The sequence below is a fragment of the Nicotiana tabacum genome, chromosome 23 (assembly GCF_000715075.1).
Source record: "Nicotiana tabacum cultivar K326 chromosome 23, ASM71507v2, whole genome shotgun sequence".
In the NCBI taxonomy this organism is placed as follows: domain Eukaryota; kingdom Viridiplantae; phylum Streptophyta; class Magnoliopsida; order Solanales; family Solanaceae; genus Nicotiana; species Nicotiana tabacum.
Genome location: NC_134102.1, coordinates 7,564,417 through 7,636,505, shown reverse-complemented (window position 1 = coordinate 7,636,505; position 72,089 = coordinate 7,564,417). Strand labels below are relative to the sequence as shown.

The window sequence follows — 72,089 nt, the reverse complement described above, 5'->3', positions numbered from 1 at the left end:
ATAATTGACCATCAAAATAGAAATGTGTTACTTCATTCCTTATCAGTATCCAATTAAAGTAGAAGAGGCACCTCTTAAAACCTCAATTTCAAGCTTCAGAAGGATATGTGAACTATCATTTAGCTAGAAACTTAAGCATTTACTCCCCAAAGCCAGAAGGTAAGCAGGAGCATAGGAGCAAAGCACTTTACTGCTCACTACTCAATTTATTACCATTGAGTAAGTGCCAGTATCAATCGGTTAATATGATTTTATCTCGCCTTTTCCATTCCCCTGCGATGTTATATTCCCATTAATTGCACTAAAGAAAAAGTTTAAATGAGATGCTTTATTATTTAGAGATTATTATAAAGATAATTCAACTGCTATACCAATTACATTAAAGTAACTAGTCATGTTGATGTCACATTACTTTCATTAGTCAAGTATATTTTTTCCCTTTTTCTTTGTTATATATTATTTGTCTTGGGTAGTTAAGTACCCTTTCGTATTATAAGTGACACACACATTCAAGTTAATTTGATCTAACAATGAATATTTCTTGACAAACATCCAAATTAAATTAATAGAACCTTCAAAGAAAGAAAGATGTATATAAAACTGAGAACCACTCCCCCAACATCATTTTATTCAGCAGATCCTACAATAAGTTTAAGGAGGATATAACTAAATTCAATTTAATAATACACCTTAACCAATCAAAATGTGTGGCAAAAAAGTCTAACCTCATAACTGTGACATTTAGCAAAGTTACCTAAGTAAATTTCAGGAATTCTTCAAGCGCATGATCGTTGAACTTCTTTTCATCTTGGTGAACCGCTACGAACTCAGCCAAAAGCTACTAAGGTTTCAAGCTCTCTTTCCATAAACTTCAACCCAGTAAAGCCAAAAATCAGTCTAAATAACATCATATACATATTCTTTTTCAAACAAGATCTACTTATCTTAGTCCACGCCAACAACATTGCAGACAACACTAACTGAATCTTTCTTAGGAAACAAGAACACAACGTGGGGATATGCCTTGAAAGAAGCAACAATGCCTCATTGTGGTAAAAGAAAATTGATTATTCCCTAGATTTCAGGTTAACAGTAAGGCCCTTATTATTGAACCACACTCTCGTACCTCGCACGTTTTGAGCTATTTTACTACCAATGTTGAAAATAAGCAAGATAAAGGCAACCAAAATTATTGAAAGAACATAAATGCATGCATTACTGACCTTTCAGGATTTCGTTCATATAGCCTTTCTTTATTTTAAATTGGTATGTCACACAATTCTGTTTGTGTGTAATCAAAGAAATTCTCGTTTTCTTTACACCTTCCTGAGCTGAGGGTCTATCGGAAACAGGCTCTCTGCCCCATCGGGGTAGAGGTAAGGTCTGCGTACTCACTACCCTGCCCAGACCCCATTTGCGGGATTTTACTGGTCATCGTTGTTGTTGTATAGCCTTTCTTTATTTTCATTGAGTTCCTTTTAGTGCCAGTTTTTGCAACCAAATTGACACAAAATATTCAGAAGTAGACATGCATAAGCAGAAAATAACATAGTCCACCAGTTGTGCAGGAATGAAATATCTATAGATAGTGAAAAATAAAAAATAATATTGTACATATCTTAAATACAACACTTACTTTGTGAATTATGGCAACTACTGCATCCAAGATCTGACTATTGAAAGGTTTAAATACAACGCAGTATTCACCGGCATTTTTTCCAATCTGTTTGTCACCAACATCAACATCATTGCCAGAGCTTCAAAAAATTCATCGTCGCCTGAAGCTAGAAGTCCAGCGATTTAGTTTTATCTTTCTGTAACCTTTTACTTGCATAGAGAAGTCCTTTAAATAAAATTTATTTTCACATTATAACTTGTACACCTATACTTGGCCAAGAAAAAATTAGGTAGACAAAAAAAGAATCACCAATGACAGCTTTTTGACCATCTCAACTTTAATACCATGGCCAATTACCAAATAGCGACACATCTAACTGAAATAACAAGTAAAATGCAAAAAGCTACTATTGCTTTTAGCCTTCTATAAGTATTTCTACATTTGTATAAATTTTATGAAAAAGTTTCCCAATTCACAGGAATGTAAAACTTTGCATAGTTGAAGGTAGTCATAATTTACTCGATAATACAAAAGAGAAACAAAAGAAATTCTTACCAAATAGTTTTGTGTTGTTTCAGGCATATCGCGCCGAACACCTTGGGTCCATCCGTTTGCAGAGTTTAAAATCTCATCATCTTGAATAAAAATTGAAAAATAACCGAAAGAATAAAGTAAAAGAAGAGTAAAAAATTAAAAACATTCAGATGGAAAGTATTACTAACTATAAAATATATTAAGATTTACAGATATAGAACACAATGAAAGTACGTTTACAAATAAACCGATATTATCACCAATTAAATTTCTGGTACTGTAGCACAGACCCAATCTTCCAACAAAAAGCATAATACAATAGATTTTTGTATCGACATTTCGATTTACAGTTAGTAATTAGTGCCAAAAGACGAATGAGTAAGCCAAAATAATATAAATTATATGCACCAGGTACAATCTCAAACATGCATGTGCAGATCAGATAGACTTACTGACATGTATGTAAAATATCTAGCTAGAAATTATGCGAAAGAGAAAGAAAACTAAAAATGAAGCAAAAATAGACAATCCTTCAAAGGAAAAATTACTTTGAATTACTACAATCTTTCGGTGATGGGCAGAAATTACTGCAAGAAAGGGAAAAAAAAAGGGAAAAACTTACCAGAAGTAGCGAATGAAATAAAAGCTAGAAAATTAGAAACCGAAAATGGATGATACCCAGAAGCGATGAGCAATTATCAGATAGAGGAAAAAGAAATATAGAGGAGTGGGAGAGAGATATGAATATAGAAATTGCTGATTGATAGGACTGTTGAGGAAGAAGAGAGGGAATACCAATTTACCCATAAAGTGGATTACATTTACCATAATGCCCTTTGTCGTACCCAAGAACCTTTGCTTATTATTTATATAGTTAAAAATATACAATTGTTATTTAATAATCCCAAGTTCTAACAGCAGAAAAGCTCACAAAATTGATATCAAACACTGAAGAGCCAAACAGTCTTGTCCTTTCCCAAACTCCAAAGGATCACTACAATCCCTCGCTAATATAGCCCCTAGTAGCTTGCCAACTTCCCCCTTTTCTTCTTCCTAGAAAAAAACCCCTCTATTTATATAAACCCTTCTCCATCTTTCTCATTTCAGAGTTTTTCTCCATAGCCACAAACATAGAATCACACCCACAAGGAGAGAATCATTTTTGATCCCATAATGGCTCATTCAGCTCTCTCTCAGGTCATTTTTCTTTTAAAAAGATTCGATTTTTATTAAGTTGGTACCCACTGTTAATGGCACTCTACATTTTTTGACTTAAAATTCTGGATCCATCCTATGTCAGTTGTTAGTTTTTGTATTGGTTTTTAGAGGGTACTTTGGATTTTGACTAGATTTTGCGTTTATGCATGCAGGTGTCAGTTGCTGTTCCTCTGCAAACGGATTCATCTTTTAGAAGATCTACTTTTAAGGTTCTTGAAAATCTCTACTTATTGTTATTTATTTCCATGTCCTAACATATGAACTTGATGGAACTGTACGTTGACTTTACAAATAATTGGATTTGCTTGATATATGTTTGATTTGTTTTTTCATAAAAATAAAATTTCGTTTACTATTTTTTACGAAGCAAAAGAGAATCCCTCCATCTCAATTTATGTGATTGAGTAGACATGGAATTTAATGAAAAAAGAAAGATTTTTCAAACTTGTGATCTGAGTCAAATCATAGACATTTGTGTATTTGTGTGACTGTAAATCATTTTATTAAGCTAAAGTGAGAAGCTAAATACAAAAAAGTGTCAAATTCTTTTTTGGAACAACCTAAAAAGCAGAGTGTGCTTCATCAAATGAGACAGAGGGAGCAGCTGTCTTAGCTTGAGTTATTTAAATTCGAGATGTTGAAAACTGTTTACATCAGAAGTTTGATGGACAATCGTATGGTGTAGGGCTAAGGTGTCTGAATGTGTAACATGGGTTCAATTACATGTTGAGTAGTCCAATTGTTGGATGTGACAGTCAATGTGCCTTTTCCTCCCCTTTTTTCCCGTTTTATCTTTTATTCCTCTCCCATCTACCTCCCTCCTTGCAATGCAAACTGAAATTGATCTTCATTAAAATAGGCTTTTCAACAATGTGCTAAGTTTTGGAAGATTTGATGAAATGATATTTTACATCAACATGTGTGTCTTGTACAGTGGGGCTTGCTCAATCTTCTCTCAACTAATGTTGCTCCATCTTCATGCTCATCTAGATCAGAAGACAAAACTTTAATGGTTCTATCATGCTAAAGTTCTGCGTACACACTACCCTCCCCAAACCCCACTTGTGGGATTACACTGGGTTTGTTGTTGTTGTATGCTAAAAATCTTAATTAGTCCCAATTGATTTGCTTCCTTTAACCTTTTCCATCCCGTAACCAATAATCGAGAATTTCATGACTAATTCCTTTTGTATCTGAGTGTTCCTTTTACTTATTCCTCTTGAGTCTAAGTCATTAGTATGAAGAATATTATGATCGGCAATTTCGAAGGGAGTAACTCGATTCCTGCATATTCACTCAATTATTTCATGGATATCGGCTTCTGTATATCCTTTTTCCTGAAAAAATGCAGATGTCGTGTGTTACATAACTTTTAGCCTGTCGCTAAGCTATTCAGTCAAGAATCAGCTGAGAAAATGTAGAGAGAGGAGCTTGTTTTCTCTCTATATCCGGCATGCTCTTTCTTTGGTCAACATATATGTGCTAAAGCCTACTTGTTTGCATATCATAATTTGTAAGTTTGCTAAACAGGCAAATATCCTAAAATATATTTTTTATAAGTAACTCATGCATCATTGGGTGCTTTGTGGTCATAAGTCAATTAGACGCCTCCGATTGAGCACATTTGCTCTTCATTTTTGGGTCTTTTTGTTGCGAAAATATGTATTGGTGTATGTATCAGTATGATTGTATCCTATATTGGTGACCACACAGTTTTTGGATTCTCCTTGCATAATTCTGGTGCATATATCTTTCTGCATCCAAGAACATGTATTCCTTCTTTATCAGTAAAATAATTATTTGACGGAGAATGCAACATGCACCAAGGTGCATCATAGAAGTACATGGGCTGCGAAGAGATAAACTAAACCAGAAAATGAATAAAGAACAAAAATCATGTGAGTCGAAAGACCTACCTATGGCATAAGAGGAAACAAAAATGAAGTAGGAACGCATATACACTTCCTGTTGCTGCTTCCATCAGTTGATATCCACATATTTAGTTTTGTATGTGTTTCCTGATCTATTTAATCACATGTTTTATATGTTCACTAACAGTTTGAAAATGATTTGACTTAACTAAAGAGTACAATTATGCATTTCATTGTTACAGGCTACAAGCATAACATTTAGTGATAGATCATCATGGATCTCTATGCCGCCTATCGATCTAAAAGCAGCACCATCGAGAAACCAACACATTGTTTGCATGTCGGTGCAACAAGCTAGCAAAGCCAAGGTTTCAGTTTCACCTTTATCACTTGAAGATGCAAAAGAACCACCATTGAATATTTACAAGCCCAAGGAACCATACACAGCGACAATTGTCTCTGTTGAGAGGCTTGTGGGCCCAAAAGCTCCTGGGGAGACTTGTCATATTGTCATTGATCATGATGGAAACCTTCCTTACTGGGAAGGACAAAGTTATGGTGTCATTCCTCCTGTAAGTTCTGGCTGCATATTTCCATTATTCTTTTGAAAACCTTTGTCGTTTTGCCTTGATTGAATCTATATATGATCAGTCATATAACTTTTTGAATGAAATCCATGTCTTCTCTTCCTGCTTGCTTTACACACATCTCCATTAGTTGGACTCCATTTTGAAGGACAACCACATGCATTACTAGCAATACATTTGTGATTTGTCATTAATATGTTGGCTGTAATGTTCTTTCATTTGCTTGATTGTCTATTCGAATGAGTGCTTATTTCTTGTTTGATGGCAATAAAAAGACAGTTGCAGGCATGTCTCAAAGATTTCCTACTCCATCAATTAATTTGTTGTCATTTTTGCTTCTTTTCCCTTTTGACATCCCAATAGATAGAAGTCAGCCCAAAAATTGTACTGTGTTACATCCAGTCTTTGCCCTGTCATGCTGTAAATGATTATTGTATGTCAGCTCCTGCATAGTAAGATACTTTGTTAATTGGTACTATTAACTTCTGGCCTACGTGAAATGAAGCTTATGCATGTTAATATTAGAACTGAACCTGTTTGTGGTTTGGGCTTTTCATTCGCATTGTGAAAATAGGAAATGTGCTGTAATCATTCTTTTAACCTAATTTTCTGATTTTTCTAATAACAAACTCGTCTTCTTCCTTGCTAATAGCTGAGTATAATTTCTACGTCCATCAGTCTTTCAGAGCCTCACATCTTAACTCATTTCAGGGTGAAAATCCTAAGAAACCAGGCAATCCCCACAATGTTCGTCTATATTCAATTGCATCCACCAGATATGGGGACTCTTTTGATGGGAAGACGGCCAGCTTGTGTGTCAGACGAGCTGTCTACTATGATCCTGAGACAGGAAAGGAAGACCCTTCCAAAAATGGTGTTTGCAGCAACTTCCTGTGCGACTCAAAGCCTGGTGACAAAGTGAAGATCACAGGTTAAATCCAAATAGTCCTTTTACAGATGTTATTCAAAGAAGACTTACATGCCAACACTAGTCGTCTTCCATGCATTGCATTCTCAACTTGTCACATCTGATCACATTAAGTGCAATTTTGGCTCAATTAATAGGTTTTTCCAACATCTCAAAAGAGGGACAAAGAAATGATCTTCTGGGCAGCATACTATTAAAAATGGTCTTGTCAACTAATTATTTTGTTCAGTAGACTGTTTAGGTTGTACGTATAACAGATTGAAGATATCTGCCTTTTCCTTGTGTACTTGTAAATTCCAGCTGCTATGCATATTTTTTCTCCCAAGGGTCGTTTGGTTCAATTGTGGGATAGACAAGGATATCCCATGGGATTAGCTATCCTACCTTCTATATGGGATAAGATAATCCCACCATTTTGGTATAAAATTTATCCTACCATTAACTAATGCCCATAACCAAACATGAGATAAATACAATCTCATATTCTATCTTGGAATTAGTATCCTTATCCAGGTAACCAAACGACTCCTACGAATATGCATCACAGCTTTGTCTGGCACTCTCTCGTGAATTTTTTACTTGATTATCTGATCATATGACGAATCCGTAAATGCCTATTTTGTACTAGTGATTTCCTAGCTATTATTAAAGGACCCTTCCCTTAAGTCTGTTGTGTGGCGCTTCTTGATTTAGCTTTGGCATAACTAACCCTTTTACAATTACAAACTTCCCTATAAAGAATTTCTTAACTCAATGGTGTTCCTACGCTGTCACCTTTCGCTCTAACCATGTGCTTCTAAATAAGATACCCTGCTGAGAATTAAAACTCCTGTTGATACTTCACATCTTAATAGTCTGTCATTTGGCTCTTGGATTCTTATAATTTGTTGGTGGGTTGCATATATATGGTGAAATACTTGATATTCAGTTTTGTCCGTCATTGACCGCCCTTTGTATGTTCCCAGGTCCTTCTGGTAAGATAATGCTTCTACCAGAAGAGAATCCAAATGCCACACACATCATGATTGGAACTGGAACTGGTGTGGCTCCCTTCCGAGGCTACCTTCGCCGTATGTTCATGGAATCGGTTCCAACTAAGTTTAATGGCCTTGCTTGGCTTTTCCTTGGGGTTGCAAACACTGACAGCCTTCTATATGACGATGAGTTCACCAAGTATCTCAATGACTACCCAGGCAATTTCAGATATGACCGTGCTCTTAGCCGTGAACAAAAGAACAATAAAGGGGGGAAGATGTATGTTCAGGATAAAATAGAGGAATACAGCGATGAGATCTTCAAACTTCTGGATGAAGGGGCCCACATCTATTTCTGTGGGTTGAAGGGGATGATGCCCGGAATCCAAGATACGCTGAAGAGGGTTGCTGAGAGGCGAGGTGAGAGCTGGGAACAGAAGCTTTCACAACTCAAAAAGAACAAGCAATGGCATGTTGAAGTCTACTGATCAAGAAACGTCAATCCTTGCATTTGTTTATGATTGTTGATTGTTGTCAAGTGAACTTTGGATGACACATTGTTGTACTGCTAGTAGACATAAAAAGTATTCAATGCTGCAAGGAAAATGAAATAATAACTGTTGGTACCTTGGGGCAGTCAGTCTTCTGTATTTCTTTGCAAATGTCTCTCTGATAGGCATTTCACAGCTGCTCTATTGTGCTTATTTCTGCAAATACCTGGTTTTTAATCTTTTGGAGAGGGACTAAGCTGCACCACATGTTTCAGCTTGTTTTACCCTCTGGATGGATGTGCTTTTGGAAAAAGTGCTTGACATAAAAACTAAAATTGTGTGGCGCTTCTTGATTTAGCTTTGGTGGCAAAATCTGCAGTATCTTCTTCAATAAAGTCTTCAATACATCATTATGTTCCTTTTTAGCAACATTATATGATTTCCAGACAATTCTAAAAAAATTAGTCTTAAATTCAAGTGATGATATCTAATTTCATTTCGGTGTAGACCTTTTACAAAATTAAATTCTCAACTTAATGGTTCTTCGAGTTATATAATAGTATTAATTATTAAAGTTAAGATGGAAGATATTGAGGTAGGAATTAGGATCATATTCGGCAATCCTAAAAGTTGGTAATTTTGTTGACTAGTTATCTAAAAGGTAATTTTGACGACATCAAAATTTCCATTATAATAATATGGTCAACCCCAGAGATATAGTAAAAGGACAAACATGATGAATGGAGCAAATTGAGATTCATCAATAATTTTGAAATTGAGATTCAATTTCAATCGCATTTGACTTTTGTTTGTTAGTTGAATATGTCGTCATTTTGCAACATATATTGAGTTAGTAGGAAGCATTTCAATCCTTCTATTATTCCGTTGACACTTTGTTTTCTTCTTGAAAGGCCCTAGCCGATCAAAGACCGCCGATTTTGAACCTAGTTTTCCAAGTGGATTAAAGATGAAAAATTCTCTTAATTAGCCAAGTTGAAGATTAATTCCAATGATAATACGTCCTTCTCCCCTAGGAAATATCAGTAGATAATCGCACTTGAATTTCGCAAATAATTTGTAAGTATTAGGGTAAACAATTTCTTATATACGCCCTTATAGATTGTTTATTTGTAGGGAAAATTACGGTTTAATAATACAAAAAATCTCAATTCTCATCATAGATTGTGATGTCGCCGAACGTTGCCGTCAAGCAAGCCAAAGGAAATTAACATAACAATCGATAATTCATAACACTTTTTAAATCAAGTAATAAAATAAATAAGCAGAATTTGGGTTTAGAAACAATAATAAAATACCAATATCTTGGCGAAGCATGAATAAAATATAAACAATAATAAAATACCAAACTTTGTTGTCATTTTTGCTACTTTTCCCTTTTGACATCCCAATAGATAGAAGTCAGCCCAAAAATTGTACTGTGTTACATCCGGTCTTTGCCCTGTCATGCTGTAAATGATTATTGTATGTCAGCTCCTGCATAGTAAGATGTTTTGTTAATTGGTACTATTAACTTTTGGCCCTGTTTGTGGTTTGGGCATTGTGAAAATAGGAAAAGTGCTGTAATCATTCTTTTAACCTAATTTTCTGATTTTTCTAATAACAAGCTCGTCTTCTTCCTTACTAATAGCTGAGTATAATTTCTACGTCCATCAGTCTTTCAGAGCCTCACATCTTAACTCATTTCAGGGTGAAAATCCTAAGAAACCAGGCAGTCCCCACAATCAGAGGCGGACTTAGAGCATTGGCTACGGGTTCCCGGGAACCCAACAACTTTTGCGTAGACTCTATATTTATATTAAAAAAATTCACTTTTACGTAGGCCCTATATTTATATTAAAAAATTTACTTTTACGTAGACCCTTTTACAGATGTTATTCAAAGAAGACTTACATGCCAACACTAGTTGTCTTCCATGCATTGCATTCTCAATTTGTCACATCTGATCACATTAAATGCAATTTTGGCTCAATTAATAGGTTTTTCCAGCATTTCAATAGAGGGACAAAGAAACGATCTTCTAGGCAGCATACTATTAAAAATGGTTTTGTCAACTAAATTATGTTGTTGTTTAGGTTGTACGTATAACAGATTGAAGAGTTGGTTTCTTGGCCTTGCTTGCTGCAAAACAAAATAGATTAAAATATATATAATTGGAGGCTAAATCCACCATTACCGTGGTATATACGAATGAGGCATACGAGGTTCTACTTGATTCTTTATGAATTGAATTTGAAACCATCTTTTGGCAATTTTTGGAAGAAAGAAACGCAACACAATTTTTACTACGTTGATACCGCACAGTAACGCTGCCCAACTTTGAATTAGCTTTCTAACATTCTTTCGTACAATTTTGTTGAAGTACCTGTCTTCAACCCGTTGATGCACTTTATTACCAACACTCAATTTTGTTGAAACACGTGTCTTTAACTCCCGTTGATGCACTTTATCACCAACATCAAATTTTGTTGAAGCACCTGTCTTCAACTTCCGTTGATGCACTTTGTCACCAACACTCAATTTTGTTGAAGCACCTGTCTTCAACTCCCGTCGATGCACTTTGTCACCAACAACCAATTTTGTTGAAGCAACTGTCTTCAACTCCCATTGATGCACTGTTACCAATATCCAATTGTTGATGCACCTGTCACCGACGGGCGGCACATATTGGCTAGCGCCGCCCCCTGGTAGCGGAAACTATTTGATTCTCTCCCAAGATCGTAGAAGTTTTGACACCAATATGATGGAAAAATAATTTATTATAACTCTTTGAAAGCTCTCTATAATTCTCTTCACAAATCTCCACACATTAAAATAAGCTACTAATATCTCTATTTATAATAGTACGAAACCTATTTCAAATAGAAACAGGAAAGCATATTCCTACATTAATTATGACTACAAATCCTATTTCGACATAAATTAAATAAACTAGAAAATATTAAATCCTGAACGATTATGATTTCCTACTACAACTTTGAATTAGCTTTCCAACAAAATGAGACTTTAACCTTTGATGCTTGCTTTTCTAAAATTTATTTTTAAAGTATGTTTTGTCTGCCTGATCTATGTGTTGGGACGAGCGTGCGCTTGGCAGAATCGGTGGTCTTTGACCAGCCATAAATATATATTATTTTATAAAAAGTTGAAATTATTTAATAAGTGATTTGTGGTGTGGTGTGGCATAGCCTCGTGCTATGGCGTTAGGGTGTTAAAAATTATTGTGTGTGCCGCCGTGATAGATTTGGGGCATTGTGTGTGCCGTCGTGGTAGATTTGGGGCATTGTGTATGCTGTCGTAGACTCGTTAGGGTGTTTGGTTAATTTTCTGCACTACCGTTAATGACAAGTCCTTAGTGTAGATTGTGTTGAGATATATATAGTATTGTTGTTGAATAATTATTTGGACCTTATAAAGTAATTATATGGTAAAAGAATTTCTGGCATATTATTTCTATGGTCGTTGTGTGTTTGTATTTTCTAACACTTGTTCCAGAGGTATTCAGAGTGGCGGGTCAAGGATCTACGTATAACTCATTCCTTACCTGCATATCTATGTAGATACTATTGGTGAAAACGAAGCTAGTAGCTGACGAGTTCGCTAGAGTTGATTCAGTTATTGAGGTGAGCCGCTGCATTGTTCGTGGAGGCTGCCTTTATTATTTATTCATATGATGTCTGTTGCAATTCTCTTAGATGCTCCATAGTCTAGTGTGGGATTTGGGCTGAAATTTCAGTATAATATTTTGGGATATTAATTATTCGTAATTTAGTTGTCAGATTATTGGGATACTCTTGTGATTAATCAAATACTATAAATTAATAACTAAGGTAAGAAAGTATTGTTTGCCTGGCGGGTGGTGTTAGTTGGGTGCTAGTCACGTCCAGGAGGTAGTTTGGGACGTGACAGTTATCTATTGAAAATGCAATCAGCTGCTTCATTGGAGGGTTAAAACACAACTTAACATTGCAGTCAAGTTCACCTATCCAACTACATTGTCACAGGTGTATAGAACAGCCAGAATGCAGGAGGTTTACCTAGCTGCAATCAAACAATCTTCTTATGCACCAGGTCTTTTAATCAAGAGATATGTTGGGCCAGGAACTACTGGTAAACCTTTGTTGCCTACTCCTAACTTCAGTAGTTCATCTTATACTAAAGGCGTCAATAGGAGAACATTGAGTTCAGATGAGATGAATGAGAAAAAGGCAAATGGATTATGTTACTTCTACAATGAGAAGTATGTACCTGGGCATGAGTGTAAAAATTCCAAGCAGATATACATATTAGAATTGGAGGAGACAGAGGAAATACAAGATACATGTGAAGAACAAGAACTACTGTTGCAAGATGATAGTTTCAGTCCACTAGATTCATCCCAACTTGTAGAACAGATGGAGATTTCCATTCATGCTTTGAATGGTTCTCTGGGGTATAGAACTCTGAAAGCAACTGGTTATCATGCTAAGAAAGCCCTGAATATACTGATTGACATTGGTAGTTCACACAATTTCATAGATCCTGACTTGGTCAAACACCTGGGATGTAAGATTAGGTCTACCCACCCTCAAATGGTGGTTGCTGGTAATGGAAACATGATTGTAGACAAAATGTGTACTATCACTTGGTTGCTACAAGGTGCTGAGTTTTTAGCAGAGTTCTTGCTACTGCCATTATGCTCTTGTGGAGTAGTTCTGGGAGTACAATAGTTGCTAACACTTGGAGACATCGAGATGAACTTCAGGAAGTTGACTATGGAATTTTGGTACAGGGGAAGGAAACACCTTCTTAGATGTGTTGGCAGCCAGATTAAGGTTCAAGAAGCTGACAAATTGGCCAAGTACACAGGTAACATTTCCCAACTATGTATGATTCAAGTAGTACCAATGGGGAATACTGAAGAACAATGGCATGCATTAACGGCTAAGGAAGAACCAAAAACAGATGCTAGATTAGTGCAACTGTTGTCTGAGTACTCCAATTTGTTTGAAGAGCCTACTGAATTACCACCTTCTAGAGGTGTGTCTGATCACAGGATTGTGTTGCAAGATTGTACTGAACCTGTGAATAAACGACCTTATAGGTATTCTTTAGTTAAAAAAGATATCATTGAGGGGTTGGTACAACAAATTTCACATAAGGGGTTAATCACTCCCAAGCAAAGAGGATTTTATGATACACGATTACTAAAGAAGGAAGTCGAGATATTAGTGAAGGAAGCAAACAATTAGTTGGTACAGTTAGTTGACAATTCAAAAAGTAGTTAGAGTTAGTTGGAGTTAGTTAAAACTAACTAATTTCTGTTAGTAAGGGAATCTATCAGAGAAATGTAATTCTTCATTCAATGTAATTGATATAGCTCAATTTATCTAACACGTGAAGGATATGTGGATAATGACATTTATTTAATTATGCAACTCCACAGAATCAATTAACTCACAATTCCTATGATGCACGCCGTCACCTAGCATGTGCGTCATCTCCAAACAATTCATACAACACATACTTCAGAGATTCATACCCTCAGAACCAAGTGTAGAAGTGTTACCTCAAACCGTGTAATTCTTTACTCCGCTATACCTTTGACTCGCGAATTGGTCTCCGAAAGCCTCGTATCTAGCCACTATTAATTTGATTCAGTCAATACAAATTATTGAAATTAATTCCATATGAAAATACCAATTTTCCAACAAAATCCGAAAGCTCATTCAACCACGAGTCTAACCATACTAATTTTACCAAATTCCGAGAACGAATCGACCTCCAAATCTTCAATTTAAGGAATAGAAAATTTCTACCATTTTCAACCCAATTCACTAATTTCATGATAAAAACAACAATAGATTCATGTATTTTAACCAAAATCGAGTTAGGAATTCTTATCACCAATGTTTTTCTTGAAAACCTTTTGAAAAATCGCCTCACCCGAGCTTCCTTGGTCCAAAATAGAAGAATGGGACAAATTTGGACTTTATTCTGCTGCCGAGGGGTTTGTTCTTCACGTTCGCGACCCACGCCTCGCATTCGCGATGAACAAATTCCTCAACCATGATTTCCAAACTCTTCCCAGACAGTATGTAGTATAATAGTCATAACATTTTGTACACAGATCCAAATAACAAATGGTTTAACTTTCTGAAAACTAGACACCAAGGGCTATAACTTTCATTTGTTACTCATCTTCCAATTCCTTATAGATTGCGAGATATAAGATTTCAAAGTCAGCCATGTGCAGCAGAGATTCCTTCTTCGCGAACACGAAGAACAAAATCCCAAAAGCCAAATCCTTCTTCGTGAACGCGAGAGGCTCCTCGCGAACGCGAAGAACAACACCAGATATCAGAAAATCAGCATCCAAAGTAGCCCAAAATGATCCGAAACGCACCCGAGACACCCGGGACCCCAACTAAATATACCAACAAGTCCTAGCACATCATACGAACTAAGTCGAAACCTCAAATCACATCAAACAACGCTAAAACTACGAATCATACCCCAATTCAAGCTTAGTGAAACTAAAAAATTTCAACTTCTATATTCAACGCTGAAATCTATCAAATCAAGTCCGATTGACCTCAAATTTTGCACACAAGTCATAAATGACATAACAGAGCTATGGATACACAATTACAATCATGAATAATAATACAATCTTCTATCCTACTCTTCCTCTCTTCTTCTTCTTTCATCTCTCTGACATTCTCATATGCAGTTGAATTCTCGAAGCTTCTTCCTGAATCAACTCTGCGATCCTCGAGTTTATTGAACTCCTACAATCGTGTAACATTTTATACCCAGGACTCGAACCCTAAACCTCTGGTTAAAAATAATTATTTGCGATAGATATCTTATAGTTGTACCAGAGAAGTGTAGAATCATTGATGCATGTATCAAAAACTAGGAAAATATCCATGTAGTGTATAAAATCCATTTAAAGACTAGTTATGATTTTTATTTTCTCTTTTTTTTTCTTTTTCTTTTTTTTTGGTTTATAAAGGTACATGAGGAGTCACCGGAAAAGCTTTGGATTTGGTCCAATTTATGCTTGATATTTTCTTCTTCGTGACAAAAAGTTTGTCAACAAGCCTAAGTGCAGAAATAAATAAATAAAAAGAGAGAGAAAAGAAGCACAACAATTACGTCGGTACAAAATTCTACTACTTTTCTTTGTAGCACTAAGAAAAAAGAGAAAGAAAGTTAACAATGGTTAAAAAAACCAAAACAATTCATTTGGGACACAAAAGAAAGGTAACAAAAGTAACATAGAAAAGAAGGGAAAAGGGTCAAATATACCCTCTACTTTCGTATATTGTCCATATCTACCATCTGTTATATTATCAGGTCATATTTACCCTTATTGATAACAAAACTTTTTAAAAATACTCTCCACCTAACAGAAATCCACCTAACACCAGATTAAAAAAACAATCATTTTAAAAAAATTCATTACCCATAATCCATTTAACCCATCATATAAAAATGAGGAACCTATATTTCTGAGACGTTTTAACACATTTTATTCATTTAGAGAGAGATCAAGAATGATGGTGGCAGTAAGATTAATAGGAACTTATATTTTTGGTTCTTAGTTGTTCATGGTGGCATTAGGATATCATGTTATCACTTTCGGTTATATTATTTTTGGTTATAATTTGACATTCCTTTGTCTAATATATTGCACACTTGATAGTTATTTGTATGTTAGTAACAACTGATATGTACTTTAACAATACTTGTATTTCGTTAATACATGAAGTTAGTGTACTTATTTTGTTAAGTTACTTTCCAGCTTGTTCGTGTACTTTCTTTCATTTTTGATGAACTGCTTAGACTATAGCTTGATATTAAATTGAATCTCCTCTAATTATTTTTTAAAAATTTTGTTCATTATAAATTTAGTTGTTACTAAGAGTTATGAGTATCTCATCCCATAGCTTGGAATCTAACTTTGATTCTTAAGGCGTGATTTGACGGTAATTACTCGTTACCCAAGTGCTTAAAGTAGAATAAGAAAATCATGGTGCGTGAATACTCATCAACAAAGACTCACTGTTGGAGGAAGAAATACCTTGGTAGCTGCCTTAAGACTCCAGAGCTGTCAACCTATTAAGATGCTATAAACATTCAAGTCATGGTAGAAAGAAAATTTTGGTGAATACTCGTACAGTTCGACATGGTGGAAAGAAACAAAGAGAGAAGCTAGAAGAAAAAAGAATTTGAAAAAAGTAGAATATAATAAACATACAATAAGGATATTAAAAGAATTGGAACTCAATATAGAAATGAATATATAATTGTCTATGATTTTTATGTTTCACTTCTAGAGTTCAATAAGTGACTACGAAGGAGATGACTAATCTGTGAGGAAAAAGTGCATTAAATAAAAGGATTTATTAAGGGGTTCAAAAAAATAAGTCTATTTTTAATCTGGTGACTTTCCGTTAGGTGGAGGGTATTTTTAAAAAATTTAATTAATGATAAGAATAAATATAACCCGATAATATAACGGAAGATAGGTATGAACAATATACCAATGTAGAGAGTAAATTTACACTTTACTTAGAACAGAATTACCGACGTTTTTTTGGGGTTAAGCGCGTATCTAATTTGGACTAAACAAATTTATCCATGTCTAAATGATTATGATGTCTTGAACTTTTACGCGACTAATCACAATAAAATTAGTATTTAATTCAAGTTAATTAGAAATTAATGTACATCCAAAGTCAACAAAAGTTGTGACTCATAAAGTTAGCAGAAAATTACACCCAAAAGCAGTTCTAGAATTACACGTCGATTCTTGCACGTGCTGCACCTAATCTCACCTATATTTACTTTTATTTTTAAACTGTTAGCCATTTTGTTTGTTTGTTTGTTTGTTTATATTTTAGTAATATGTAAAATAATTTTGTGGATTATAAATTTGTGAGTAAACTCTTGTTACCTGATTTTCTCCAACACATAACTTATAGGCAGTACTTATGAGAATTGAATATTAATTTTGAGATAATCATATAAACTCATAAAATTTAAATTTTGAATTCACTTTTGATTTAAATATATTAACTCTAGTTAATATGCATATACATAATAATCTAATTAATAAATTGAAATTTCTAAGATTAAGGATAGGTATGCCCTCTCTTCACTTGAAAATTTTAGGAGATAAAGCTTTACGTCCTCATTCTACATTATTTGAAATATTGGACCTTATGAATTGGGACAAGTTAAAAAGAAAAAAAAGGTATATTGCTTGATTAGACATATTGATAATGAGATATATGGATTAGCGATCGAGAAGAATTAATATGTCAAGTCAATTCAAATGCTTCACTCACCACGTAATCAAATTACAATTGGACCAAACTTATAGAATTTTATGTGGAGTAGCTACATTTATTTGTTTTTTGTTTTTTTTCATTTTTGGCATAGTAAGGTGGCAGTAGCTTCATTTACTTGCATAATAAACACTCTCGATGCGCTTCAAATACCTTCAATAGAACGATAGAGACCTTTTTGGCTTGACCTATCTTTTGAGTGAAAATCATTTTAACCCCCCATTTCATCTAAAAAACCAAATTTCTCCTCCAATATTTAAATAACGTAAAAGGTCAAAACTATCCCTATTGTTTGGCAGATAGTTTATATTTATCATGTGTCCATCTATCAGTCCAAATATATGTTGGGATTAAAAGATTGGTGAATGGAAAATGAAGGAAAGAAAGTGGAGGGAAAGTAAGCTCCTTTTTTGCTTTAGAAAGAGCAAAGTGTCCCTCATTGGTGGTGGAAAGAAAAATGAATGTGCTTATATTGAGAAAGCACTTCTCTTGGTGTTAAATGGGTTGGAAAGAAAGTAAGCCCCACGCCGTCGTCATTGTCGCTCGCTCGGATTCGGTCAATGATTGATTGATTAATCTTTTTGGATTTTTCAGTACAACTATTGAGTGGTTCGCAGTTCATCTGAGTTTTTGGTACCAATACACTGGTGAGTTAAATCGTTCTATCCTGGGAGGATAATATTTCAGCACCTCGGGTACTTGAGGGGAATAATTTTCTTAAGGACACACTGTGCATTCAGTCGACTCGATTTATACCGAAATTATTTTCAGATATTATTTCGACATTCTGTTGCTGCTAACTTTCTGTTTCAGAAAGTTTACTGTTTCATTATTCATTATAGTAATACAGATTGGATAACAATCTTAAGGAAATTATTTTTTATATTATAATCTGTATTCTGTTTTTGGAGATTAAAACATGTGTGATTTTCTACTACTTCTGAATTTTTTTATTCTGATTTGAAGATATAAAAATTTCATCATTTTCTGTGAAACAGTATATAAAAATCTCGGTTTTTATTTATTAAATATATTGTTTATCATTAATTATAGTACCGTTTACTGTTCTATTTTTTGCCATTAATTGAACTCTTCTGTTGTTGACAGTGAAAAATGGCAATTGATAATAAAAATCCTTCTGTGACTGTTGCGGCAACGACGATAGCCTCGTCAAGCCAAACTGTTGTGCCACCAGCCGAGAAATCGGAGAAATTTTCTGGAGCCAACTTCAAAGGATGGCAGCAAAGGGTATTTTTCTGGCTTACCACGCTTGGTATGCAGAAGTTCACCAGTGAAGACCCTCCAGTGCCTGACGCCGACATGCCAGACAATGAGAAGTTTATCATTATTGAAGCGTGGAAACATGCAGACTTTCTTTGCAAAGGCTACATCCTAAGTGCTTTAAAGGATGACTTGTACAATGTCTACAGTGCTATGAAAACTTCGAAAGAATTATAGGACGCACTTGAGAAGAAGTACAAGACTGAAGATGCATGCTTGAAAAAGTTATTGGTTGCCATGTTTCTAGACTATAAAATGATAGACAACAAAACAATTGGAACCCAAGTCCAAGAGCTTCAACTTATTTTTCACGACCTTATTTCTGAAGGTATGGTAGTGAATGAAGCATTTTAAGTGACTGCAATGATTGAAAAATTGCCTCATTCGTGGAGAGATTTCAAAAACTATCTTAAGCACAAGTGCAAAGAAATGAAGTTGGAAGATGTAACGAGTCGGCCGGTCGTTTCGAGAGTTATAGCCCTGTTTCCCTCATTTCTATTTCTTTTGTGCTTTACAACTGTATTATATCTTACCGGGTTAGTTGGTTCGGGTCCAGAGTGGTTTTGGAGTGAATTGAGACACTCAGTCTCTTAATTGGAAGCTTAAGTTGGAAAAGTCGACCGGATGTCGACTTGTGGGAAAACGATCTCGAATTTGAATTTTTATGGTTCTGTCAGCTCCGTTAGGTGATTTTGGACTTAGGAGCGCGCCCGGAATGTGATTTGGAGGTCCGTAGTAGAATTAGACTTGAATTGGCGAAAGTTAGAATTTTGGCGATTTTGGCTGACAGTGAAAATTTTGATATCGGGGTCGGATTGGATTTTCGGAAGTTGAAATAGGTTCGTGGTGTCATTTTTGACTTGTGTGTAAAATTTGAGGTCAGTCGGACGTGGTTTGGTAGGTTTCGGCGTCGTTTGTGGAATTTGAAAGTTTAGAAGTTCTTTAGGCTTGAATCCGGGTGTAATTGGTGTTTTGATATTGTCTTGAGTGATTCGAAGGTTCGACTAAGTTCGCATGGGGTTATATGACTTGTTGGTATGATTGGTTGAGGTCCCGGAGGCCTCAGGGTGATTTCGGGTGGTTAACAGCTTGATGAGAGTTGAGGAATTGCAGCTGAAGCTACTGTTACTGGTGTAACCGCACCTGCGGAGTGGGAACCGCAGGTGTGAGCCCGCAGAAGCGAAGGAGGAGCTGCAGATGCGGCTAAGGAGTATCTGGGCAGAGGACACAGGTGCGATGGAATTCCCACACCTGCGATGGTCGCAGAAGCGGATTTAGGGGCGCATGTGCGATGTAGTTCCCGCACCCGCGAAGAGCGCACATGCGGTCACTTGATCGCAGGAGCGGAGGCAGTGTTTAGAGATTTTTCCACTGAAGCGGTGCTTTGCCCGCAAATGCGGCTCCGCAGATGCGAAAATGGAGTCTCAGGTGCGAGAAGTCTGGGCAGAACCTATAAATAGAACACTTCGAGATTTTTCACCATTTTCATCATTTTTTAGCTCGGATTTGTGGGATTTTGAGAGAGATTTCGGAGTAATCACTGAGGTAAGTTCCTTGTACCTATTTATCTTCAATAATAGTGCTTCCACACTGATTTTACTGAGGTAAGAGAGATTTAGGAGATTAGGGCTTGGGAATTGGAGAGTGAATTTTGGGGTTTTGGAGGGGCAATTGAGGTCGGATTTTGATAAATTTGGTATGATTAGACTCATGAGTGAATGGGCTTTCGGGTTTTATGCCTTTCGTCGGGTTTCGAGACGTGGGCCGGGGAGTTGAGCCGATTTTGGATTTTGGATTTTGGACTATATTTTAGTAGTTTTCTTGTGGAATTGATCCTTTTAGCCAATATTGATTATCTCGTACTGTTTGTGGCTAGATTCGGGGTATTTGGAGGCTGATTCGAGAGGTAAAGGCATTTTGGAGTAGGATTTCTACGCGGTTGAGGTAAGTAACAGTCTTAAATCTGGTTTTGAGGGTATGAAACCCCGAGAATTGGTATGATGTGACTATTTGGAGGTGACGCACATGCTAGGTGACGGGCGTGTGAGCATGCAACGTGAGGGATTGTGACTTGGTTCGTCCCGTGAGATTGTAAAGTCGAATAGCCATTGTTATTACTTGTTTTTCCTTGTCTTTGAGCAATTGACTGCCTTTCATGTTAAAAACCATGCTTAGGCCATATGATATCACTGTTGTGACCCGCAACGGTCGTATACTTATTGAATTGACTACTAATTGCTGTCTTGTACTCAGTCACAATCTTACTTGTGCGTTATATATCTGTTCCCTTTCATTTCTTGTTGATACTTGTTCTATTCTTTGTTTGGGCTAATTGTTATGATATTCTGTGAGCCCGAGGGGCTGGAGAGGTTAGTGACTGAGATAAGGCCTGAGTGCCGAGCTGCGAGCTGTGAGGTATATGGATCGGGTTGCACGCCGCAACAAGCCTTCGGGCATATATATATATATATATATATATATATATATATATATATATATATATATAATTGGATCGGGTTGCACGCCTTAACAATATTGGATCGGGTTGTACGCCGCAACACTATTGGATCGGGTTTCACGCTGCAACAATATTAGATCGGGCTGCGTACCGCAACAATATAGCGCTTGGGCTGAAGGAGCCCCTCCGGAGTCTGTACACCCCCAGTGAGCGCAGGTACCTATTGGGAGTGTGTATTGAGGGCTGAGAGCCGAGAGTATGAGCTGTTGCGATGAGTTGAGTGACTGCTGCCTTGAGAGGTTGTACATGCTTTTATTTATTGTTGCACTTAGTTGTTATCTGTTGTTGTTGTGAAATTTTTGGAAGATTCATATCTGTTTTACTTGAGGTCGAACTGATTTGACTTATACCACCGCATTTGAAAGCATGTTCACTCTTTACTGAAAACTTTTGAAATGATCTGTATTTTTATAGTTCGTCACTGCTTCTCAGTTCCTTATTTAATTCTGTAACTTCCTGAGTTGGTTGTACCCATGCTACACCCTGCACTTCATGTGCAGATCCAGGTGTGTACAGTTCTGGCGGTTGCTGAGTTCGTGCGCGGGCTGATTATCGGAGACTTACGAGATAGCTACCGGCGTCCGCAGTCCTTGTTTCTCCTTTCTTATTATCTTTTCTCTCTTGTATTGGCATTTGGCACAGACTATAGAAGACTCTGTTTTATAGATTAGTTGTTAGATGCTCATGACTTAGTGACACCCCAATGTCGGGCTATCATTCCGCACTTGTGTTTTGGGTTTTTATCCCGTTATTATGTAAACCTTCAGTTAGTTTAATTGCTTTAGATCACCTCTATTATATATTGAAAGCATATTGAGAATGTCGGCTTGCCTAGTTCCACGATAGGCTCCATCATGACTGGTTAGGTATTTGGGTCGTGACAGAAGATCTTGTTATTCGTCTCAAGATTGAGGAAGACAACAAAACAACCGAGAAGATGTCTCGTGGAAATTCAACGATTATGGGAGCTAATATCGTTGAAGAGACTACTCCAAAAAGTAAGAAGAGGAAGAGGTCTTCTGGACAGACTAAGGAGCAGAACAAGAAGAAATGCAAGGGCAACTGCTATAATTGTGGAAAAGCTGGTCACAAAGCCCCTAATTGCCGTCTCCCAAAAAAGGATAAGAAAAAAGGACAAGCCAACATAGTGGAGAAGAATGATGGCATCGATGATCTGTGTGCAATGCTTTCGGAATTCAACCTAGTTGGAAATCCGAAGAAGTGGTGGATTGACTCTAGAGCCACTCGACATGTTTGTGTTGTCAAAGAAGCATTTGCGACTTACTCTACTACTGGTCCCAAAGCAGAGCTTTTCATGGGAAATACTTCAACATCCAAGATTGAGGGTTATGGGAAGTTATTCCTGAAGATGACTTCCAGCAAGGTGTTAACGCTCAACAACATTCTTCATGTTCCTACTATTAGGAAGAATTTAGTTTCAACTTCTTTACTTGTTAAGAATGGATTCAAATATGTATTTGTATCTGAAAAAGTTGTTGTAAGCAAGAATGAAATGTATGTTGGAAAGGGCTACCTCACCGAAGGCCTTTTCAAACTCAATGTAATGGTTGTTGACAATATTAATAAAATTTCAGCTTCTTCTTATTTATTGGGGTCAAATGATTCATGGCATATTCGTTTAGGACATGTCAATTACAAAACCTTATGAAAGTTAATTAATTTCAAAGTATTGCCTAAATTCGAGTGTAATAAATTAAAATGTCAAATATGTGTTGAATCTAAGTTTGTAAAACATCCTTATAAGTCTGTTGAAAGGAATTCAAATCCTTTAGACTTAATTCATACTGACATTTGTGATATGAAGTCGACACCTTCTCGAGGTGGGAAAAAATATTTTATAACTTTTATTGATGATTGTACTCGATATTGTTATGTTTATTTGCTTAATAGTAAGGATGAAGCAATTGAAGCATTTAAGCAATACAAGAATGAAGTGGAGAATCAATTGAATAAAAAGATCAAAATGATTAGAAGTGATAGGGGTGGAGAATATGAATCTTCGTTTGCTAAAATATGTTTGGGATATGGAATTATCCATCAAACTACTGCCCCATACACACCTCAATCCAAAGGAATTGCGAAAAAGAAAAATCGTACATTTAAAGAAATGATGAATTCTTTATTAATAAGTTTCGATTTACCGCAGAGTTTGTGGGGGGGAGGCTATCCTTACAACTAACCGAATACTCAATAGAGTACCCCACAACAAAATGCAATCTATTCCATATGAAAAATGGAAAGGAAGAAAATCCAACTTGAAAGCATGAGGGGCTGGAGAAGTTAGTGACTGAGATAGGGCCTGAGTGCCGAGCTGTGAGCTGTGAGGTATATGGATCTAGTTGCACGCCGCAACAATATTGGATCGGGTTGCACGCCGCAATAATATTGGATCGGGTTGCACGCCGCAACAATATAGCGCTTGGGTTACACGCCGCAACAATATTGGATCGGGCTGCGCACCGCAGCAATATAGCGCTTGGGCTGAAGGAGACCCTCTGGAGTCTGTACACCCCCAGTGAGCGCAGGTACCTATTAAGAGTGTGTATTGAGGGCTGAGAGCCGAGAGTATAAGCTGTTGAGATGAGTTGAGTGACTGTTGCCTTGAGAGGCTGTACTTGCTTTTATTTATTGTTGCACTTAGTTGTTATTTGTTGTTGTTGTGAAATTTTTGGAAGATTCATATATGTTTTACTTGAGCTCGAACTGATTTGACTTATACCACCGCATTTGAAAGCATGTTCACTCTTTACTGAAAATTTTTGAAATGATCTGTATTTTTATAGTTCGTCACTGCTTCTTAGTCCCTTATTTAATTCTGTTACTTGTTGAGTTGGTATACTCATGCTACACCCTGCACTTTATGTGCAGATCCAGGTATGTACGGTTTTGGCGGTCGCTAGGTTCGTGCGCGGGATGATTTTTGGAGACTTACGAGGTAGCTGCCGGCGTCCGCAGTCCTTGTTTCTCCTTTCTTATTATATTTTCTCTCTTGTATTGGCATTTATCACAGACTGTAGTAGACTCTGTTTTCTAGATTGGTTGTTAGATGCTCATGACTTAGTGACACCCTGATGTCGGGCTATCATTCCACACTTGTATTTTGGATTTTTACCCCGTTATTATGTAAACCTTCAGTTAGTTTAATTGCTTTAGCTCACTTCTGTTATATATTGAAAGCATATTGAGAATGTCGGCTTGCCTAGTTCCACGATAGCTGCCATCACGACTGGTTAGGTAATTCGGTCGTGACAAGTTGGTATTAGAGCCTAGGTTATATAGATCTCATGAGTCATGAGCAGATTTAGTAGAGTCTTGCGGATCGGTACAGAGACGTCTGTACTTATCTTCGAGAGGCTGCAGAACCCTTAGGAAACTCCATATTCTTGAATTCTTGTCGTGTGAATTTGTTGATTCTAGTTACTAAACATATGTTGTTTCATTCTCTCACAGATCGTGAGGACTCGTACTACCGGGCAGGATGGACAACCACCAGTACCACCAGCCAGGGCCACGAGAGGCCGAGGTCGCGGTAGAGGTTGCGGTAGGGGCAGAGGTGCAGCCCACATAGCAGTTGGGGCAGTACCTGCAGATCCACCAGTTGTCCCAGATCAGGACCAGATTCCAGTTGTTGATGCACAAGCGCAAGCACCACCTGTGCCTATTGTGATTCCAAGCCTTCAGGAGGCCTTAACTCAGATTCTCACTGCGTGTACCAGTCTTTCTCAGGCGGTCTCTATTCCGGCCGCAGCAGCCACTTCTCAGGCCGGGGAGGTGCTCAGACTCCCGCTGCCCGCATACCATAGCAGGTGGTACAGGGATTACAGATACTGGGGGAACCACCAGCCCAGCCGGCTGCAGCTGCTTAGGACTATGTGGTTCCTGCTATGCCTGAGGATGCGCAGCGTAGATTGGAGAGGTTTGGGAGACTCCAACCTCCATCTTTTAGTGGTGCAAAGAGAGAAGATGCATAGGGTTTCTTGGACAAGTGTTAGAGGATACTCCATACAACAGGTATTCTAGAGACCAGTGGGGTCTCATTCACTACCTTTCAGTTCTCTGGGGCTGCATTCAGTTGGTAGGAGGCTTACGAGAGGCGTAGGCCGATCGGCACAATGCCCCTTACCTGGTAGCAGTTCTCCGTTATCTTTCTAGAGAAGTTCGTTCCTCAGTCTCGCAGAGAGGAGCTACGCAGACAGTTTGAGCAGCTTTATCAGGGTGATATGTTTGTGATGCAGTATGAGATGCGATTCTCGGAGTTGGCTCGTCATGCTATCTGGTTGGTTCCCACATACAGGGAGAGGATCAGGAGGTTTATAGATGGCCTCACTTATCAGCTGTGATTGCTTATGACCAGAGAGAGTGTGTCTTGTACTACTTTTGATGAGGTTGTCGACATTGCTCATCAGATTGAGATGGTTCGCAGTCAGGAGAGGGTTAAGAGGGAGGCAAAGAGGCCTTGTTGACAGGTAGGATTTAACGGTGCTCCTTTTGGGGGTCAGTTCCAGCACGGTAGAGGCCGTCCTTGCAGACATGCTCAGACGGCTCGTCCAGTTCACCGTGGTGCATCATCTGGCCATGGTTCTCACAGTTATCAGCAAGGTCGTTCATCTCTCGGTGCCCTCCCAGCGCAGAGTTCGTCCCGTGCTCCATCGAGTCAGGGTTTGTCCATGCTAGGTCCTTCTGCCAGTTATCCCGGTGCTCGGGGCTCCCTTCAATCCCCTGCACCAGCACCAGGGAGTTGCTATGTGTGTGGGGAGTTTGGTCACATGAGGAGAGAGTGTCCCCGTATAGTGGGAGGTCCTACTCTGCAGAGGAGCCAGTCTATGTCATCAGTACCAGCCCCTCCACCACCCACTCAGCTAACCCGGGGTGGAGCCCGGTCAGTTAGGGGTCGCCCGAGAGGGAGAGGTAGATCAGGGAGTGGCCATGCCCGTTTCTATGCCCTACCTTCCATACCAGATGTCGTTGCTTCAGATGCTATGATTACAGGTATTGTCTCAGTTTGCCACAGAGATGCCTCTATATTATTTGACCTTGGTTCCACTTATTCATATGTTTCCTCGTATTTCACTCATTTTCTGGATATGCACCGTCAGTCTTTAGTTTCATCTGTTCATATATCTACTCCTGTGGGTGATACTATTATTGTGGACCGCGTATATCGGTCATGTGTAGTGACTATTGGGGGTGTGGAGACCAGAGTGGATCTTTTGCTGCTCAGTATAGTCGATTTTGATGTGATATTAGGTATGGATTGGTTGTCTCCATGTCATATTTTTCTAGATTGTCACGCTAAGACTGTGACGTTGGCGATGCCAGGGTTGCCGAGGGTTGAGTGGAGTGGTTCTATAGACTATGTTTCCAGTGGAGTGATTTCATACTTGAAGGCTCAGCGGATGGTTGAGAAGGGTCTATCCTATTTGGCTTTTGTGAGGGATGTTAGTGTAGAGACTCCTACCATTGATTCTGTTCCGGTGGTGCGTGATTTTTCGGATGTGTTTCCTGCAGACCTGCCGGGCATGCCGCCTGACAGGGATATTGACTTCGGTATTGATTTGGTGCCGGGCACTCAACCTATTTCTATTCCACCGTATCGTATGGAACCGGCGGAGTTGAAGGAGTTGAAGGAAAAGCTTCAGGAACTCCTTGATAAGGGGTTTATTCTGCCTAGCGTGTCACCTTGCGGTGCACCGGTTCTATTTGTAAAGAAGAAAGATGGTTCTATGAGGATGTGCATTGACTACAGGAAGTTGAACAAGGTCACAGTCAAGAACAAGTATCCTTTGCCACATATTGATGATCTATTTGACCAGCTTCAGGGGCGAGGTTGATAACGACAAGGTCGGGAATCCAAACTAGAGTAAGAATTTGAAAAATAAATGCGGAAGCAATAACAATAAGGAATTGAACAACTAGAACTAAAGGGCAGAAAATAAAGGATATGGGAAAATTCAAGGAAAGAATTCCAAGAACTTCCAAGAACGCAAGTTCTATAGCCTTGACAAGATCAAAGCAACAACGTCTTGATTTATTGAAGAAATCAAACGCCTTTACTTAAAAGCAAATCAAAATAATAGATTCGGATCTTGACCGCTTTACGAGTAACTTGAGACAACAATTAATAACTAGTATTAATTGCCTTCTAAGAATACCACAAAGAAATCAAAGATATCACAATAGAGAAGTAATCTTACTACCTTGAACTATGAACTAGTAAAGGTTGAAAGATAAATCTCAAAGCACAAGTAACAAAGGTTCAAAAGAACTCTCAAAGTATGATATACTTAATCAATAATGAAGTGTCCATGAATGAGAAGAACTCCTTATTTATAGGAATACTAAGGCATAAAAAGTCATTACAATTAGGTAGGGTGGTTGCTAAGGAGTAACAAAAGTCATCAAATTAGGTAGAGGGCTGCTAAGGGGTAACAAAGTCATCAAATTTAGGTAGGGTGGTTGCTAAGAAATAAGAAAAGTCACAAAATTAGGTAGGGGCGGCCAAATCCCTTTGGGGAAGATTTGGGCCTTAAAACTACTAGTTTGGGCCATTGGTTTGGACTCCAATTGGGCTCCATTTCAAACACCCCCATTTGGACCTCTTTTAAGCTCATTTTGGGCTCTTCTGGGTGCCCTTTTGCTAGATTTTAAGGGCCGAGTTCGGGACCCAATCTTCTTCCTCTTGGACTTCAATTTGGGCCATCAAATAATTGTAAAACTTGTATAATTTATCTCCTTTGGTCTTGAGCTTGCCCTCCACCATTAAAAGCTTCTTTATTTGCACTTGAAATCTAATGGCCTTGTTTTGCAACTCTGTAGCTTGACATCTTGTTAAAGGCCATCTTTGAGATTCCAAAGCTTCATCCTTATCCTTGAATATTAAAGGGCAGAAAATAAAGGATATGGAAAATTTCAAGGAAAGAATTCCAAGAACTTCCAAGAACGCAAGTTCTATAGCCTTGACAAGATCAAAGCAACAACGTCTTGATTTATTGAAGAAATCAAACGCCTTTACTTAAAAGCAAATCAAAACAATAGATTTGGATCTTGACCGCTTTACGAGTAACTTGAGACAACAATTAATAACTAGTATTAATTGCCTTCTAAGAATACCACAAAGAAATCAAAGATATCACAATAGAGAAGTAATCTTACTACCTTGAACTATGAACTAGTAAAGGTTGAAAGATAAATCTCAAAGCACAAGTAACAAAGGTTCAAAAGAACTCTCAAAGTATAATATACTTAATCAATAATGAAGTATCCATGAATGAGAAGAACTCCTTATTTATAGGAGTACTAAGGCATAAAAAGTCATTACAATTAGGTAGGGTGGTTGCTAAGGAGTAACAAAAGTCATCAAATTAGGTAGGGGGCTGCTAAGGGGTAACAAAGTCATCAAATTTAGGTAGGGTGGTTGTTAAGAAATAAGAAAAGTCACAAAATTAGGTAGGGGGCGGCCAAATCCCTTTGGGGAAGATTTGGGCCTTAAAACTACTAGTTTGGGCCATTGGTTTGGACTCCAATTGGGCTCCATTTCAAACACCCCCATTTGGACCTCTTTTAAGCTCATTTTGGGCTCTTCTGGGTGCCCTTTTGCTAGATTTTAAGGGCCGAGTTCGGGACCCAATCTTCCTCCTCTTGGACTTCAATTTGGGCCATCAAATAATTGTAAAACTTGTATAATTTTTCTCCTTTGGTCTTGAGCTTTCCCTCCACCATTAAAAGCTTCTTTATTTGCACTTGAAATCTAATGGCCTTATTTTGCAACTCTTTAGTTTGACATCTTGTTAAAGGCCATCTTTGAGATTCCAAAGCTTCTTCCTTGTCCTTGAATAGAGTTGAGCTTTCTAGGATGCTATCAGAGGGTGTTCTCCAAGATTGATTTGAGGTCAGGGTATCACCAGCTGAAGATTAGGGATTCGGATATTCTTAAGACAGTTTTCAGGAAACGATATGGCCATTATGAGTTCCTTGTGATGTCTTTTGGGCTGACTAATGCCCCAGCAATATTCATGCATTTGATGAACAGTGTGTTTCACCCTTATTTGGACTCATTCATTATAGTATTCATTGATGATATCCTGGTGTACTCTCGTAGCCAGGAGGAACATGCCCAGTATCTGAGGATTGTGTTACAAAGATTGAGGGAGGAGAAGCTTTATGCAAAGTTCTCTAAGTGTGAGTTTTGGCTCGGTTCAGTAGAGTTCTTGGGGCACGTGGTGTCCAGCGAGGGTATTCAGGTGTATCCAAAGAAGATAGAGGCGGTGCAGAGTTGGCCCAGACCGTCCTCAGCCACGAAGATTAGGAGCTTTCTTGGTTTGGAGGGCTATTACTGTCATTTTGTGGAGGGTTTTTCATCTATTGCCTCGCCCTTGACCAAATTGACCCAAAATGGTGCTCCATTCAGGTGGTCGGATGAGTGCGAGGAGAGCTTTTAGAAGCTTAAGACTGCCTTGACCACGACCCTAGTTCTAGTTCTGCCATCAGCTTCTGCTTCTTACACAGTGTATTGTGATGCCTCGCGGTTAGGTATTGGATGTGTTCTGATGCAGGAGGGTAGAGTGATTGCTTATGCTTTGTGACAGTTGAAGACCCATAAGAAGAACTATCCTATCCATGATCTTGAGTTAGCAGTTATTGTTCACGCCTTGAAGATTTGGCGGCACTATCTGTACGGGGTTCATTGTGAGATCTACACTGATCACCGGAGTTTGCAGCATTTGGTCAAGCAGAAGGATCTTAACTTGCATCAGCGGAGGTGGTTGGAGCTTCTCAAGGACTATGATATCACCATTTTGTACCATCTCGGGAAGGCCAATGTGGTGGCCGATTCCTTGAGTCGTCGGGCAAAAAGTTTAGGGAGTTTAGCGTATCTTCCAGTAGCAGAGAGACCTTTGGCATTGGATGTTCAGGCCTTAGCTAGCCAGCTTGTCATATTGGATATTTCGGAGATGAGTCAGGTATTGGCTTGCGTGGTCTCTAGGTCTTTTCTTTATGATCGTATCAGGGAGCGTCAGTATGATGACCCCCATCTGCTCGTCCTCCAGGATAGGGTTCGGTGAGGTGATGCTAGAGATGTGACTATTGGTGATGATGGCGTGTTGAGGATGCATGGCCGGATATGTGTGCCAAATGTGGATGGGCTTCGAGAGTTGATTCTTGAGGAGGCCCATAGCTCACGGTATTTCATTCATCCGGGTGCCGCGAAGATGTACCAAGATTTGAGACAGCACTATTGGTGAAGAAGGATGAAGAAGGATATAGTTGGGTTTGTGGCTCGGTGTCTCAACTGTCAGTAGGTTAAGTATGAGCATCAGTGACCGGGTGGCTTGCTTCAGAGGTTAGAGATCCCAGAGTGGAAGTGGGAGCGGATCACCATAGATTTCGTAGTTGGGCTCCCACGGACTTCAAGGTAGTTTGATGCTATTTGGGTGATTGTGGATCAGCTGACCAAGTCCGCGCACTTCATTCCAGTTGGTACTACTTATTCTTTAGAGCGGTTGGCTGAGATTTACATCCGAGAAATTGTTTGCCTTCATGGTGTCCCAGTTTTCATCATTTTAGATAGAGGCACACAGTTTACATCGCAGTTTTGGAGGGTCGTGCAGTGAGAGTTGGGTACTCAGGTTGAGTTGAGCACAGCCTTTCACCCTCTGATGGACGGACAGTCCAAGCGCACTATCCAGATATTGGAGGACATGTTACGCGCTTGTGTCATTGATTTTGGGGGTTCATGGGACCAATTTCTGCCGCTCGCGGAGTTTTCATATAACAATAGTTATCAGTCAAGCATTCAGATGGCTCCGTACGAGGCTTTATATGGGAGGCGGTGTAGATCTCCGGCGGGAGGGTTTGATCCGGGTGAGGCTAGGCTCTTGGGTACAGACTTGGTCCAGGATGCATTAGACAAGGTGAAATTGATTCAGGAGTGGCTTCACACGGTGCAGTCTAGGTAGAAGAGCTATGCTGACAGGAAGGTCTGTGATGTGTCTTTTTATGGTTGGGGAGAAAGTTCTGCTGAAGGTATCACCCATGAAAGGTGTTATGAGGTTTGGGAAGAGGGGCAAGTTGAGCCCTCGGTTCATTGGGCCTTTTGAGGTACTTCAGAGGATCGGGGAGGTGGCTTACAATCTTGCCTTTCCACCTAGCTTGTCGAGTGTGCATCCAGTATTTCATGTTTTTATGCTCCGGAAGTATATCGGCGATCCGTCCCATGTTTTGGATTTCAGCACGGTTCAGTTGGATGGTGATATGACTTATGATGTGGAGCTAGTGGCCATTTTGGAGCGGCAGGTTCGGAAGTTGAGGTCAAAGGCTATAGCTTCAGTGAAGGTGCAGTGGAGAGGTCAGCCTGTGGAGGAGGCCACTTGGGAGGTCAGCCTGTGGAGGAGACTCCATGTATGTTACTAGACCCGTTCGAGGACGAACGTTTGTTTAATAGGGGGAGGATGTAATGACCCGACCGGTCGTTTCGAGAGTGATAGCCCAGTTTTCCCCATTTCTGCTTCTTTTGTGCTTTACAGTTGTATTAGGTCTTAGCGGGTTGGTTGGTTCGGGTTCGGAGTGGTTTTGGAGTGAATTGAGACACTTAGTCTCTTAATTGGAAGCTTAAGTAGGAAAAGTTGACCGGATGTCGACTTGTGGGGAAACGACCTCGGATTTGAATTTTTATAGCACTGTTAGCTCCTTTAGGTGTTTTTGGATTTAGGAGCATGTCTGGAATGTGATTTGGAGGTCAGTAGTAGAATTAGGCTTGAATTGGCGAAAGTTAGAATTTTAGCGATTTTGGCCGGTAGTGGAAATTTTGATATCGGGGTCGGATTGGATTTTCGGAAGTTGGAATAGGTTCGTGGTGTCATTTTTGACTTGTGTGTAAAATTTGAGGTCAATCAGACGTGGTTTGGTAGGTTTCAGCGTCGTTTGTGGAATTTGAAACTTTAGAAATTCTTTAGGCTTGAATCCGGGTGTAATTGGGGTTTGGATGTTGTCTTGAGTGATTCGAAGGTTCGACTATGGGGTTGTATGACTTGTTGGAATGATTGGTTGAGGTCCCGAAGGCCTCGGGGTGATTTCAGGTGGTTAACGGCTTGATGAGAGTTGAGGAATTGCAGCTGAAGCTGCTGCTACTGGTGTAACCGCACCTGCGGAGTGGGAACCGCAGGTGCGAGCCCGCAAAAGCGAAGGAGGAGCCGCAGATGCGGCTAAGGAGGATCTTCGCCACTGATTTTACACCTAGTTGGTGAGTGTTTGAGGTGAGATTTGGGAGATTAGGGCTTGGGAATTGGAGAGTGAATTTTGGAGGGGCAAATGAGGTCGGATTTTGATAAATTTGGTATGGCTAGACTCGTGAGTGAATGGACTTTCAGGTTTTTAAAACTTTCGTGGGGTTTCGAGACATGGGCCCGGGGGCCCGGGTTGAGCCGATTTTGGATTTTGGATTATATTTTAGTAGTTTTCTTGTGGAATTGATCCTTTTAGCTAATATTGATTATCTCAAACTGTTTGTGGCTAGATTCGGGGCATTTGGAGGCCGATTCGAGAGGCAAAACCATTTCGGAGTAGGATTTCTATGCGGTTAAGGAAAAGTAACAGTCTTAAATCTGATTTTGAGGGTGTGAAACCCCGAGAATTGGTATAATGTGAATATTTGGAGGTGACACACATGCTAGGTGACGGGTGTGTGAGCGTGCATCGTGAGGGATTGTGACTTGGTCCGTCCCGTGAGACTGTAAAGTCGAATAGCCATTGTTATTACTTGTTTTTCCTTGTCTTTGAGCAATTGACTCCCTTTCATGTTAGAAATCTTACTTTTTAATTGATTTGTATTTTTATAGTTCGTCACTGCTTCTCAATTCCTTATTTAATTCTGTTACTTGCTGAGTTGGTTATACTCATGCTACACCCTGCACTGCATGTGCAGATCCAAGTATGTACGGTTCTAGCAGTTGCTGAGTTCGTGCGCGCGCTGATTATCGGAGACTTATGAGGTAGCTGCCGGCGTCCGCAGTCCTTGTTTCTCCTTTCTTATTATCTTTTCTCTCTTGTTTTAGAATTTGGCACAGACTGTAGTAGACTTTGTTTTCTAGATTGGTTGTTAGATGCTCATGACTTAGTGACACCCTGATGTCGGGCTATCATTCTGCACTTGTGTTTTGGATTTTTACCCCGTTATTATGTAAACCTTCAGTTAGTTTAATTGCTTTAACTCACTTCTGTTATATATTAAAATCATATTGAGAATGTCGGCTTGCCTAGTTCCACGATAAGCACCATCACGACTGGTTAGGTATTTGGGTCGTGACAGAAGATCTTGTGATTCATCTCAAGATTGAGAAAGACAGCAAAATAACCGAGAAGAAGTCTCATGGAAATTCAACGATTATGGGAGCTAATATCGTTGAAGAGACTGCTCCAAAAAGTAAGAAGAGGAAGAGGTCTTATGGACAGACTAAGGAGCAGAACAAGAAGAAATTCAAGGGCAACTGCTACAATTATGGAAAAGCTGGTCACAAAGTCCCTAATTGATGTCTCCCGAAAAAAGATAAGAAAAAGGGACAAGCCAACTTAGTGGAGAAGAATGATGACATCGATGATCTGTGTGCAATGCTTTCGGAATTCACCTAGTTGGAAATCCGAAAGAGTGATGGATTGACTCTGGAGCCACTCGACATGTTTGTGCTGTCAAAGAAGCATTTGCGACTTACTCTACTGCTGGTCCCGAAGAAGAGCTTTGCATGGGAAATACTGCAACATCCAAGATTGAGGGTTATGGGAAGATATTCCTCAAGATGACTTCCGACAAGGTGTTAACGCTCAACAACATTCTTCATGTTCCTACTATTAGGAAGAATTTAGTTTCAACTTCTTTACTTGTTAAGAATGGATTCAAATGTGTATTTCTATCTGACAAAGTTGTTGTAAGCAAGAACAAAATGTATGTTGGAAAGGGCTACCTCACAGAGGGCCTTTTCAGACTCAATGTAATGGTTGTTGACAGTATTAATAAAATTTCAGCTTCTTCTTATTTATTGGAGTTAAATAATTTATGGCATATTCGTTTAGGACATGACAATTACAAAACCTTGCGGAAGTTAATTAATTTCGAAGTATTGCCTAAATTCGAGTGTAATAAATTAAAATGTCAAATATATATTGAATCTAAGTTTGTAAAACATCCTTATAAGTCTGTTGAAAGGAATTCAAATCCTTTAGACTTAATTCATACTAACATTAGTGATATGAAGTCGACACCATCTCGAGTTGGGAAAAAGTATTTTATAACTTTTATTGACGATTGTACTCGATATTGTTATGTGTATTTGCTTAATAGTAAGGATGAAGCAATTGAAGCATTTAAGGAATACAAGAATGAAGTGGAGAATCAATTGAATAAGAAGATCAAAATGATTAGAAGTGATAGGGGTGGAGAATATGAATCTCCGTTTGCAGAAATATGTTTGGGATATGGAATTATCCATCAAACTACTGCCCTCTACACACCTCAATCCAATAGAATTGCAGAAAAGAAAAATCGTACATTTAAGGAAATGGTGTATTCTTTATTAATAAGTTCCGGCTTATCGCAGAGTTTGTGAGGGGAGGCTATCCTTATAGCTAACTAAATACTCTATAGAGTACCCCACAACAAAACGCAATCTATTCCATATGAAAAATGGAAAGGAAGAAAATCCAACTTGAAATATTTCAAAGTGTGGGAGTGTTAGAAAAGGTACAAGTACCTTTACCCAAAAGGGTAAAAATCGGACCAAAAACTGCGGATTGCGTTTTCACTGGATATGCTACAAACAGTAAAGCATGTCTGTTTTTGGTTCATAAATCTGATAATCCCGAATTCATTTTAATACGGTAATTGAATCAGATAATGCTGAATTTTTTGAAAGCATCTATCCGTATAAAACTGAATGCGAGTCATTAAGTTAAAGACCTAAACTACCATGGGAAGAACCAAAGGAAAATACTCCAAGTAATGAAGATCTAAGGCGTAGTGAACGTCAAAGAACATCTACTTCCTTTGGACCAGATTTTGTGACATTCTTGCTTGAAAATGAGCCTCAAACTTTCAAAGAAGCTATGTCATCTTCTGATTCAACATTTTGAAAAGAGGCAGTCAATAGTGAGATTCAATCAATTTTGGATAACCATACATGGGATTTGTTTGATCTTCCTCCAGGAAATAAGCCTTTAGGTTCGAAATGGATCTTTAAACGAAAAATAAAAGATGATGGCACTATTGACAAATATAAGGAAAGACTTGTGGTCAAAGGTTATAGACAAAAGGAAGGCCTTGATTACTTTGACACTTACTCGCCAGTAACGAGGATAAAATCTATTAGGGTGTTAGTGGCACTGGCAGCCGTGTATGGTCTTGAAATCCATCAAATGGATGTTAAAACAGCTTTCTTAAATGGAGAATTGGAGGAAGAGATTTACATGGAACAACCTGAGGGTTTTGTGGTTTCGGGTAAAGTAAAGAAAGTGTGCAAACTGGTTAAGTCGCTTTATGGACTTAAACAAGCACCCAAATAATGGCGTGCCAAAGTTGACCAAACAATGTTGGCAAGTGGGTTTAAAATCAACGAGTGTGACAAATGTATTTACATTAAAAACACTCCAGGTCATGAAGTCATTGTTTGTTTATATATTGATGACATATTGATAATCTACACAAATATGGCAGATATAAATGCTACTAAGCGCATGTTGGCTAGCAAATTCGATATGAAAGACTTAGGAGTTGCTGATGTAACCTTAGGAATCATAATTCATAAGACTCCACAAGGTCTAGCATTATCACAGTCTCACTACATTGAAAAAGCACTTGACAAGTTCAAGTATTTGGATTTCAAGATTGCCAAGACTCCAATTGATGTGAGTTATGCACTTCAAAAGAATGAAGGTGAAAGTGACTCATAGATGGACTATGCAAGAGTATTGGGAAGTTTGATGTACATCATGAATTGTACGCGACCAGATATAGCATATGTTATTAGCAAACTGAGTCGGTTTACAAGTAATCCCAATCAAATACATTGGATGGTAATGAAACAAGGTTTGGGGTATCTGAATCATACCCAAAATTATGCTTTGCATTATAACAAATATCCCTCCGTGATCGAGGGATATAGTGATGCAAATTGGATCACCGGATCATCTGAAGTTAAATCCACGAGTAGATATGTTTTCACAATTGGGGTGGAGCAGTGTCTTGGAAATTATCCAAACAAACGTACATCGCCCGTTCTACAATGGAATCTGAATTCATAGCTTTAGACAAGGCCGGTGCAGAAGCTGAATGGCTCTAAAATTTCTTGGAAAATATTTCATTTTGGCCCAAATCTTTGGCACCTATATATATATACATTGTGATAGTCAAGCGACAATAGGCAGGGTAGGGAGCGTTATGTATAACGGAAAATCTCATCACATTCAATGGAAACACAATACCATTAGACAACTACTCTCTAGTGGTGTTATCACGATTGACTACGTAAAGTCAAGAGATAACGTGTCAGATCCACTTACAAAAGGCCTATCTAGAGAGGCGGTTGAAAGATCATAGAAGGGAATGGGGTTAAGGCCTAGGACAAGTCATCATGGCGGTAACTCTACCTAGCAAGCTGGAAATCCCAAGAGCTAGGTTCAAAGAGATCAAACAAACTTATGAATGACGGTTTAAAATTGTCAAATAACTCAACCCATTCTCGTGATGAAGACAATGTTAAGAAATCAGGGTAAAACATTAAGGCTTTTTGATGAGTCAATAAAGCTTAAAGCTTTTTAATGATTTTTGTTCTTTTAGTAATTATAATTTTCATTAATCACCAAGAGCAATCGTTACAAATAAGCATAGTAATCCTCGACTTGCTACAATCCATACATAATCCTATCTGTATAACTATATTATATGCAGTACATAAATACTCATAGAGCTATCTTTGCCTGCTGGTCTTTGTATTGTTATTGTTTCCTTAGAAATGAAGCTGCTGCATCTTTGTCCTCACTCCCCCTTGTGCTCTAATGTTGCATATGCATGCCACTTCCCTAGCTATCTGTTCTACATTTCTTGTTTGATCTTCAAACACTCTATTGTTCCTCTCTTTCCAAATCACGTAGCTATATTCTGCATACATCATCTTGAGTATCTTTGCCTTACATGACTTATCTTTGGATTGGAAAAGCAGCCATGTAAACACTTGTTGCGAAGAATTAGTTGGAGCATCCAATAGTTGTAACCATCTCAACAATCTCATCCATACTGCTTTGGAGAAACTACACTCACCAAAAGGATGGAGATGTGATTCATCTGCAGCCATACATAGAATACACCGTGAGTTCACTTAGATTTCCTATTTGGCTAGTCGATCCACAGTTAACAGCCTTTCATGACACTGGAGCCATATTGTAAACACTGCTTTAGGTCTAGCCTCATTATGGAATAGCAAGGTTCTCCATTCCACTTTGTTATGCTTACCCAGGAGCCTTAAGTATATCTGCTTAATGAAGCTCCTCTGCTGCTTTAGTGCTGGTATTTGCTGTATATTTTTCCTAGCATCCAGAATCTTCCTCACCATCCAACTTGCTTGGTGTGGGATAGCCATGTCAAGTATGTTTTGCCCTTTGATATAGTATGTATTAATCCATCTTATCCAAGCTTTATCCTCCTTATGAGCCAGGTCCCAGTATGTTTTAGTGATTGCTGCCTTATTCCACACTTGGAGATTTGTCAAGTTATAGCCCCCTACTGATTTAGTCAGGCACATCTTGTCCCAAGCTATCAATGCTCTCTTTGTGATTGTATTGGTTCCAGACCATATGTAACTTCTACAATATGCCTTTATCATCTTCATAACCTTTGCTGGTATAATGAACGATTGAGCCCAGTAAGATTGAATTCCAAATAGAACAGTCTGCACTAGCTGCACTCTACCAGTATAAGATAGTTTTCGAGCAGTCGAGGAAGATACTCTTGCTACAATTCTCTCTACCAACGGCTGCCATTGCATAATGGTTAACTTTTTTGTGTCTAAAGGAATCCCCAAGTATTTGAAAGGCAGCTCCCCTAATGAATAACCTGTACTCTGTAGTATTCTCATTTGTTCTGGCTTTGTCACTCCTCCAAAGTAGATAGCACTCTTTGTTAGATTAGCTTGTAAACCAGAAGCAGCAGAGAATTGCTTAAAGCAGTGGTGTAGAGCTTGTACAGAACCAGTGTCACCACTGGCAAACATGAGTAGATCATCTGCAAAACTGAGATGAGTTATGTTCAGTTTGTTACATCTTGGATGGTATTTGTACTCCTTTACTTGATTCAATCCTCTAAGTAGCCTGCTCAGATACTCCATGGCAATTGAAAACAAGAATGGTGACATGGGGTCACCCTGTCGAAGTCTTTTAGCAGCATTATAAGGCGTTGTCAATTCTCCATTGATCATGATAGAGTAGCTTACTGTCGACATACATATTTTCACCTATTGGAGGAATTTTGTAGGAAATCCTAAGTATTCCATAAGCTGCTCCAAGTATACCCATTCTACTGAGTCATAAGCTTTCATCATGTCCACCTTCAACATGCATCTGGGAGATATATGTTTCCTGTTGTATGCTTTGACAAGTTCATAGGCTAATATGATGTTATCTGCTATTTTCCTTCCTGGGATAAATCTTGCTTGAGCTTCAGAGATGATATGTGACATTATCTTTTGCAATCTTCCAGCAATGACTTTAGATATTAACTTGTATAATACAGTGCAACAAGCAATGGGCCTGAAATCCTTGATTGTCACAGGGTTGGGTGATCTTAGGAAGCAAGGTTATAGTGGTGCAGTTGATAGCTAGATACATTACTCATGTGTGAAAGAATTCTTTCACTACTACATACACTTCCTCTTTGATCACAGGCCAAGCTTTCTTGAAAAATTCTGTATTATAGTCATCTATTCCTGGCGCTTTATTACTTCCAATATCTTTCAGTCCTTCATATATCTCCTCATCAGTCACTTCTGCATTTAACCTTATTTGTTGTTGCTGTGTTAGAGTTGGTCCATTCTTCATAACCATCATATTGACAGCATGCAGTTTATTGGCCCTAGACCCCATCAGACTTTTGTAGAACTGTACTATCTCCTCCCTAATAGTTGTTGGTTCTGTGATAGTAAAACCTGATAGAGCTTGTATTTCAGTGATATGTTTCTTTTGTTGTCTCTCTTTTATGACAGTTGAAAAGAATTTATTATTGGAATCCCCCAATTTGATCCAAGTTTCTCGAGCCTTCTGCTCTAGAATCCCTTCTTCCACAAGTGACCATGTCTCCAGTTTGTGTAGCCATTCCCTTTCCTGTTCTAGTAATGGATCAGAGTAGTATGTTTGCATTTGACTTTGAACTTGAGAGAGAGTTATCCGAGCTTGTTCTATATTCTCTGTTACTCCTTTAAACTCTGTTGCATTTAGGTGCTTAAATTGACTTTTCAGCTCTTTAAGTTTGAACCAGATGTTTTTCATTTTTCCTGATACTTTGTTCTTTCTCCACCCTTCAGCTACTATCGACTGGAAAGATGCATGATTTGCCCAAACATTGAAGAATCTGAATGGACATTTGGTTTGAGTCTTAGGCTGCCTTATATTAATAATCATAGGGTTATGATCTGAAATATAAGGTTCTCCATACTCTATAACTATATGGCCATAATTCATCATCCAGACATCATTTTCGAATAACCTATCTATGCGACTCCACACTCTAGCATCTCCTTGTTATTTATTAGTCCATGTAAAGTAGTCCCATCTCCAAGGCAGCTCTGTAATATAGATGTTGTGGCAAAGTTCTGAAAAATCTCTAATGTCTGCATTGGTCACAAGCACCTTAGACATTCTATCTTGAGGAGTAAGTAGTGTGTTGAAGTCTCCCCCAATTATCCATGGTCCTGTAGTTGTTTGTGCTATCCTTTGAAGATGTTGCCATAGATTTTTCCTTTGTTCAGCTATATTTTGTCCATATACCACTGTGAGATAGCATTGCATTCCATTATGTTTCCCTGTAACTTGCCAATGGATAAATTGAACTTGTTTATCAATTGGTTGCACTTCATACGTTTGGTCATCCCATATAATCCATACCCTACCATTCACTGCATACTCACAATTGGTTATCTTGTTCCATCCAGGGGTAATTTTACTCATCACCCTTTCTGCTTTAGCTTCTTTCACCTTTGTTTCTACCAGACGAGCTAACTTTATATGTTTTTCCTTTATGTACTACTTTATTTCTTTTTGCTTATATCGTTTATTCAAACCCCTGATGTTCCAAATCAACCAAGTCATTGTTGCAGAGCATCTCCACCTCCTCTATAAGGAGGTATAGGATTCTCAATTCTCTCATCTTCTCTTTGCAGGATTTGGAATACATTATGAGTTGATATTGAAGTTGTCCCAGAAACAATTTTCCTGTTACTGTTTAGTACATGCCATTCTATATTCATTCCATGATTTTGGCTTTATTTTGCTTTCCCTTTGTCCTTTGTTGTTGCAGATTTCATACTAGGCTCAGTGGTTGTTATCACAGTAGTATGATCCTGTATATATGCTTTGGTTGTTGCATTATTCTGCTCAACTAAAGGCTGTTGTCCCTGCCCTTTAACTTGCCACCTTGTAGTGACCTTACCCTGTCTTTTCCTTTCTTTAGGTTGTTCTTCTTTGTTTTCTCGTTTAGTTAATTCACAATCATGGCCAATCTTCAAACACTCTGCACAATAGTGTGGCTTCCATTCATATATGACCTGTTGTTGGAATATTCTTCCCGACAAACTTTTTAATGATTTGCTATTTCTGGCCGCAAATGTTCAGATAGTGTCTCTATAGGATTAAACAATTAGAAATCACCTATGTGAGTGTGAAGTGTAAGCCGCTTCAAGGGGAATGAAAGTAAAAGCCCATTCTCTAAGCACTCATAAAATCAGGCGGTGTTCATGGCTGAAACAAACACAACCGTGAGAAACATAGATGGTTAAGGGTTGATTGTGTGACTTATGTTATCCAGGTATACAACAAAGCTCGATGGTTCAAAGATATCAAATCTGCCGATTGACCGAGTACATCCGATATAAGTTCATTACAGAAAGTTCAAAGGAAAACCTACTTATCCAGATGCAATTAATCCTTGCATGTAAATCACATATTCGTCTGTGCATTCCTTTGTCTTATAGCCATTCCCCAGTCATGTCGAGGATTACTGTGATTAAAAGATTGGTGAATGGGAAATGAAAGGAAGAAAGTGGAGGGAAAGTAAGCTCCCTTTTGCTTTAGAAAGAGCAAAGTGTCCCTCATTGGTGGTGGAAAGAAAAGTGAATATAATTATATTGAGAAAACACTTCTCTTTGTGTTAAATGGGCCGAAGAGAAAGTAAGTCTCGCGCCGTCCTCGTTGCTCACTTGCTTGGCTCGGTTTGGGCTTGGGCTTGTGCTTCTACTTCGGCTTCGGATTTGGTCAAAGATCGATTGATTGATTAATCTTTTTGGACAAATATTATTTCAATTATTTAACTAATTAATTTAATTAATTAACGAAAAAATTCAACCCGGAATAACCCAGGACCCGCGATACGATACGGTCTGGTTCTTTTCCGGATTATTTTAAATCCTTTTCCCGAAATATTTCAGATGTGAAATGTTCCCACCTGTTCCAACAACAATGGCTGTTTCTGAAAGGTTGCAAACCTTTTCAGAAGCAGTGCCAGAAAATGGCTATAAATATGGCTTGATCCTAGAATCATTCATTACAAAATTTTCTGACCGTCTTCTTCTTCTTCTGCACAAAATTTTTCAGTGTGTTTTACAACCATTGAGTGGTTCGCAGTTCATCAGAGTTTCTAATACCAATACACTGGTGAGTTAAATCGTTCTATCCTGGGGGGATAATATTCCAGCACCTCGGGTACTTGAGGGGAATAATTTTCTTAAGGACACACTGTGTATTTAGTGGGCTCGATTTATTTCGAAATTATTTTCAGATATTATTTCGATATTTTGTTGCTGCTAACTTTCTGTTTCTGTTTTCTGTTTCAGAAAGTTTATTGTTTCATTATTCATTATAGTAATACAGATTGGATAACAATCTTAAGGAAATTATTTTTTATATTATAATCTGTATTCTGTTTTTGGAGATTAAAACCTGTGTGGTTTTCTACTCCTTCTGAATTTTTCTATTCTGATTTGAAGATATAAAAACTTCATCGGAGTATTAAAATTCAGAAACGATTTGAAGAACATAAAAACTTTATCGTTTTCAGTGAAACAGTATATAAAAACTTCGATTTTTATTTATTAAACGTACTGTAAATTATTAATTACAGTACTATTTAATGTTCTATTTTTTGCCATTAATTTAACTCTTCTGTTGTTGAGAGTGAGAAATGGCAATTGATAATGGAAATCCTTATGTGACTGTTGCGGCAACGACGATAGCCTCGTCAAGCCGAAGAGAAACCAGGGAAATTTTCTAGAGCCAACTTCAAAGGATGGCAACAAAGGGTATTTTTCATGCTTACTACACTTGGTATGTAGAAGTTCACCAGTGAAGATCCTCCAATGCCCATCACCGACATGCCGGACAATAAGAAGTTTATGATTATTGAGGCATGGAAACATGCAGAATTTCTTTGCAAAGGCTACATCCTAAGTGCTTTGGAGGATGACTTGTACAATATCTACAGTGTTATAAAAACTTCGAAAGAATTATGGGACGCACTTGAGAAGAAGTACAAGACTGAAGATGCATGCTTGAAAATGTTTGTGTTGCCAAGTTTCTAAAATGATAGACATCAAAACTGTTGGAACCCAAGTTCAAGAGCTTCAACTTATTTTTCATGACCTTATTGTTGAAGGTATGGTAGTGAATGAAGTATTTCAAGTGGCTGCAATGATTGAAAAATTGCCTCCTTCGTGGAGAGATTTCAAAAACTATCTTAAGTACAAGCGCAAAGAAATGAAGTTGGAAGATCTTGTGATTCGTCTCAAGATTGAGGAAGATAACAAAACAGCCGAGAAGAAGTCTCGTGGAAACAACGATTATGAGAGCTAATATCGTTGAGGAGACTGCTCCAAAAAGTAAGAAGAGGAAGAGGTCTTCTGGACAGACTAAGGAGCAGAACAAGAAGAAATTCAAGGGCAACTCCTACAATTGTGGAAAAGCTGGTCACAAAGCCCCTAATTGTCGTCTCCCAAAAAAGAATAAGAAAAAGGGACAAGCCAACATAGTGGAGAAGAATGATGACATCGATGATCAGTGTGCAATGTTTTTGAAATGCAACCTAGTTGGAAATCTGAAGGAGTGGTGGATTGACTCTGGAGCCACTCGACATGTTTGTGCTGCCAAAGAAGCATTTGCGACTTACTCTACTGCTGGTCCCGAAGAAGAGTTTTCCATGGGAAATTCTGCAACAGCCAAGATTGAGGGTTATGGGAAGATATTCCTGAAGATGAGTTCCGACAAGATGTTAACGCTCAACAACGTTCTTCATGTTCCTACTATTAGGAAGATTTAGTTTCAACTTCTTTACTTGTTAAGAATGGATTCAAATGTGTATTTGTATCTGACAAAGTTGCTGTAAGCAAGAATGAAATGTATGTTGGAAAGGGCTACCTCACACAGGGCCTTTTCAAACTCAATGTAATGGTTGTTGACAGTATTAATAAAATTTCAGCTTCTTCTTATTTATTGAAGTCAAATGATTTATGGCATATTTGTTTAGGACATGACAATTACAAAACCTTGCGAAAGTTAATTAATTTCAAAGTATTGCCTAAATTCGAGTGTAATAAATTAAAATGTCAAATATGTGTTGAATCTAAGTTTGTAAAACATCCTTATAAGTCTGTTGAAAGGAATTCAAATCCTTTAGACTTAATTCATACTGACATTTGTGATATGAAGTCGACACCTTCTCGAGGTGGGAAAAAGTATTTTATAACTTTTATTGACGATTGTACTTGATATTGTTATGTGTATTTGCTTAATAGTAAGGATGAAGCAATTGAAGCATTTAAGGAATACAAGAATGAAGTGGAGAATCAATTGAATAAAAAGATCAAAATGATTAGAAGTGATAGGGGTGGAGAATATGAATCTCCGTTTGAAGAAATATGTTTGGGATATGAAATTATCCATCAAACTACTGCCCCTACACACCTCAATCCAATGGAATTGCGGAAAACAAAAATCGTATATTTAAGGAAATGATGAATTCTTTATTAATAAGTTTCGGATTACCGCAGAGTTTGTAGGGGGAGGCTATCCTTACAGCTAACCGAATGCTCAATAGAGTACCCCGCAGCAAAACGCAATCTATTCCATATGAAAAATGGAAAGGAAGAAAATACAACTTGAAATATTTCAAAGTGTGGGGGTGTTAACAAAGGTACAAGTACCTTTACTCAAAAGGGTAAAAATCAGACCAAAAGCTTCAGATTGCGTTTTCACTGGATATGCTACAAACAGTAAAGCATGTCGGTTTTTGGTTCATAAATCTGATAATCCCGAATTCAATGTCAATACGGTAATTGAATCAGATAATGCTGAATTTTTTGAAAGCATCTATCCGTATAAAGCTGAATGCGAGTCGTTAAGTGAAATACCTAAACGACCATGGGAAGAACCAAAGGAAAATACTCCAAGTAATGAAAATCCAAGGGCGTTGTGAACGTCAAAAAACATCTACTTCCTTTGGACCAGATTTTGTGACATTCTTGCTTGAAAATGAGCCTCAAACTTTCCAAGCAGCTATGTCATCTTCTGATTCAGCATTTTGGAAAGAGGCAGTCAATAGTGAGATTCAATCAATTTTGGATAACCATACATGGGATTTGGTTGATCTTCCTCCAGGAAATAAGCCTTTAGGTTCGAAATGGATCTTTAAACAGAAAATGAAAGCTGATGGCACTATTGACAAATATAAGGTAGGACTTGTTGTCAAAGGTTATAGACAAAAGGAAGGCGTTGATTACTTTGACACTTACTCGCCAGTAACGAGGATAACATCTATTAGGGTGTTAATGGCACTGGCGGCCGTGTATGATCTTGAAATCCATCAAATGGATAGTAAAACAACTTTCTTAAATGGAGAATTGGAGGAAGAGATTTATATGGAACAACCTGAGGATTTTGTGGTTCCGGGTAAAGAAATGAAAGTGTGCAAACTGGTTAAGTCACTTTATGGACTTAAACAAACACCCAAACAATGGCATGCCAAATTTGACCAAACAATATTGGCAAGTGGGTTTAAAATCAACGAGTGTGACAAATGTGTTTACATTAAAAACACTCCAGGTCATGAAGTCATTGTTTGTTTATATGTTTATGACATGTTGATAATAAGCACAAATATGGCAGATATAAATGCTACTAAGCGCATGTTGGCTAGCAAATTTGACATGAAAGACTTAGGAGTTGCTGATGTGATCTTAGAAATCAGAATTCACAAGACTCCACAAGGCCTAGCATTATCACAATCTCACTACATTGAAAAAGTACTTGACAAGTTCAAGTATTTGGATTTCAAGATTGCCAAGACTCCAATTGACGTGTGTTATGCACTTCAAAAGAATGAAGGTGAAAGTGACTCACAGCTGGACTATGCAAGAGTATTGGGAAGTTTGATATACATCATGAATTGTAAGCGACCAGATATAGCATGTGTTATTAGCAAACTGAGTCGGTTTACAAGTAATCCCAATCAAATACATTAGATGGCAATGAAACGAGTTTTGGGGTATCTGAAATATACCCAAAATTATGCTTTGCATTATAACAAATATCCCTCCGTGATCGAGGGATATAATGATGCAAATTGGTTCACCGGATCATCTGAAGTTAAATCCACGAGTGGATATATTTTCACAATTGGGGGTGAAGAAGTGTCTTGGAAATCATCCAAACAAACGTGCATCGCCCGTTCTACAATGGAATCTTAATTCATAGCTTTATACAAGGCCGGTGAAGAAGTTGAATGGCTCCGAAATTTCTTGGAAGATATTCCATTTTGGCCCAAACCTTTGACACCTATATGTATACATTGTGATAGCCAAGCAGTAATAGGCAGGGCAGGGAGCGTTATATATAACGAAAAATCTTGTCACATTCGACGGAGACACAATACCGTTAGACAACTACTCTAGTGGTGTTATCACACTTTATTACGTAAAGTCAAGAGATAACATGTTGGATCCACTTACAAAAGGCCTATCTAGAGAGGCAGTTGAAAGATCATCGAAGGGAATGGGGTTAAGGCCTAGGACAAGTCAACATGGCGGTAACTCTACCTAGCAGACTGGAGATCCCAAGAGCTAGGTTCAAAGATATCAAACAAAGTTATGAATGACGGTTCAACATTGTCAAATAACTCAACCCATTCTCGTGATGAAGACAATGTTAAGAAATCAGGGTAAAGCATTAAGGCTTTTTGATGAGTCAATAAAGCTTAAAGTTTTTTAATGATTTGCTATATCTGGAAGGAAATGTTCAGATAGTGTGTCTATAGGATTACAGGATTAGAAATCACCTATGTGAGTGTGAAGTGTAAGCTGTTTCGAGGGGAATAAAAGTAATGGCCCATTCTCTAAGCACTCATGAAACCAGGCGGTGTTCATGGCTGAAACAAACACAACCGTGAGAACCATAGATGGTTAAGGGTTGATTGTATGACTTATGTTGTCTAGGTATACAACAAAGCTCGACGGTTCAAAGATATCAAATCTACCCATTGACCGAGTATATCCGATATTAATTCACTACGAAAATTTCTAAGAGAAACCTACTTATCGAGATGCAATTAATCCTTGCATGTAAATCACACATTCGTCCGTGCCTTCCTTTGTCTTATAGACATTCACCATTCATGTGGAAAATTGTTGGGATTAAAAGATTGGTGAATGAGAAATAGAGGGAAGAAAGTGGAGGGAAAGTAAGCTCCCTTTTGCTTCGGAAAGAGCAAAGTGTCCCTCATTGTTGGTGGAAAGAAAAGTCAGTATGCTTATCTCGAGAAAGCACTTCTCTTAGTGTTAAATGGGTTGGAAAGAAAGTAAGCCTCGCGTCGTCGCCGCTCGGCTCGGCTTCGGCTTCAGCTTCGGATTCGGATTTAGCCAAAGATTGATTGATTAATCTTTTTGGACAAAATTTCTTTCAATTATTTAACTAATTAATTAAATTAATAAACGAAAAAATCCAACCAGGAATAACCCAGGACCCACGACACGATCCGGTGTGGTTCTTTTCCGAATTATTTTAAATTATTTTCCCGAAATATTTCAAACGTGAAATGTTCCCACCTGTTCCAACAGCCATGGCTGTTTCTGAAAGGTTGCAAACCTTTTCAGAAACAGTGCCAGAAAAATGGCTATAAATATAGCTTGATCCCAGAATCCTTTATTACGAAATTTTCTGATAGTCTTCTTCTTCTTCTGCACAAAATTTTTCAGTGTGTTTTACAACCATTGAGTGGTTCGCATTCATCAGAGTTTTTGGTACCAATACACTGGTGAGTTAAATCGTTCTATCCTGGGAGGATAATATTCCAGCACCTCGGGTACTTGAGGGGAATAATTTTCTTAAGGACACACTGTGCATTCAGTGGGCTCGATTTATTTTTGAAATTAGTTTCAGATATTATTTCGATATTTTGTTGCTGCTAACTTTCTATTTCTGTTTTCTGTTTCAGAAAGTTTATTGTTTCATTATTCATTATAGTAATACAAATTGGATAACAATATACATATTACGTCCATCTATCAGTCCAAGAATACACGCTATGTTACTTTTATTAATAAAAATACCTTACGTTTAATGGCAGATCAGGTGAACCTTAAAATTAATGCGTTGACATTTTTTTACTAGGCCACCTAGCACGTGTAATACGTTGCCAATTAATTAAAAGTGGGGCTCACATCTGTTGTCGTTAAATCGATGGGTAATTTTTGTAATAGAAATAACGACGAGGGTATATTTGGACGAATAGATGGACAAAGGGTATCTATAAACCATTTAGTAAACAATAGGGGTGGTTTAGGCCCTTTTTCATTTAAACAATAGATATTCTACTCCTCAAAACTCAATTATATTTTTAAAATACCTATTTTATCCTCAATTTTATCAGCCTTAGTTTTTTTTTTTACTTTTTTAATACCACAATTTTTTCTTAATCCATGTTATGAATTTAATTATAGTAAATAATTTTTTTTAAACAATAAAAAAAAAAATCAATCATATATAATTTATTGAAATTGAATAATGAAAGAAATAGGAACAATTAATAAATTAGAATAAAAGATCTTATTAATATCAACCAAATAAAAGGTAACAAAGTAATATAAAAAATAATAATAATAATAAATAAATTTAGATTTTATAATAACTTCCTAAAATATTACATACTTATACCTTGGATGTTCTTTAAATTATAATTTAAAATATATTTCGTTAATAAAAATAAAAATTCAAATATATACTTATGTATTTCCCTAATATCAATCAAATAAAAGGTAGCGCAGTAATATAAAAATAATAATTAAAAATAGAGTTAGATTTTATAATGAACTCCTAAAAATTACATATTTAAATCTCGGATGTTCTTTAAATTTTAATTTAAGATATCTTTCTTTACTAAAACTAGAAATTAAAGATAACGATAAATTTTGTTACAAACTCATACAAGTACTATTCTAGTTAAATTTTATTGAGCTTTAATTATAAAATTCATAATAAGATATTTAGCTAAGTGTTTTACCAATCTAAATATAACAAAAAACTTATATGCATAGAGGAGAAATTAAAAATACCAATGCATATGATAGGAGGAGTAAAATGTCTATTGTTTAATATTGGAAGAGGAGTTTGATTTTTAAGGCAAACTTGGGGGATCAAAATAATTTTTACGTCATATCTTTTAGAAATAAAAAAATGGAGTTAATCATTGAAGTCATGATTTTCGATTTCAAAATATAAAAAGTAAAAACACACAAAATAAATAAATATATATATATATATATATATATATATATATATATATATATATATATATATATATATATATTCGACATTAATGTATTTACATAAAAAAAAATCACTTATCTACTTAATGTTATTAATTTTTACTGATAGAGCCTACATTATAGACATTTCATGAGATTTCATGTTCATCTTAAAGATGAACATTGGAAAAATTTGCCACTTGGACAAAGTTGATGTCAATTTATTACAACCAAATTCTTGACAAAGGTGTAGTATTGCTTTTCTCCTAGGGTTTACACACCGGCCCCTACGTACACTCCCAAACCTTACCCTATGTTTATTCTTAGAGTTTAAGTTGAAGAGAAAATAAGATAACAATCTATTGATAAAGATGAAGAGAAAATAAGATAATAATGGTAACTAACATTGGTATCAAAAATTAAAATTCACTAGTAATGGTAAAAATAAAAAAATTTACACTGTTAATATTAATGACTTAAATCCTTATTATTTTTTTGCTTTACAAATGGATGAATAAGACAAGTTTCTTGTTCGTTATTATTATCATGTCCTTTATAAGGAAGACTTGATGTGGTTTGGGTCAAATCATGAAGAGAGGTAGTGGGAAAAGTCTTTGAACAATATTGAAAGTTTCAATATACACACATATAATTATTGATCCCATATATAGCTTCCTCAAGTACTCCTTAATTACAACAATAACCTATTCTTATTCTCCTCTTCCACATCCAATGCACCCTTCTATATAAATGTCATGAAAAATTATTCAATTCCTATATGGAAATGGAATTTTCATCCCCTCAAATTCAATACCCAAATTTCAATTTCTTCCAAGATCAATCACCATTACCATGGAATAATGAACTTTTCTTAGATCATGACCATTTGACTAAATATCCATGGGAAGTTGACTCCTTCGAAGAAAAGTACGATCGTCAGATACCAAGAAGTTCTTCATACTCAGACGTTACGAATTCCTCCAAAGGAAGCAATTATCATGAAGAAGAGGTCACATCACACAATTCCACCCAAAACAAAAACACAACAAAAGAAGAAAAAGAAGAAAAACACTATATAGGAGTTAGAAAAAGACCATGGGGAAAATATGCAGCAGAAATAAGGGACTCAACAAGAAATGGAATGAGAGTTTGGTTAGGGACTTTTAATACAGCAGAAGAAGCTGCTTTAGCATATGATCAAGCTGCACTTTCTATGAGAGGTCCATTGGCACTACTCAATTTTCCTATGGACAAAGTAAGAGAATCACTTGAAAATATTAAGTATTCTTGTGAAGATGGATTGTCTCCAGCTGCTGTTTTAAAAGCAACAAATAAAATGAGATGTGTGAAACATAGGAGAAATAGGAAGACGAGAAAGAAGAAAACTGTTTTGGTTTTTCAAGACTTGGGGGCTGACTTGTTAGATGAGCTTTTGATGAGTTCATCTCAGAGTAACACTTCAAGTTGTTTGTAAAAACTGCTCTCTTTTTTTTTCCACTTTTTTTGGTGGACCTTTTATGTGTATGTATATTTCTGATTTGGTTGTCATTGTGAATCTATATATAGTTAAGGTACACTGGGTCTTATTATCTTAATGTTAGTATTCTGTATTTTTATGGAGTTCAATTTCACTGAATATGTGTCGGAGACAACGGGCAGTCCTTATACTATTCCAGGAATCCAATTATGTACCAACTCCTGAAAGCTCAATATATCTGCTAGCAAGGTTTGATTGGGAAATCACTAATTCGATTAATTCAGATTTATAACACCTAGGGCAGCGGCAGAGCTAGGATGAAAAGTTGAATATCCTTCGTTAAAAAAATTATATTGATTTTTCATTCTAAAGTTAAACATAGTTTAAGGTCGAAAAAATCACATTCATCCCACCAAACTTTACTCTAGAGAACCTTTGGTGAGATTTAAATCCGAAAAGTGATGTGAAGTGAATAGCAACTATTAAGCTACAAATCCAATTTCTCGTCTATAATATAAATGTTGTAAAAAATCATTCTGTTACTTCTTTTTTTTTTTTCATTTTCTAAATTGCTAATCATAAATATCTTTTCTGACTATTATATTTTCCTTTACCCTATTTCTAAATTGACATGTTTATTTTTCTATCCAACAACTCAATATTTTTCCGTCTTGTCGGGTGTCCTCCTTTCTAGGTTACGAAACAGTGATGTGCTCTTTTTCCTTTTGTTTTTGTCTTAAAGTTCTCACGTTAAGACATATATTTATGTTATATATTCTGATTGTGTAAAAGTTTTTAACTTATATGTATTATACAGTTTAACATGCGACCGTCGATTAATTATTATTTTTATCAGATTATTGCTTAACGTTGAGCATTAAAGTTTATTTAATTACCTTATAAAATATCTAACTGTGTGAATATTTCTAGAAACTTCAGTATATAGAATTTAAGTTCACGATTTGAATTTTGAATGGTGTAGGATCTCATTTCTTTATTTAGTATATTAGCATATATAAGACATCAAATTCAACCTTGATTTGACAACCCTCTCGATCATCATTATAATCTCTTTTTCTCCCAATAAAGCTCGAAAGAATATGCTATCTCCCTATATAGTTTGATCCTTTTCATACGTTTGTTTCATTTTCGTCAAATTGGTCATTTTTGTACGTTGAAAGAGATATAATAAAAATATAAACCACCTCTGCCTCCTGTGAAAAAAATATATATTTGTGGTTGAGATGTGGATTAATTGAGACCCTGAATTGTATCCTATATGTATGTTCTAATTATTATTATAATATTGAGCTTAAGTTATATGTACACGTCAATAAAAAAATTACACTATCAGATTACTCAAAAGATATATCTATAAATAAGATTTTTTAAAATGTGAGATCTGTAACCTTGAAGTAAAACATGTTACATGTTATAACAGGTAAATGTGATCTAATAGTTAAAAAATTTCATACATAGACAATGTATATAACTAATTAATTACTTACACATACATGTATACTTAGGTCTCGTAGACTTTATCTTATACTATTACTATTTATTAATTTATTTACTTATGTTCCTTCCATCATCAAGTATCATTATATTTGTTTGACATTTCAATGGTTGGTCCGCTCGCGGGGGACGCTTTGTACGAATTACACTTATAATCTTATCAACAATGTTGACCTTGAAATTATTATTATTTTTACTCATTCGGTATCAGATATCTGCATTGAAGCCTCGACTAAATCGGATTCACACGACGTAATGTTCATTAAAGGGGAAAGTATTCGCTATCAAAAAATCTTATCTATTCCACAACTATCCTATGTGGTACCTCGAACTATTAATGAGTATCCAACTTTAATACCTAAATGAGATTTACAAGGACGTACAACCAAATTATATACCAAATTTTATTTTATATGTACATAGACAGTTGATTTTTCGTCAAAAAATATTCCCCAGAATTAGCTACTTGTGCACGTTTGGCTATATATTTCTGATGCTTTTCATACAATAAGAATGAGTCTTTTGCAATGATTGAAGTATTCATCATCTACTTAATTTAAAAAGAAAAATATATTCGTAGAGAAAATATATACTGAAATCTGTAGGGTAGACTTTCAAGAAAAGAAATATGATTTTGTTCAGGCAAAACTGAAATTTGCAAGAAAAAATAAAATAAGGGGGGAAAAAAAAAAGGAGTTGGTATGAATCTTCTTGCAATTGACAATTAATTCTCCTTTAATTTTCATTTGAAATTTTAAGAGCGATTTTCTGTACTCCTAGCGAGCAATTTCATGGCGCTTTAGTTCAATAATACCAATAGAGCATATTATATTAGTTGAGGTTTGATGTTTATCACAATAATATAATTTTACCAAGAATGAGGGTTTATTGCTTTTTTGGTTGAAAAGAGAAATAAAAAAGACAAAAATCACTACTATTAGGGTGATTAGTAATTAATTAATGAAATAATTTAAAATCTGACAGTAGGTAGATAGTTGTTTTAAGTAGGGAGACAATTAACTGCAAGAAACCTCATGTCAAGATAAGGAGATGTTAATTTGCACATCAACTTTATAAATTCTTTTGAAAAAATACACGTAGTTAACTTTAAATTCTTATAAATAAGAACGAGTCTACATTATTGATAAGATGAAGTTAATTAGCACATCAACTTTCATTTTATCAATAATGAAGTTGATAGAAAAAATACACGTTGTGTCTTTATTTTCCTTTCTTATTATTATAGTTGGTTGCTTATTATTTAATGATTTTTAAGCAAAGGGTCTTACGAAAATAATTTTTTTATCTTCACAAATTAGGGGTAAGATCTGCGTACGCATTACCTTCATCGAAGCTCACTTGTGAAATTACACTAGGTTATTGTTGTTGTTGAAGTTGATAGAAAATGTCCACAAAGAAGCTAACAAGTTATAAATGAATATAGCTTCGCGCCACTGAAGATTGTGGTGGGATATATTCTTTATAATTAATGAGAGATCTTGGTTTTGAATCTGAAAAATTAAAAAAGAAACTTGATAGAAAATAATATTTTTTCTTTAATAGGTCTTACGTGACATAAATTCAATTTAATTGAAATCTCAATACGAATATCGAACATAAAAATAGGGTGAAAAATAAACTAAAAAAAATGTTATTATCTACTTATCCTTTTCATTGGATTTATATCTCTTAGAAAAGTTGTTGAGGTCCGCCGACGGAAAACGACAAACCAGATGTTAGGTCCAAGATGTTTCCGTACTGCTGACTTAAAATAAAACTAAATCGTACTTATTAAAATAATAATATATTTTTATATTTAAAATAATTTAATTTCAATCCTTTAATCTTTCCTGACATAATTTATAAAGTATTATGTTACGCTTAAGACTTAGATTCCAAAATTAATTTTTTTTAATCTTAAATTTCATATTTAATCAAATAGATTTACATAAAATAAAATTGAGTGAGTACGTTTTATCTAATTTACTCCCCAATTATTATGAATCATACAACATTTTTCAATAATGAAAAATACGCAATATTATATTATTACATAAAATTTAGAATTTCATGTCCTATCTATTCTTAGAACTTCCTTTAAAGATTCAAAATATCATTCTTCTTAGAACCTGTGCTTAAAATGCTTTTTACGTATTTGGCCACTCGATCAAAGACTTTTTTACACTCTGTAGCCAATACACATATGTTTTATACTAATTATGTATAACACGTTCATCTTACGGCTATATTTTTGCACGAGGTGCTATTTAAATTAATTTCTCTTTCTTTTCTATAACAAGTCAATGTTTCGTAAAGGGTGAAAGGGTTTCTTTACTTCGTTCAAATGATAAATAAGGTAATGTTTTCTATCTCCATAAGGTTAAGAGCGAATAAATGGAGTTTAGTAACTAACATTTCCACAATATTTTGGGTGTGCTTTTCCATCTTTCGAAGAGAAAAAATGTGTTAAAACCGATGATTGTTTAGGTCATTTTTGACTTGCAGAAAAATTTCGACAATGTCATTATTTGAATTTGCAAAACGTAAAAGAGAATTAAATAATCTTTACTCTAGGTTAAATCATTAATAAATTTATAAAACGCCCGAAACCCCACAAAAAATAAAACCAAACTTGAAAGATTACGTTCTCTTTTTCTATTGAATAATAAGTTCACTAAGGGGTGGATGTAGTTTTTCGGTTACGAGTTCAACTGAATACATATTGAGTATAAATTTAAGAATCTATTAAAATCTCAATAAGTATTAAATTTGAATTCATAATTTTAATAATAAAATAAATTTAATGATAAAAATTATAAAATTTAAATTTATAAAATTTAAATTCTGAATCCGTCGCTGCATTCTCAACGGATAAAACGGAGCGAAATTAAATGCATATCACCTCGCAATCTTGGTTTCATGTTACTTCAAGATTGGGCGGTGGGGAACCAGAAAACTTATTTTCTTTCTTTCTTTGTCTTATCTAGCCACTTTGCTCTGCTAAAAGATTCAAAATAAAAGAGAAAATGGTCAAATTTGCTCCTTTAATATTTGAAATTGAGAACTTTGGTATTTTGTTATAGTATTATTATCTACGCTAATAGAAAATAACATCATATTTGCCCTTGTAATATGACCATTATTTTAGTTAATGGAGTCCATATCACATAAGCATAAGCATCTTTGCAAAGTGTAGATTTTGTTGACAATATTCTTTGGGACCCAAAAATATTGCATTGTGTGTTGGACATCATTTGCATAAGTTGTATCTCTTCTTTTACACCTAAGAGGCCAAGACTTTTTGTCTATAAAAGGGAAGGTTATTAGTTCATTTTAGACACAACAACAAGACTTGTCTTCATTTCTTGTTTCTTCCTTTCTTCCTTTATTAAAAGTGTTTTGTATGAGAGTTAAGTGTTGGGAAGCACTTGTGTGAACCCTTTCTTTGGAGTGATCTTGTGAGGTTATTCCCTTAGGGTATTTGGGATTAATTAGAGTGTTTACTCTAATTTTGTACTCTCTTTTATACTCTTATTGTTATAGTAAATTGCCCATTTCCGCTTGTGGACGTAGGTCACTTTGACCGAACCACGTTAAATTTATGTCTTCTTTATCTACTTTAATTATCGTTGTTATCAATTTCAATTGTCTTTGTTATTATCATTATGCCGTTATTTGACTAAATTCTGTACCACCCGAATTTCCGATCCTAACAGCCCTTGACTCCTAATCAGAAGCAAGTTATTAGGTTTTGTCGACCTCGTAACCTGAGTTGTAGCTCTGCCATGCCCCTGACGGAGCTCCAACTAAACGAAAAGTTTGAATCATTATCCAAAGTTAAGCAGTAAATTTGGATTTTTCTTGAAGAATCTGAACACATGTAATCCACTCGTATCACGCGGGAGCTTCATTAATGGCAGTTGCAAGTACGACACGATTTGCCAACGGCAAACAATATATAAATCAAAGTGGAACGAGAAAATAAAATTAAACAATTTCAAATAATATATGAATAAATTTAAACTTTTTCCAGACTTAAAATTTTCGAACATGAACCTTTAGCACAAAAACTATACTCGAATATTTTTCCCGGAAAAAGTATGAGGAGAAAATGACATTTTTTTAGGGCTTGGGTATGAGAAGAGTCAACATCGTGCAGTATATTAGTATAATGAATGAGAGTAGCTAGTGCATCAACTTTTAATTTTGATAGGCAAGTTGATATGCAAATATAAAGTATGTCCCAAAGAATTCTTAATTATGCAAGTGGAGAAACAGAAATTTATACGGTCCCCCACAACATAATTTTGTCATTTTTAGAGTAAATATGATCCCGTTTTAGAGCAATTGAGCAAACATATCAGGCATTTTGGATAACATTTGGTTAAAGTTGAAAAGATATATATTTGAAATTAAAGGTTATTATTATTATTATTTTTTATGAAAGTCGTACTTGGACATAAACTTTGATCGGAAAGAAGAGGTTGAAAATTTAAGTGGAAACTATAATTGTTAACCGTAAAACGGTACAGTTGAATTTATACGTGGTTTTTAGACAAGTGAACTAATTTGATCCTGAAATAATACAATAATTGAAGAGATATATAATACTTAGCCTTGAAATATAGATGTAGCAGAGATGACAATTCTAGGAACAATGTTTCTAAAGCACAGCGATGGTGAGATCAAAAAGCAAGAAATTAAAATTGTATAAAGCTTTGTATAAAATAGAGTATAAGTTTGCCAGTAAATTCGTGTCATTCACAATGATAACTGAGCTCACTATTTATAGTTATGTCTAGGGAAGGAAGTCCTACGATCATGTCCTCCTTTAATGTCAATTATGAGGGTCATTGATGAAGACATAACGGTGAGCATAAATGCCAAATTCTCTGTACGGACTATCGCTCTTAATGTTGCAGAATATGCCCTATTAAATGCTATCGGGCGCAGAATATTTAACACACCTTTATGAGCGTTATCCTTTCCGGTGACAAGCGGAATGGTTGCGTTCGGTCTTCGGTCATTCCTATCTTGGGTTCCACGTGTCCTCTCTTTAGATGTCCACGTGTCATATCATATTTCACCCTATACAAATAATCCCCCTGCTTTCCGGTAACATAACTTTGTGTTACCGGAAAGTTGGTAGAAATACCTTTATGGCGAGAATTACTATAACTCCCTCTGAAAGTTTCTGATAGTTGATTAGACGCATGTCTCTCCGCATTTAATACCCCAAACACACGTCATCCCATGATTCAGCACAATTTTTATCGATTATCGAGGTAATCATGGCCATGAATTTAGGCTCCAAAATTTTACTTATACACCACATTCTTTTCCTTTATGTTTCATAATTTCTCGAGCTCCTAATTTGCATCTTTGTTTTCCATTTTTACTTTAGTTCTCTTCAAACACAAAACCTTTTCTTTTTCGATGGCTTCTTCCTCTAAGCGTGTTGGTTCTACAAAGAACAAAATCGAGGACTCTGTTCCTCCAACAGTGGGTTCCATCATCCTAAGAAAACTCAGTACCATAAAGGACCTTATAGAGAAATTCCCTATTGCTAATCCCCGTACAGGGGCTGTTAGTAAGTACCCTTCTTTCATTTGTCCTTCCAGTATTCCTGCTGTGAAGGAAGACTGTCGCTGCCATGAGTTGGATATCATCACTCCTAATTTGTCGGAGCGAGTGACCCTTCCCAAAGAAGGTTTTACATACTTTTATACGTATCCCTTTACTTTGGGTGCATTTTCTTTGAGTGAAGAGTTTGATTCCGTGATTGCGGAGTTTTACCTTCGCTACCAAGTGTGTTTGGCACAGTTAAGTCCTTAAATGTGGAGGTCGGTCGCCTCCCTTCGACACTTGTTCCAGGAAACTGGAGATGAGCTAACCTTGGCTCATATGATAAATCTTTATTCCCCCAAAATCTTTCGCGGGAGAATGACAAACCTTTGCAAGCGTGGCCACCATGCTTTGTTATCTAGCATGGATGATGACAATAACCGTAGATGGATGGAACGATTCGTTGTAGTTGCCACCAACGATATCATTCCACCAATGACTTCATCTTTTCCGGCCGCTTGGAACCGCACTCGTAAGTTCTTTGTTTTGTATTTCTTTTTACTAGATATTCCTTTGTGGTCGCATCAACTCTTCACCCTTCGCATGTTTCTGCAACTCGATGGATCCCACCGGTGGTAGAAGGTTTGGACCGGTGGGTTCAGAAGATCTTAGACGTCACAACGCCCGAAACGCGTTTGTGGAAAGAACTGGCCCTTAAATACGGGTGGAAGGCCAAAAATTATGGTAATTTTAATTTACCTTGCTTTCATTTTTTGTATATGGAAAACTTGATTGAACCCTTCTGACTTGTTCATAAAATTAGGTATATCTGCGGGCTCTGTTGCTGTCCCCGAGGAGGATGATTTGGTTGATCCTGCTGATGCAGCGAGGTTGCTTTAGGAAGCACTTACTCTAACAGGTATCTTCCAGCCTGTTTCGGGTGCAAACACTACTTTACGGAGTCCCCAGCCGGAGGATAAGCAACCAAAGAGAAGACGTTCCTCCACGGCTGGGGAAAAGAATAAGAGGGCAAAGACTGGTGCCCCTGAGTCATCTCCAATGGCGATGATGACTGGTCCTCCTTCCAGGCCGGTCATAGACACTGTGATGATTGATGATGAATAAGAAGTTGTTGATGAGGGAGCTTCTTTACATAGAAAGTTCGATCCTTATCATCTCAACAGGATGTTCGACCTATTGAGATAATTATACCAACTGAAGATGATGTCTCGGCACTTTGGGGAGAATCTGATTTGGTAGAATATGCCAACTCCCATTTTGGGCCCTAATTGCTGTAACCGGTGTTGCGGGGATGAGTACCGAGTCCTTGTCGTCTTTGATGGCGAGCATCCAACAACCGGCACTGCATTTGATGCAGCTGCTTCTCATTCTTCAACTCCATCAGCTTAATCTCCACCTTCACCAACACCAGCAAATGTTACATCACTTTAATCTTCATCCACTCTTCCACCAGCAGTTGCTACACCATCTCCATCGGCCGCACCTGACCATGAAGAAGGTGTTCCTCTTCCACAGTCCCTAGTTCATGGGAATTTGGGGCAAAATTATGCTGCCCCTTTGAAGATCCACAAAGGAGGAGGAACGTTACTTTTTTGGTCTCTGCCGGATGCAACTTGCTATCCCGGTCGGTGGATCTTGCTAACTATCAGAAGCCTTTGGCTTCAGAAAATGACTGGGAAAAGATTTAGGCACTCTCAGGAGAGTGCTTGTTGAACAATGCTATGCACAACGCCACAACGATACCTTCTTTTCTTCCTTCATTACTTCTTCTACTTTTGTATGAATGTATTCTAAGTTTTACTTCTCCTTGTCTTGTAGGCCAATTTTTTTGCTTCTCGGGGCCTTCAAAGATTGATTCGTAAAAAGGAAGAACTTACTTCTGACCGGAATCAGCTTTTGGTAGAACGGGACCAAACTGTTCTCCGCCTCTCAGAATTGGAAACCAAAGCTTCTGAGGCCATTGTTTTGGAGGCTCGCAGTGGAGTGAGCAAGAAGTGATAACCCTTAGCCAAGATATTGGCCCACTGAGGGTTAGATTTGATGAAGCCAAGGCCAAATGGGCTGAAGTCCAAGATGTCATTCTTGCTGCAACCGATCGAGAGGTTGCCTACGCTGAAAGAGTGATTAACTTGGAGGCAGCCTTAAACTCCAAAATTGAAGAGCTTTTTGTTGCGGGGGCAAAACATACCCAACTAGAAGATAAGTACAGGAAAACTATCAAGCATAATAGGTCTTTAGCTCCACTGTCCGCGACCTCAACGTCAACCTCAAATCTATTAAGTGCGTCCTGAAAAGCCTTTCTGTCAAGGTTTCCCAACTCAAAGAAGAACATAAGCGCTGAGTGGTTTCCCTCATTGTCGAAAAAACTTATGCCATGTACAGCATGAGGAGAAAAATCTTGGAAAAGGCCAAAGCTGGTATCATTGATTTTGATACCAAAATTGCTAAGGCCCGAGAGCTTGAGTTGGCTGCTAAAAATAGACTACCGGCGTAGTCTGATGCTCCTGGTTCTTTTGGTTCCGATTCCAAATTTTCGGGAACTAAAGAGGGTTCGGAAGGCGATGATACTGAAGACTAAACTGGAAAAAATGTCGATCCATCAGTGGACCTACCTACACCTCCCGGGAATGCGGGCGTTGCATTTTAGATTTTCTTCTCTTTTTCCCATTTAGTATTTTTACCGCTTTGGCACATTCTTGTAAATAATGACGTATTTTTTTCTCAAGTATCGTTTGAGTCTTACTTTCATTTGAATATCCATGCAAGTCTTTAACCTTTGCATTTGCTCAAGAATTTTGCGCACATTTTTATGTTTGCGCTTTACTATGTGTAGTCTCGGATGCATTCTCCTCAAAGCATTTTGGTTCCGAGCATTATCCCTTTTACGTGAGGGTTTCTATATGTATTTTTGCAAGTTTACTTTTTGCGTCCTTTTTATATACAACTTCGGGTGTACTTTTCCCCGATGGCATTTTAGATTTCAGGCATAGATTCTTCCGGAACCAACTCTTTAACGTGAGATTTTTTATAAGAAAGGGCCCTCTTATGTTTACGATTCTCTTAAAGAGAACGTCTCTTGTTCATTACGACATTAGCATTTGAAGTGCTTGTTTAACTTTCAAATGACAAAGTTTATTCATCGTTTAGACAAGAAACAAGATAAAAACAAAAGGATTGCATTTTATTCATTCTATTTTCAAAAAATAAATAAGCATTTGCTTTGATGAAAATAAATTGCCATTACTTGTGGCTATATTGTACAATTTATTTCTATGGGGCTGGCTGCGCAGTCCCTGGTCCCGATAATGCATTTAGTTTCTGGATTTTTGGTCCCCGGTTGACGTGGCAATCATTGTTGTCGTATCCTTATATCATTCCCCCGGTGTTTGATTATGAAGAGTGCGAATTAGAACACTGAAAGTCTTGTATCTTTGAAGATTCCACTAATGAATTGCTAGATAATCCTCAACTTGGAAACACAACTTTACTTCCCCTCAGGAATTTATGCTATCGAGCGAAGGAATAGCTAACAGCCCTCTAGTGGTTTGTGCCCGTGAACGGTTGGGTAACCTTTGTTCGGTAGTAAACTTAACTTCCCAATGGGAATTTGCTATCGAACCAAAGATTATCTAACTGTCCCCGAGTGGAAGCTTGTTTGTTTTCCTTGCTATCAAAGGTCTTATTGACGTTGTCTTTGTAGTATACTTTCTGTTGCTGCTTCGTTAAAAACTTTGCCAGAAAACCCAATTGGGACAAAAGCTGAACGAAAGGAAAAAGAGTACAACACATACTTTCTCTTGAATAATGGTCATCAGCAATAATATCTTTTGAGGTGTGCCACATTCCAGTTGCTCGGCAACTTATCTCCATTCTAGTTCTCCAACTCGTATGAATATTTCCCTATGATAGCTGAAATCCGGTAGGGACCTTCCCACGTTAGACCTAGCTTCCACACATTGAGCTCTCGGGTAGTTTGGGTTACTTTCCTCAGAACCAAGTCTCCTACTTTGAAATAACGAAAGTTGGCTCTTCAATTATAAATCGCTCCATTCTCTGCTTTTGAGCTACCATTCGTAGATGCGCCAAGTCCTTGCGTTCCTTGAGCAACTCCAAGTTGATTAACATTGCTTCGTTGTTCGATTCTTCATCTGCTCAAAAATATCTCAAAGTGGTTTCACCTACTTCCACTGGGATTAGGAGCTTCAGCATCATAAATAAGGGAAAAAGGAGTTGGCCGCTATTCGGTAGGACCACAGAACTCCGGGTAATTCTTTAGGCCATTTTCCTTTTGCCGCTTCCAAACTTTTCTTGAGGTTTTGAATAATCACTTTGTTTGTTGACTCCGCTTGACTATCTGCGCTTGGATGATAAGGGGAAGATGTGATTCTTATCACCCCCCGTTTTCTCGCGAAAACGGGTTTCGACGTGTGGCAACTCTTTTAAAGGAGGTATTAAAAGAGAAAAGTCTCCGCCTAATGATTTTAAGGTGTGTTAGGGCACCTATTTGCGAATAACTCTGTTTGACTAGTTAATGCCACCAAATATCGGGTAAGGGCTCAAATTACCTCGAATAGAAGGTGTTAGGCACTCTTCGAGGTCCACAACTGTGGGTCCCGACCGAACTTTAAACTATGTGAATTATGTAATAAGGCTAGGTGATCAAGTAAATAAAGGAAAATTCAGAAGTCGAAGAGTCTTATTATAACACATGAGAATTGATACAAACCTTAATGACTACAAGGATACAATTACATCGATCTATGTTAAATGACTAAGTATAAATAACAAGTATATAAAGAAAGGGGGTCCTAAGTTTTTTAGCCTAAAGTATCACCTCGTGCAACATAAATAATATTTCGCAACTCCCCTAAGGTAGGGGTTACTCATATTATTCAGCGGGCACAGACTATCATCTCCTGGTACCCAATTACTATGTTGAGGTTGTTACTTATAGGCGCTCTAATTCAATTTCTAAATCATACCCTATGCGTGCACTACCTGTCCCATACTTATGGTCCAGGAGGCTTTGGACCTACTATTAAGCGATTCTAGACTCAGCTTAGGTTGCTCAAAATGGTAAAACTAGGTGACATTCAAAACCGATAGGACTACACATAAATGAAAGAAAGGGTTCAAGTTAACCTTCACACATAAACAACAAATTACACGCGGACAGATTCAGTAATAGACAGTTTTCAGGATCAAGACTTAAAGTCCTATAGGCATAGTTTCTAGGTGATTCTAGATTCCAGTACCGTACAAGCAGCGTTGCAACTTTAGGCGAGCGGATTTACAGATTGAAGGCATTACAAACCTATAGGCATGATCTCTAGTTATCTGCATAATGAGGCAGTGAAACAATCCCAGAAGTCTGAATTACCGGTGCTGATTTTACAGACATGTTTCTTAGGTAGGTGACAGTGTCTGCAGGATTTCTAGTAGTTAACAATCGAAATTGATTTTATATACTGTATCCCTATAGTTAGGTCGTCTAAGTGTGGAAATGCGACGAAGTAACAAAATAATTAATTAGTTGATTAAGATCATATAGTCATGATATCTAAAGGAGCAATGTACCAAGAGCAATAGAAGTAGTTGATTGATTGATTAATTGAAACCTTATAGACATGATATCTAGATGAACATTAGCAAAACATGTGTTATTGTATCCTATAGGCATGCTATCTAAAGCATTTAGTAGTACACCTGGAAACAAGTGTGGCAGTTACTTGAGCCAACATATTTTGATAAGTTAAATGAAGTGTGTGCGTGATTCCTATAGCCATAGTTTCTATGTGTGCACAGAAATAAAGCATATCGAAGCAAAGTAACAAGCAAAGAAAGTTGGTCCTATAGGCATATTTTCTACCCGTTTATGCGAGAATTAGGATGCCCCAACCCTTTTTCACTAATCTCCCCATCATCTGTTTACCAATTATTTCAGGCCCAGAATCAAATAATACATACTTAAAGATGACAAAATATAGATTGAAACAAGTACAAGCCCGCTAAGGCAATCACAAGCTCAATACAAAGTAACCCAGGGATATCCCAGGCCTTCAACAACCTTACTCCCAGACCAAGTTGTAGGCCCAAACCACAGGTTCACAAGAAAATAACTAGAGTGCCCCTGAATCCTTTGACCAAATCCAACAACACATATGGACCCATCCTAGGCCCAACAAATAATTTATTTACCCAAATGGATGCCAAATTTGACCAAACGAGTAACACGGCTCATAGAATTAATTGAACAATTTAAACACTCAGTTCTTAAAAATGTAACTAGTAGCAGCTCTAGTCAAGGTATATAAACAAGATCATGCTAAATTGGAAGGAATACAAGACACATATAAGGCAAGTTTATGCTTGTCATTCTAGAACTGAGATTAAGAGCAACAATATTAACTATAGTAGGATAGTAGACTATCTCAAATAAAGTTTCAAGAAAAGCATGGTCCAGAATTATCTCAAAAGCCTTAGTCATGGGTTTGAACATGAGAATCTAGCAGTGTTATAGACAAGAGCAAGTGAAGTACAGCCTTAACATGGAGGCTTTGATATGAGAACCTAATGAGAATGTGACGGCATAACAATATGCTAGTGGGCATAGTTTGGCAGACATATCACTTAATTGAATCATGAGGCTTAACATACTGAGCATAGATCATAGCACAAAGACCCTAAAAGCTCATGTTAGGTAAAAGAGTAAAAGCATACATCAATTCTAGGCTAATAGGAAAAACAAACACCAGGATTCATGCTAGTTGACTATACATAAGAGAAGAAGCTAAACGTTGAAATCCACCTTAGAGATTTTAGGCAGTGCTAAAGGATACATGATTAACAAGTCGAGGAGTACAATCATTAAAATTGCAAATAGCAGAAAAACATGTTCAGTTGGACATTAAGACAATATTGTAACATGGGATTCGCATGGTCATGGTCAGTTTTTAAAGAAACACTTGATTAAACATAAAAGACTCAGCAAAAAGGAATTCATTCAAGCAAGGAGATGATCCCCTAAGAGTTTCAGTATGAGAACCCAAGGCAAGGTATGAGAAGGATCTCATAACAAATAATAGGTAATCAGAATAGTCTGAATTATTAAAGTTGCACACATATAATAGGCATGCATCGAAGCTTAAAGTTCAAACAAGTTCAGATGCTAAAAAAACACAGAGGCACGGAATTAATTCCAAAGGAAAACAAGAATACCAATAGAGGCGAACAATAGCATATTGATTCACAAAGGCCTAAATGACATAAGTATACAAAGCATGAACACAAGAAAATTGAAATTGCGAGAGTCTCAGTACTTACCAATTTGCAGAACTTAAGAGCAAATAAGATAGAAAACTAAATGCTAGTAACAGCTTGCTTATCAGTAGCAAAGAGAGAACGGCAGAAACCCTAAAATTCTCAGTGCGTTAGAGTTCCCAAGGGTCTCAGATGAACCCTGGGCAGTACTCACACTGAGAGACGTTAAGCAATCGAATTCCGGTGGCCTTGGCTTTCAGCCGGCCAAGAACAATAGATTCAAAATAATATCGAGTGAGTGAGAGTATGAGAGAATAGTTCTTCCGCCTCGTTAAAGGGGATTAGGGAGGGGTTTATATAGTAGTGAAAATTGAACAATCAAACATAGAAAATAATTAATCAATCACAAAATAAGGAAAAAATATCTCATGCAATCAGTAATAGAACCGATAAAGGGAAAATCGAAATTTCAAACCTTAGCTGAGTCCAATGGCCATGAATCTCATTGGAAATGCGAGAATCGTTCATTGTAGGGTATATATAGATGAAATATCGCCAGATCTTCACAAAATCGGAGTCAATTAAGCCTTCTCATGAAAGGAATTCTTGCCAAAAATAGAGCAAGAACTAAGTAACATCGCAGATGCATATACAATAGCAAAGTATCACAAAATAGGTAAGTAAATCATGGATTGATTCTATTTTTATGTTGCAATCGGAGAGAAATCAAGAGGCGGCCGCTAGGGTTTCTCAGAAGAGGAAAGGGATTGAGAGGTATTGAGAGCGGCTGATAGGGGAAAATGGGATTAAGGTTTGGTCCGAAAATGGGCCCTATATTGGGCTAATAATTAAATACACAAAAATTATTTAAAATAACAATTAATAGATAATAAAATATTACTTGTGCAATAAAATGATTGAAAATATTAACTTAAAATTTATAAAAATGCTATTTTAGCATAAATAATGTAATAAATGTAATTATGCATGGAATATAGGCTATTATTGCAAAATTATATAAGTGGATCAAAATGCAAGGATGATTATATGAAATGAAGTAAAATATTATAAAATATATATGTAGATGTAAATAATAAATTTAAATGATTAAGTCATCACAAAATAATTTAAAGGGTAGTTAATAAATATTCAAGTAATTTAAATGCAAGAAAACCAATTCTAAAGCTTTAAAAATTATGAAAATTATAGAAAATACTTTTATAACTCTTGTAAATTAAGTAATAATGCAAAATGATATTTTGAGAGTATATGTACTATTTAAAAAAATATGAGGGCAAAATTGGGTATCAACAGTTGTCCCTCTTTACCCGGGAATGATAAACGAATTGTCGGGTAAAGAAAAATGATGACCAATTTGGTCCGAAGTTAGTGAGGAATTATGTGTTTTGAAAATAGTGGGGGTCGAACCCTGGTTCTTGAGTTTCTTACATATCCTTGGTTACGGGAATCGGGCCGTGTGTAGTTCTAGATCTAACGGCGAACGAAACCGATTGAGTTGTTATAATAGTGGTCGTATGTTTCAAAAAAGGATCTTTTAGGTAGGATAGTGTCGTAAGTAACGGATGATATCAGGTGGAGCTATGAATGCGTATTTGATCATTACGGATGTATAAGGCAAATATTTGAACGGTTATAAAACAAAGGATAATCAATTGATGACATTGGTTACGTTTGAGGCGATCGAAGGATGTGAACGTCGTGAACGGAAACCGGAGCGAGAGTTGCTTATGTTTGTAGAACGGTTACCTCCCGATTTACCTGCAAAACTTAAAACACATGCACGTAAATATATATGGGTTATTGCAAAAATTTAAACATGATGCAAATTCCCTTCAGACCATGAGATTTGTCTTTGGACGATGAGGATGATATCCTTAGACTATGACATCCTGGCCATGAAGCGTATGATAAGGGATTCGCAGGCCATGAGGATGGGCCTCTGGACTATGATGCCTTTGAATAATGATACGCAATTTGATAGATCCTCCGGCCATGGCATGATGTCTTCGGGCTATGAGGATGATGCCCTCAGACTATGACGCCTTCGGACAATGTGGTGATGTTTCAGCCCATGAAATGCAAAGGTGCGGTGATATTGATCGTTTGATAGAGAAAATAGGTAATACTTAGTCATATGCGAGAACGAGACAAGACAAGGCTTAGTCTTGTGTGATATGAGGGTAGTGCTTAGTCCGATACAGTATGGAGACAGTGCTTAGCCTTATGCAGTATGAAGGCAGTGCTTAGCCTCATGCGAGGGATGGAGACAGTACTTAGTCTCATACAAAGAAAGGCAATGCTTAGCCTCATGCAGTATGGAGGCAGTGTTTAGCCTCATGCGAGGGATAGAGACAGTGCTTAGCCTCATGCAAGGAAAGGCGGTGCTTAGCCTCATGCAAGGGATGGAGACAATGCTTAGTCTCATGCAAGGAAAGGCAGTGCTTAGCCTTATGCAATATGGAGGCAGTGTTTAGCCTCATGCGAGGGATGGAGACAATGCTTAGTATCATGCAAGGAAAGGCAGTGCTTAGCCTTATGCAGTATAGAGGCAGTGCTTAGCCTCATGCAAGGGATGGAGACAGTGCTTAGTATCATGCAAGGAAAGGAAGTGCTTAGCCTCATGCGAGGGTTGGAGACAGTGCTTAGACTCATGCAATGAAAGGCAGTGCTTAGCCTTATGCAATAATGGAGGCAGTGTTTAGCCTCATGCCATGGTGAGGGCAGTGTTTAGCCTTATGCATGGAGTAGAGACAATGTTTGATCTCATGCAAGGAGTAGAGACAATGTTTAGTCTCATACAATAATGGAGGCAGTGCTTAGCCTCATGCAAGGAATGGAGACAATGCTTAGTTTTATGCAGAGAAATGCAACATTTAGCCTTATGCGATGATGAGGACAGTGCTTAGCCTTATGCAAGAAAAGCAATGATTAAATGCGAGAGGGAAAAGTATTTCTTAGCTTGACGCATTTGTGTTTGGCGACTTCTGTTCGTGCGAAGGTAGTAATTTTATTGTGTATATATATTTGCGGACATTCTTGTTATATACATTGTGCCTCTATCCAAAGGGAAATTGTGATTTTAGAGGGGGGAAGGTTTCGTGCTCTCGATTCCTTGCTTTGCCTTTGCTCCTGTCTTGAGGTCCTGTTTGAGTCACCCCGAGTAACGTATGGCTACTATAGAAAGAATGAAATTTTTTGAAAAAACATGCATTTGTGATAAATCGGTTATATAAAAATATAGTTGTTTGAAATATGTGATAATGCATTAGAGTAGCTAATTTTGTCGAATTGGTGACTGTGACACACTTTTAAATGCATACTTCTGGCGATACAGTCCTTGGCGATTCTAAACATTATGAGATCCGGCAAACTCGGGTTCTTGCCCCAGTTTCTGACCATAGGGGGAATGAAGATTTTATTATGATGTGACCAAACCCACAAGGCTGCCTACGTATCCCCTCTTAAACGAGAATCAGGTCAAGCGTAGTTCAATTACATCAAATAGAAAGTGCAAACACAATCTTAAACATAGTATCTCTTGACTGTGTCCAAATTGATGGGTTTTGGCCAGATCTCCCCATCCATTTCTGCAACTATAAGTGCTCCTCCTGTTAATACTTGGTGAACCATGTAAGGGCCTTGCCAGTTTGGTGAGAATTTTCCATTTGCTTCATCATGATGTGGGAAGATCCGTTTTAGTACCAATTGCCCAGGTGTGAATTTCCTTGACCTAACATTTTTGTTGAAAGCTCTTTCCATTCTATTCTGGTAGAGTTGACCATGACACACTGCGTTCATTATTTTTCCATCAATGAAAGTTAGTTGTTCATATCGGTTCCATACCCATTCTGCATCGCTGAGCTCGGCTTCCTATATGATTCTTAATGAATGGACCTCTACTTCGGCAGGAATAACGGCTTCAGTACCGTAAACCAGTAGATAGGGAGTTTCCCCAGTTGATGTACGAATTGTGGTTCGATACCCTAGTAAATCAAATGATAGCTTCTCGTGCCATTTTTTCTACCATTTTCCTCAATATCTTCTTAATGTTCTTGTTGGTGGCTTCTACGGCTCCATTCATTTGAGGCTTGTATGTTGTAGAATTCTAGTGCTTGATTTTGAATGCTTCACACATAGCTTTCATCAAGTCACTGTTAATATTGGCAGCATTGTTAGTAATTATTGATTCAAGTACTCTAAATCGGCAAACAATGCGGTCCCGGACAAAATCTGCTACGACCTTCTTGGTTACCGCCTTATAAGATGTGGCTTCAACCCATTTTGTGAAGTAGTATATAGTCACCAGAATAAACTTATGTCCATTTGAAGCAGTGGGTTCGATTGGTCCGATGACATCCATGCCCCAAGCAGAGAAAGGCCAGGGCGAACTCGTTGCATTGAGTTCGTTGGGCGGCACTCGTATCATATCAGCATGTATCTGCATTGGTGACACTTTTGAACATATTTGATGCAATATATTTCCATAGTCATCCAAAAATTCCCTGCCTTTAATATCTTCTTGGCCAAAACAAAACCATTCATGTGAGGTCCGCAAGTTTCGGTATGTGTTTTCTCGAGCAATCTAGCCGCCCCCTTGGCATTGACACATCGCAATAATCCCAGGTCAGGAGTTCTTCTATACAAAATTCCTCCGCTTTGAAATAAATTATTGGCCAATCTTCGGAGCGTGCGCTTCTGAGTGTGGGTAGCATTCTCTAGATATTCTCCTTTTTCCAAGTATTCCTTGATATCGTAGAACCATGGATTTCCGTCGAACCCTTCTTCAACATGGGCACAATAAGCTGCTACTTATGAATTCCTATTGGGATCGGATCGATGAAATTCTTGTCCGGATGTTGTATCATGGAAGACAAGGTGGCCAATGCATCTGCAAACTCATTCTGAATCCTTGGAACATGTTTGAATTCTATCTTTGTGAATCTCTTGATTAGCTCTTGTACGCAATGCAAGTATGGCAATATTTTGGTGTTCTTAGTAGCCCATTCTCCTAGAACCTGGTGCACCAATAGATCTGAATCTCCGATTACCAGAAGCTCATGAATGTTGAGTGTGGGTAGCATTCTCTGAGTCCCAGGATGCAGGCCTCATAATCCGCCATATTGTTGGTGCACGGGAACCTGAGTTTTGTGGATACCGGGTAATGTTGACCGGTCTCTAACACTAAGACAACTCTGATACCCACTCCTTTGAAGTTTGCTGCTTCATCGAATAAATCCTCCAATCGTTGTATGCCTCAGTAATATCTTCTCCTACAAACGATACCTCCTCGTCTGGAAAATACATTTTAAACGGTTCGTATTCTCTGTGTACGGGATTTCTACCAAGTGATCCGCCAATGCTTACCCTTTGACTGCCTTATGAGTTACATAGACGATGTCGAACTCACTCAGCAATATCTACCACTTTGCTAACTTACCCGTAGGCATGGGTTTCTGAAAAATGTATTTTAGTGGATCCATCCTTGAGATGAGATATGTTGTGTATGCATATAAATAATGTCTCAACTTCTGGGCTATCCATGTCAAAGCGTAGCAGGTGCGTTTTAACAATAACATATCACTTGCTCCTTCCTTCTAGTTTTGTCATGTTGTCCTAGAACGCAACCAAATGCCCCATCCAACACAGACAGATAAAGCAACAGGGGTCTTCCTGGTTGTGGTGGGACCAACACAGGCGGTTTAGATAAATACTCCTTCATTCTGTCGAAGGATTTCTGGAATTCTTCAGTCCAGCTTGTTGCAGCATCTTTCCTTAGCATATTGAAGATTGGCTCACATATAAAACGACTGATATAATTGAGGTGCCCTAGAAAACTTATCACATCTTTCTTATTCTTTGGCGGTGGCAAATCTTGGATATCTTTGATTTTTGACGGGTCTAACTCAATACCTCGGAGGCTGACGATGAAACCTAATAACTTTCTAGCAGGGACTCCGAAGGCACATTTTGCAGGATTCAACTTCAAATTGGATTTTTGAAGTCGGTCGAAAATATTTCTTCAAGTCTGCTATGTGATCCGAACTTATTTTAGATTTGATGATAACATCATCCACGTACACTTATGTTTCTCTCTGTATCATGTCGTGGAAGATAGTCTTCATGGACCTCATATAGGTGGCCCCAGCATTCTTCAAACCAAACGACATCATTTTGTAATAATATATTCCCCACAGTGTGATAAAGGAAGTCTTTTAGGAGTCCTCTTTATCCATCCAAATCTGATGGTATCCTGCGAAACAGTCGACAAAGGATTGGAGTTCATGCTTGGCATAGTTTTCAATCAGTATGTGCATGTTAGGCAGCGAGAAAGCATCCTTAAGACTTGCTCTATTCAGATCTCGGTAATTGACACATACTCTAACTTTACCATCTTTCTTTGGAACTAGCACAATGTTGGCTAACTAGGTCGGGTATTCGACCACTCGGAGAACCTTGGCTTTAATTTTCTTGGTGACCTCCTATTTTATCTTCAAACTCATATCTGGCTTGAACTTTCTGAGCTTTTACTTTACCGATGGACACGTGGGATTGATGGGTAGCTTGTGAGCTACTATGGATGTGCTTAACCCAGTCGGATCATTGTTGGACCATGAAAAGATGTCCTCATACTCCTTTAGGAACATGATATACTCTTATTTATATGACAGTGATAGATGACTGCTTATACGAGTTTCCTTGACCGTCTCGGAATCCCCTAAGTTAACGGCTTTAGTTTCCTCCAAATTAGACTTCGGTTTGTTTTCAAAATTCTCTATTTCTTTGACAATTTCATCAGGTATCA

At 37.4% G+C, this 72,089-nt stretch overlaps 2 protein-coding genes and 1 long non-coding RNA gene across 3 annotated transcripts; 2 read left to right on the top strand and 1 right to left on the bottom strand.

Moving 5' to 3' along the window:
- Positions 1 to 3,234: 3,234 nt before the first annotated feature.
- LOC107825625 (ferredoxin--NADP reductase, root-type isozyme, chloroplastic) lies at positions 3,235 to 8,359 on the top strand (the record flags this gene model as incomplete). The annotated part of the gene is given in 5 exon segments (NM_001326155.1): positions 3,235 to 3,349; positions 3,523 to 3,579; positions 5,484 to 5,813; positions 6,540 to 6,759; positions 7,722 to 8,359. Coding segments are annotated over 5 exon segments (1,128 nt in total).
- Positions 5,440 to 6,741, bottom strand: LOC142176985 (uncharacterized). The gene is made up of 2 exons (XR_012705767.1): positions 6,362 to 6,741; positions 5,440 to 6,273 (listed from the first exon to the last, which is right to left on the bottom strand). It is a non-coding gene; the product is annotated as an uncharacterized LOC142176985 (long non-coding RNA).
- A 41,595-nt stretch (positions 8,360 to 49,954) lies between the features above and the next one.
- Positions 49,955 to 51,000, top strand: LOC107788505 (ethylene-response factor C3-like). The gene has a single exon (XM_016610179.2). It carries the CDS (start codon positions 50,207 to 50,209, stop codon positions 50,900 to 50,902), a length of 696 nt encoding a protein of 231 aa, XP_016465665.1. The 5' UTR covers positions 49,955 to 50,206; the 3' UTR covers positions 50,903 to 51,000.
- The last annotated feature ends 21,089 nt before the right edge of the window (positions 51,001 to 72,089 follow it).

Coding starts and splice junctions, on each gene's coding strand:
- LOC107788505 (XM_016610179.2), top strand. CDS start 50,207: ATGGAAATGGAATTTTCATCCCCTCAAATTCAATACCCAAATTTCAAT.